We start from the raw sequence: 72,089 nt of genomic DNA on the forward strand, positions 1-72,089 counted from the left end.
AAAAGTCGTATTTAGAATTGAATGGATGTAACTCCATTAGCGAATCAAAATAGGAATGAGACCAACATACTACCATTGGAATTTATCTGATTTACCACAGAGGCTATTGCCTTGTGCATATGGCCTGTATCTCAACAACATTTCTTCTATATCTGATTGAAAAAGGCGACATAGCAAAGAAAGTTTGGTACAGTATTGTCCCAGAAAATACTTTATCGTGTTATAATACAAAATATTACATGCTTCATAATATATCAGAATACAGTTACTTGTATAAAACGGGAACAGCCTATAAATACACGGTTTAGCACTGTAATGGTACTAACTCAGATTTTTTTAAACCAACCAATATTGTTCACTGCAGCTTGTTTTATATTCTTTAGAACTGTTGAACTGTTTTTTGCATTAGTTTACTAATGTGTACATTAGTCTTAGACAGTATCCTTGTAATTATGTTAGTTAAACTGTTCACCCACCATACAAACATGGCATTGTTAACAATTTATCCTGCTGTGAACACCCACATATCTGCTTACCTGCATACATAAAGAAAGAGGAAGATGTGATTTATAACAAGTAGAGGAAAAATATAGAAGAAATATCTCCACAAAGACATGGGAGCCAAGAAAATGAGGAGAGGATGGGTGATAAAGGGTAAAGAAGAAATTGTATCCAAACATGAAGACAGTATCAGGAAAATATGTGAAACTGCAACATTTACATGAATATATTCAGGATTGGCATGGATAGAATGGCCAAGATGGTATGGGAGAAAATGGGGAAGACGAGAGGTGAGACAGAAAGCAACTGGATCCAGGAGCTCAGGAAAAGACACACATGTTGTCACTAACTGTTTTTCACCGTCAAAACTATTCTTTATTTGCCATTAACATCACAGAAAATGTGTAGAAGCTTGTAATACATTTACTGCATTGCAGAAAAACAGCTGTCAAAAGAACCAATACTGATTTTGTTTTCCACATTTCATATATTGTGTCAAATAAGAGCTGCAAAATATATTAATTACAACAAGCGAACACAAGTGCTGTGTGGGAAGACATTACTTTAATAATTTGCGCTAAAGCAAGAGTGTAGAATGGAATTTCAGTCCCCTTGCTTCATCTGCCTTTTGGGTTAAATCATGTTTAATACTTATGTCATTATTAAAGAATATTCTTAGATTAAAATCATTTCTAGGTGTTTACTTCTCGACCTCCTCTCACGATTACTGGAGTTCGGTTGTCATTTCTTTTTCGTTTTGCTTGTATCTGTGATTTCAGGCAGCACTCATTTCTAACTAGCCATTAAAGAAGCAGTCAGAATTTCTTCATTGAGGAAGTTATTGAAGTAGAAGATTGTAGTGAATTCATATGTTGGAAAACATACGAATATGTTAAATGTACTTGTGCAGTTTGATGCTCAGGTAGTAATGAACCTTTTACATTAGCCCTTATTTACTCAAAAGTGTTCTTTATTCACTGATAATAACAAACTAATGATGCTGTTGAAACTCATAATGTCACACATTAGATTAGATTAGATATTACAGTGTAAAAAGGGCAGAAGAGGAGAGACTTTGCTGTAGCTAACATTTAATGGCCCCGAATAGAGAAATTTTTCTGGAATTTTGGAATGGGACAGACCTTTCGCAGTGGGACACAGTGTGATGGGGTGAGCAGAGGATACTGACAATCTCAACAGAAAAGTGACAAAAGAAGGACGAAAAGGTTGAGGAGGCTCCGTGAGAAGAAGAGGCAATTTAAGCCTTGAACAGAATATCCACGTATGGACAGATAGTTCAACAAAAGGATAAATAAGAGGAAGCCTTTGATAGCTTATTGATTAGTATGTCGCCATATCTAAAATGTAAATAATTCATGTATAACTGCTAGTTATCTGTACAGAGAGTACCATAGAGAATCCTTTAGTATTTAATCACCTTTTCAGATTAAAACCAATGAGTTCGTTTTTCAGTCACTGAAGCTCTCAGTAAGTGCTATAAAACTTGGTTATCTGTTTTGGGAACAATATAGTAGAGGAAATTAACCTTTACTCGACTGTTACAGGTAAAATTGGGGAAACATTTCATGTGTCAAATACAGGGTGTTACAAAAAGATACAGCCAAACTTTCAGGAAACATTCCTCACACACAAATAAAGAAAAGATGTTATGTGGACATGTGTCCGGGAACGCTTAATTTCCATGTTAGAGCTCATTTTAGTTTCATTCTTCCATCTACGCTCAATGGAGCACGTTATCACGATTTCATACGGGATACTCTACCTGTGCTACTAGAACATGTGCCTTTACAAGTACCACACAACATATGGTTCATGCAAGATGGAGCTCCTGCACATTTCAGTCAAAGTGCTCGTACGCTTCTCAACAACAGATTCGGTGACCAATGGATTGGTAGAAGCGGACCAATTCCATGGCCTCCACGCTCTCCTGACCTCAAACCTCTTGATTTTAATTTATGGGGGCATTTGAAAGCTCTTGTCTATGCAACCCCGGTACCAAGTGTAGAGACTCTTCGTGCTCATATTGTAGATGGCTGTGATACAATACGCCAATCTCTAGGGCTGCATCAGCGCATCAGGGATTCCATGCGATGGAGGGTGGATGCATGTATCCTCGCTAACGGAGGACATTTTGAACATTTCCTGTAACAAAGTGTTTGAAGTCACGCTGGTACGTTCTGTTGTTGTGTGTTTCCATTCCATGATTAATGTGATTTGAAGAGAAGTAATAAAATGAGGTCTAGCGTGGAAAGTAAGCATTTCCAGACACATGTCCACACAACATATTTTGTTTCTTTGTGTGTGAGGAATGTTTCCTGAAAGTTTGGCCGTACCTTTTTGTAACACCCTGTATACACTGCGGTAGAAAACCAAGAAAACTAATTTTAAATGGAAAAAATTGGAAATTTATGGTAAGGACTTATGGGACCAAGCTGTGGAGGTCATCGGTCCCTAAACTTTCGCACTACTTAATCTAACTTAAACTAACTTACGCTAAGGACAACACACACAACCATGCTGATGGGAAGAACCGCGTAGGCCGTGACAAGACACCTGAGACAGTGCGGCTTCCCCACACAGCTAATCTTAATTTTCTTCTGTACATACTTTGCATAAGATGATAAAAAAACTGCAGATAGATATTTTCACAAATTTTGAATGTTTCAGTTGGTTGTTTAGCATTATATGCTGGATGGAATACTTCAATATCCTAGTTCAAACAGTATGATTGTAGATAGTGATTTTAGTTCATTTGTTCACCACCAGAATTTATTGGGCTAATAATTAGAAATATAGGAAAATTCGATAATTTATACTAGTCAGCTTGTCTGCAGTCATTATCATAACTCAGCATAAGTTTTTCAGTGGATTAAAATTATACCCTGTGATTTTGTGGAAGACCTAGTTCATATAACGAATGTTTTATGCTAAATGAAGATAGGGCATTCATTTTTCAGAAAATAATTCACTGCCACATAATCATGCAACATCCTATTTTCTATTACAAACTATTTTCTATGCAGGGCATCTGCAGCTGCTGAAGGTCATGATGAATGAAAACGACCCAGGCAGCTGGTAATAATTAGTTTTAATTGACTGGACTACTGATTTTGCAACAACCTACATGTTTAAGAATTGAAATATAAAAATAAACTGTAGTGCAATTTTGTGCTGTTATAGATAATTATGTGGTTGATGCATATAGTTGTTGAGTTTTTGTTTTGGATGTTGGTACTATTATTGACTGCTGATATTATTATTGACTGCTGATATTATTATTGACTGTTATTTTCTTATTTCTGGTTCAATGTTGCTATTTGAGATTGCATATTGTCATTTTGTCATTATAAATAGTGAGTGGAACTGTGGAAACTATAAAATGCAGTGAAGAGTGGAGAAATCGGAACTTTTCCGACATATTCTTCTGCCTGTGTTCAGTAGAGGGGTGACAGCATCAGAGGCAGCCAGAAACATTTGAACCATGTAAGCGAATAATGCCATTTTACAGAGCACAGGAAGAATATGTTTTTCTCGTATTAAGGAGAATTGTTTTGACATTAGTGTCTCTCCACATTCAGGGAGACCTTTGGTGTTTGATGAAGATTGTTTAAACACATTACTCCACAGTGATGCACATCAGTGTACTCGAGAACTAGCAGATGATGGACTGTGATCAGTGCACCACTATGCGACATTTGTATGCAATGGGGAAGGTTCAGGAATCGGGTGTGTGAGTACAGTGTACTCTGAGTTACGCCATTAACGAGAAGAGGGTCATAGCATCAAGGGTCTTGCTGGAAATCTTGTAATGCTCCATTGGAAAGAAAAAGGACGTTTTGAATCTAATGGAGGAAGCGAAAATTTTTAGATTCAAGAAAGGTAGTATACACAACGCATTGAATAGTTTGTTGACCTTAAAGCAACATAATATTTTGGCATACTTTCATTGCCTGTATGGTTAGCTGCATAAAGGGAAGGACTTTAAATATTATATTTTCAATGTAAGGGGATGATGCACCACTCTTAGTCGCATGTACATTGTGACACAGCATCCACACGATTGCTAGTATTTACTGAACAGTCAGTGTTTCCTGGTGACTGGAGTAGACAGGACTTACTTTTACAAGCTGCACCTTATATGTCTGGTTTGACATAGGTAAGAAAGCAGCGCACCTAATTTATTCTGCTCTGTATCTACAGTCTTGCACTATTTCGACTATTAACTGTGTTATGAATTCGAAATTGTTTTTAGCCTTCTGCATTGTTTCCTTTTCTTATAGATACTCGCTCATACAATGAATGACTAGAATGCCAGTTCAATCTATGCAGCAACATTCTTAGAGGATATCATATGTACCACCTTCTCAATTATCCTTTGTTCATCTAGTTTTTTAAGTGATGACAGTATTCTCAGAATGAAAATATCTAGACTAAGAACGTTGGGTTCAACCTATGATAGATTAATGTAATATTTTTTGGGAATATAAATATTCAAATAATATTCTATAATAGCATAAAATTGCAAAACATTTTATCATTATATTTAAGTTCTTAAATATGTAAGTTCCACCTGAAGCTGTGCCTGTAAGCTGTGAAACTTGCAGTGTGGTCAATTAAAACTAAGTTTTACCAGCTGGCAGTGGCGTTTTTATTCTTAATATTTTCTACTAGTTCTGTTGGACTGTTAAATATGCTACTTGTTGTTAATAACAGAGCAATTGTTGAAATGTATGTCATCACAACTCATCAGATGGGGAAAAAAAGAAGAGAGAAAGAGAGAGAGAGGGAATGAGAGATAAAAAGTGATTACTTTATGAACAAGATGTAAAAGCATCTGCTGCAGTAAGTATGAAATGGCTATACGTTTTTTATTCGATATCTTTTGAGGGTACAACTTTTATAATGTACTCAAAACAATCAAAGGCCAAAAACTCTAGCCTCTTGATTAGCCTTTATAGGTGAGCAGTGGTTTAATGTTTATTTCCATTACGAAAATAAAGTTTTATGTAAATCGAAATTCAGTCCAAAATACTGCACAATTTTATCATCTTACCAAGGTTGTTGTTGTTGTTGTTGTGGTCTTCAGTCCTGAGACTGGTTTGATGCAGCTCTCCATGCTACTCTATCCTGTGCAAGCTTTTTCATCTCCCAGTACCTACTGCAACCTACATCCTTCTGAATCTGCTTAGTGTATTCATCTCTTGGTCTCCCTCTACGATTTTTACCATCCACGCTGCCCTCCAATACTAAATTGGTGATCCCTTGATGCCTCAGAACATGTCCTACCAACCGATCCCTTCTTCTGGTCAAGTTGTGCCACAAACTTCTCTTCTCCCCAATCCTATTCAATACTTCCTCATTAGTTATGTGATCTACCCATCTAATCTTTAGCATTCTTCTGTAGCACCACATTTCGAAAGCTTCTATTCTCTTCTTGTCCAAACTATTTATCGTCCATGTTTCACTTCCATACATGGCTACACTCCATACGAATACTTTCAGAAATGACTTCCTGACACTTAAATCAATACTGGATGTTAACAAATTTCTCTTCTTCAGAAACGCTTTCCTTGCCATTGCCAGCCTACATTTTATATCCTCTCTACTTCGACCATCATCAGTTATTTTGCTCCCCAAATAGCAAAACTCCTTTACTACTTTAAGTGCCTCATTTCCTAATCTAATTCCCTCAGCATCACCCGACTTAATTAGACTACATTCCATTATCCTTGTTTTGCTTTTGTTGATGTTCATCTTATATCCTCCTTTCAAGACACTGTCCATTCCATTCAACTGCTCTTCCAAGTCCTTTGCTGTCTCTGACAGAATTACAATGTCATCAGCGAACCTCAAAGTTTTTATTTCTTCTCCATGAATTTTAATACCTACTCCGAATTTTTCTTTTGTTTCCTTTACTCCTTGCTCAATATATAGATTGAACAACATCGGGGAGAGGCTACAACCCTGTCTTACTCCCTTCCCAACCACTGCTTCCCTTTCATGCCCCTCGACTCTTATAACTGCCATCTGGTTTCTGTACAAATTGTAAATAGCCTTTCGCTCCCTGTATTTTACCCCTGCCACCTTTAGAATTTGAAAGAGAGTATTCCAGTCAACATTGTCAAAAGCTTTCTCTAAGTCTACAAATGCTAGAAACGTAGGTTTGCCTTTCCTTAATCTTTCTTCTAAGATAAGTCGTAAGGTCAGTATTGCCTCACGTGTTCCAGTGTTTCTACGGAATCCAAACTGATCTTCCCCGAGGTTGGCTTCTACCAGTTTTTCCATTCGTCTGTAAAGAATTCGTGTTAGTATTTTGCAGCTGTGACTTATTAAGCTGATAGTTCGGTAATTTTCACATCTGTCAACACCTGCTTTCTTTGGGATTGGAATTATTATATACTTCTTGAAGTCTGAGGGTATTTCGCCTGTTTCATACATCTTGCTCACCAGATGATAGAGTTTTGTCAGGACTGGCTCTCCCACGGCCGTCAGTAGTTCTAATGGAATATTGTCTACTCGCGGGGCCTTGTTTCGACTCAGGTCTTTCAGTGCTCTGTCAAACTCTTCACGCAGTATCATATCTCCCATTTCATCTTCATCTACATCCTCTTCCATTTCCATAATATTGTCCTCAAGTACGTCGCCCTTGTATAGACCCTCTATATACTCCTTCCACCTTTCTGCTTTCCCTTCTTTGCTTAGAACTGGGTTTCCATCTGAGCTCTTGATATTCATACAAGTCGTTCTCTTATCTCCAAAGGTCTCTTTAATGTTCCTGTAGGCGGTATCTATCTTACCCCTAGTGAGATAGGCCTCTACATCCTTACATTTGTCCTCTAGCCATCCCTGCTTAGCCATTTTGCACTTCCTGTCGATCTCATTTTTGAGACGTTTGTATTCCTTTTTGCCTGTTTCACTTACTGCATTTTTATATTTTCTCCTTTCATCAATTAAATTCAATATTTCTTCTGTTACCCAAGGATTTCTACTAGCCCTCGTCTTTTTACCTACTTGATCCTCTGCTGCTGTCACTACTTCATCCCTCAAAGCTACCCATTCTTCTTCTACTGTATTTATTTCCCCCATTCCTGTCAATTGCTCCCTTATGCTCTCCCTGAATCTCTGTACAACCTCTGGTTCTTTTAGTTTATCCAGATCCCATCTCCTTAAATTCCCACCTTTTTGCAGTTTCTTCAGTTTTAATCTACAGGTCATAACCAATAGATTGTGGTCAGAGTCCACATCTGCCCCTGGAAATGTCTTACAATTTAAAACCTGGTTCCTAAATCTCTGTCTTACCATTATATAATCTATCTGATACCTTTTAGTATCTCCAGGGTTCTTCCATGTATACAACCTTCTTTCATGATTCTTAAACCAAGTGTTAGCTATGATTATGTTGTGCTCTGTGCAAAATTCTACCAGGTGGCTTCCTCTTTCATTTCTGTCCCCCAATCCATATTCACCTACTATGTTTCCTTCTCTCCCTTTTCCTACACTCGAATTTCAGTCACCCATGACTATTAAATTTTCGTCTCCCTTCACAATCTGAATAATTTCTTTTATTTCATCATACATTTCTTCAATTTCTTCGTCATCTGCAGAGCTAGTAGGCATATAAACTTGTACTACTGTAGTAGGTGTGGGCTTCGTATCTATCTTGGCCACAATAATGCGTTCACTATGCTGTTTGTAGTAGCTTACCCACATTCCTATTTTCCTATTCATATTAAACCTACTCCTGCATTACCCCTATTTGATTTTGTGTTTATAACCCTGTAGTCACCTGACCAGAAGTCTTGTTCCTCCTGCCACCGAACTTCACTAATTCCCACTATATCTAACTTCAACCTATCCATTTCCCTTTTTAAATTTTCTAACCTACCTGCCCGATTAAGGGATCTGACATTCCACGCTCCGATCCGTAGAACGCCAGTTTTCTTTCTCCTGATAACGACATCCTCTTGAGTAGTCCCCACCCGGAGATCCGAATGGGGGACTATTTTACCTCCGGAATATTTTACCCAAGAGGACGCCATCATCATGTAATCATACAGTGAAGCTGCATGCCCTCGGGAAAAATTACGGCTGTAGTTTCCCCTTGCTTTCAGCCGTTCGCAGTACCAGCACAGCAAGGCCGTTTTGGTTATTGTTACAAGGCCAGATCAGTCAATAATCCAGACTGTTGCCCGTGCAACTACTGAAAAGGCTGCTGCCCCTCTTCAGGAACCACACGTTTGTCTGGCCTCTCAACAGATACCCCTCCGTTGTGGTTGCACCTACGGTACGGCTATCTGTATCGCTGAGGCACGCAAGCCTTGCCACCAATGGCAAGGTCCATGGTTCATGGGGGGGGGGGGCTTAACAAGGTATCAAGAGAATAATTTGTAGGTTACCTACTTGTGACTTCAGATATTATAATCAGTTATTTATATTACGATGGATTGGCAATGGGAAGTAGCTTGGCTGGAATATTAGCTGACATTCATACCAACTATGTAGAACAAAAAATACCTCTCAACTAATCAGCAAATCACAAACAAAATAATATACTGCAAAAGAAATGTTCATGATGCAGTCCTTTTTGATGGTACAAATAGTGAAATTGTTGTATTGGCATCAGACCTCAGCAAAATGATTAAAAATATTAAATTCAGAGTTCAGCACGAAACAAGAGCATAAATTTTCTTGGTCTTAAAATTTGTAACCTTAACCATAAACATCAACTTAGTATATAAAGAAAGCCTACCACCAATTAGTAATGGTACTAAATACTAGTAAATTTTGGAGTAATGTATTCATAAATGTTCAGGTAGCATTTAAGGATTTCACACATCTTCTTGTCCACATTTGTTTCGCTATTGTTACATAAAATACGTTTTTAACGCTATAATACACAAAAATTCTATGTATTTATAGTTGTCTATCTGTGTTTAATGCCCTACGTTAATGTAAAATACTTTTTCAGTTTAACAAAATAGTAATTTCACTTTCTTTCTCAATGATGCTGTATCTTTGTATCATTTTATTGCAGCATCTTTGACACTCTTGAACTTTGTAAACTCTGTGTTTGTTTGCGCATGTTGTGAATCAAAACATGTGGTGCACATTGAAAATTCGTTTGGTGGCAAATCGAGAGTATTTTACAATGCAAACCAACATGTGTGATTGTGAAAATACGAACATTCTTGAGAACAAAAATGTCAACATTGTCAACTCCTGATGTAATCCCAATGAATGGAAAAAAATGACATGTTTCAGAGCCATGGTACATGGACTGCTGAAAGTACCTATGAGTCATACAGATAAACAAAATGAAATTAAATCAAAACAATCATTGTGATAATAATGGCTATGATCCTATAATAACAAACTCCACAACAAAATAAAAACAAAAGTCACAGTTTGGCAGAACACAAGTTCAAACAGCATTCAATCCAAAACAGATCAGCCTCCCACAGAAGCCAAACCAATATATTCCCATTATCCCATTATCCCATTACAAAGACCCAATATCGTACCAAATTCCATATATATTTTAAGTGAAGCATAGTAATGTCAGCTTCACTGCTAATAGTAAATTACAGCAAAAAGTGATCCATTATGTAAAACATTTCAAGGCCCCTACAGTGAATCATGAATATACAAGCTCCAATGTGATTCATGCCAAAAATTCTGTGCTGGTCAGACAGGCAGAAGTTATGAGATCAAATACAAAGAACACCTTGATATCATGAAATTTGGAAATTTTAACAACTCTATATTTCCAGCCCACACTGCAGAAGAAAACCATTCTGTGAGAAACACCGGGAGAAACATGAAAATATTACATTTTGCAGAAAAGTGAGCCACTATGTATCTGTTAGAGGAAATAGAAACAAATATTCTTAATGAGCAGACTGAGTAGGCTAACACCCCATTCCTGAAAACCTTCCACGAAGTACTTTTCATATTGCAATATAAGTGACGCTTGTACCCCTTTCTGCAGATCAAGTAACTAATCATACAACATTGTATATAACTATAATAGTAATAGTTATTCATGGCTATAAATACTAATAAATTTTGATGTATTATATTCATCAATGTTCAGATAGCATGTAAGGATTCTGCACAACTTCTTGTCCACATTTGTTTCTCTGTTGTTCTATAAAATAAGTTTTTAACGCTATAATTCATAAAATCCCATGTATTTATCGTCATCTACCTGTGTTTAATGCCCTACATTTAAAGTAAAGTACCTTTTCAACGTAAGAATCAGTAATTTACACTTTCATTGTATTGCAGCGTCTTTGACACTCATGTACTTTGTAAACTCTGTATTTGTTTTAGTATGTTGTGAACCAAAACCTGTGGTACACATGGAAAATTCGTTTAGTGAGTAAGCGAAAGTATTTTACAATGCAAACCAATGTATGTGATAGTGAAAATACGAATATCTTCGAAAATGTATTTCATTGGAAGAAAATTGAAAAACAAATGCGCCACATGGACTTTTATATATGTCGCATTGTAACACAATTCTATAGCGCAATCATTTTTGTTACATGTTTGTAATTGTGAATTACTGTTTATCCTATGGCAACTTATGGAAAACCGATGTATCATGTGTTTTAATGAGAACATGAAAAATTGCCTCATGGTGAATAGTGAAACGTTCAAACTGGTAACAGCACTTTTTGAATACAGCAACCTAAAACCTCTTTGTGGCTGGTTGCTGTACACTATCAACAATTTATTCCATATAACAGCCATGGTCATGAACTGTGTCTTTATTTGACAAAATAGCAACAATCAGTTATTTTCTAAATATTGATTTTTGGCATATACATTTTCTATAAAGTACTAGTTAAATACTCATGCTAGGATAGGATTCACTGGCAAATAATTATGCACAGTTTGGTGTTTCCCATCAGCTCATTATGAAATGTATTTCTAACAAAGATTCTAAATTATATTCAGGAAGGTATTGTTTTAATAATCTGTACATAACAACAATAACAAGATAGAAAAATATTTCAGTCTATTTAATTATGCACTGAAATGGTTGTCCATTTACTACATACATTTAATTAGTTGATTATTTGGTAACATTTGTACCCAGCATCACATCAAAATATTTCTTATAAAATTTCGACAATTGTCAGACATATTTTTTTTTCTAAAACTAACACCAGTCTTAATTAACTCCCTGCCATTGGATTCAGCCAATAGTATTTGTCAATCTTTCAACATTATTGTTTCAATTTGCCATATTATTTTATGTTTCACAAAGAAAATGTAAAGCAAATTAGTGTTTTTTTATATGTCATGAAGTGTCAGTTGAACATAAACTCTGATCTGGCTAGTAACTATTCATATTTTCTTTTTTCTATCTCCTAAAAAAATATTTAATTAGAAATTAATTACGAATCAGAGTGTAGAAATGTTTCATCTTGTGGTACAGGAATCATTCCCAGATTTAAACTTGTTGATTTGTTTATAAAGCTAATACTAGTGTCTCTTAAGTGTTTTGGAAGATGTAATGCTGGTGTCATTCAAAGGTACGTGTCTACAATCTAACATTTCTATTTTAGTTACATTTTTATTTTATGATTCAAGGAGAAAATGGAAAGAGAGTTATGTGTATTTGTTTGTAGTGATGTATCACTTGAATGTAAGCTCTGTTATTTTAACTGGCACCATATAAACATGAAAATTATTTTGATTCATGTAGTTCTTCTTCATTCCCAAACTAAGCTATACTTAAATTCATGAACAAAGGAGGAGTGTTGAAATTTTTCGTACTGTAGAGGCACTGCTACACAATAAAAGCAGAAAGAGTATGGAAATTCCTTTTGGCCTAACCAGATTAGCAGCGGTATTTTGGGAAAATGCCAAGTGTTAGATGTCAATGGCGGCAAAGAAGTTAGTTATGTAACGTTGCAGGGCATTTCAACCAGCGGCCTTTTCTTATGGTGCACAAGGGACATCAATCATCTCAAGGCACGAGAGGGTTGCTGTAGTGTTTGATAGGCTGAACGTAGCAAATGTTGCTGCTGGCACCTTCAGTATGTAGTACAAACTGAAGTACCATGGCGCGTTTTTCTGTTTGCACATGAAGGTAATTCTCAGGAAATACTGCACGGGCCTTATACTGTTTTCTGTAATAAGTAGACTAATTCATGATCAAGGTTTTTGTATGTAATTTACTTCTGCTATACGAGACAAGTCGTCTAGCCACAGATACTTAGCACCACCATAAGGCGTGGGCGGGTTGCTTGAATTATGCAACATTTTTGTTTTTTTCCATTTTAGTTTATGATTCATCAGGGAAATGTAAAGGAGATTATTGCATATTCGTGTGCAATGAAGTATCAGTTAAATGTAAACTCTGAGACCTGATATACTGGCAAACAGAAATACAAGTGACTTCAGTTCAGTTTGGTTCTTTCTTAGCCCCAAAATGTGCTTTATTTAACATTAATAACGAAGAAAGAATCTAGAAATTTTCTTCACTACACTACATCTACTAAAGCAACCATTCCCATATAATATATTTATTTGTTTGTAAGACTAAGACCATTGTCTATTAATGTCTTTGTGAGGTATACGGCTGATATCATTCAGTGATACTTGCATATCGTCTAACGTTACTTTTTTGTTCAGCATTTTCTTTTGTGATTCATGTAGAAAATCAAAAGGGAATTAGTGTGCATTTGTTTGTAATAATATAACGTATACTGCAAACTGCGTTATTCAATCCACAGGGAAATAAATATGTAAATGATTTTCCTCTTTCTCACTCCAAAAATATGCTTTATTGGAAATTTATAACAAAGCAAGAGTGCAGAAACTTTTCAGACTGTCATACAGCTACAACATATTACCCATTAGATGTCAAAAAATGGGTAGAAAGAAGATATTTGTTTAACGATACAGTGTGTTACAGCCAGCGGCCTTTTCTTACAGTACACAGGAAGACTGATCATCCCACAGCTCTAGGTGGGTACAGTAGAGCTTGATAGACTGGAAGCGGCACAGGGTGCCTACAACGGCACCGCCATCTTGGTGAGGGTAAGAGCAAATGGCAGCTCTACGGATAGACACACTCCGTGTTGTTCTGAAGCCTGGCGCTGTCCACATAGCGGAGCCCGGCGGCCTCAAGCCGCTGGTGGAGCTCCTCACGGGGCAATGCCGATGAAGCGGGATCCCTTCCTAAGACTGAGGTCCACTCGGAGGCGGTGGGCCGTACGCACGTGGTGACGGTCATGAAGCGTGCGTCGGGCGTGAAGTCCACCACGGCAACTGAGGCACCCATTGTGACTGTGCACGCAGACACAGAACGTACTGTCGTCACGAGAAACAATGAACAGTATTACCACAAAGATATACATACACAGCACACAGCAAAGCATAGCACCTATCTGAGGGCCCTGTGATTCCAGATGGTGCTCCCACATGTAGAAGGCTGAAAGAAACATTGGGGACACCTGTATCTTGGTGTGAGGTGGCAACACTGATAATTTGTACATTGTAAAAACCGAAGAGCATCTCAGTGGAGAGATACAGCCTGTAGTCTCACTATGATCCAGAAGGGAAACTGACCTGCCAGTGTCTGTAGACAATATCAAGTTGCCTCAAGACCCTAGACTGCACTATCCCCACTGCATCCACTGTCTGTATCCATAACACCAATTACTGTAAGCAGCAGATGCTCTATGAAACTCATCTTGTTAAAATGAGTACCGTCCACAGAACAATCAGAATCAACAGAAAAGTTATTACAAAATAAACCCCTGTAAAGACTTGGTACCAAGACCCCATGTGCATCTGTGGCTTAACAACTTCTGAAAAAGCTGGATACAGAACACACTTGTGCTCAATCACAGTTACATCCCATGTAGTTTATCCAGAATAAATTCCTTTGTCTTACATAAATCCCAAGTAAAATATCTGAATAAAAAAACCATGTCATTTGAAACAAAACAGAATACTCCACGGCATACAACTTTACAGTTCATTTTCTGGAAAAATATAGCCATCACAAATTCCCCACACGTGGACTTCAAAGCTCTTATCTGTGTGAGCTCCCCAATTTAACCTTTTGAACTGCTATGTCTGTGGTCATACATCCTGAAGGGCCCAAGGAATTACAACTACCCCACTGTTCACTTACCGTCATTGCTGCATTCCAGGTGGCTGATCTTGAGCTCACGGTATGGGAGATTAAACAGAAGGTAAGCCCAAGTCAGAACATTTAGACCTATAAAACTAATTCCATCCTAAACCTAACCAATTATAAGAGGACTAAGAAGATAAACAGCATCACCCAAGAGTTCAAACCGCGCACGTGGGTGGTAGAAGATCTAGATGGCACTGTTATTAGTGACCAGCAATTAGCAATAGCTGTGTGGAAACAACACTGTGAAACACTGTACTGCAAAGGAAACAACATCGATGAAGAGAACATTTGTATGGAATCAAATAAATAACCTGATATCCTATACAGTGAAATCGAAAATGCCACCAAGCATCTGAAAAAGAATAAAGCCTCAGGTATAGATGGTATTAGCAGGGAAATGCTGATTGCGATGGGAGAGGAAGACATGCATGCCCTACATTAACTATGTAATAAGGTGTGGAAAACGGGTGAATAGCCTAAAGACTGGACTATCCTAATTCCTCTGCACAGAAAAGAATCAGGTCCCGGCGGAGGTTCGAGTCCTTCCTCGAGCATAGGAGTGTGTGTTTGTTCTTAGGATAATTTAGGTTAAGTAGTGTGTAAGCGTAGGGAATGATGACCTTAGCAGTTAAGTCCCATAAGATTTCACAATCATTTGAACTTTTTGAAAAGAATCAGTTAGGGACTGTTCCAACTATAGGACCATAGCATTAATACCACATGCTAGTAAAGTCCTCCTGCATATAATAAATCAACGCCTAAATTTTTTCTGCAGTCTTAGATTTTCACAGAACAATCGGGTTTCGTGACAGGTAAAGGTACTCGAGAAGCAGTCTTGAATTTAAGGCATATAACTGAAAAATGTTATGAGTTCTGTGGCCCTGCCTACATCTGCTTCCTAGATTATAAAAAGGCTTTTGATTGTGTCACGTGGGACAAGTTGTGGCATGTGCTCAACGAGTCTGGGGTTCCAAAACACCTGGTATCCTTACTAAAAGGTCTTTAGAATAGCCATACTGCAGCCATAAAAGTAGATGGTGAAGACGCGGAGTTTTTAGATGTGACAAATGCCGTCAGACAAGGTTGCATACTGTCACCTCAGCTCTACAATATCTATGCAGAGTGTAGTATGCAGAGTGTGTAATCAGAAAGTGCTGGATGCCTGGGACGGTGGGATTTCAATTGGCGGCAGGAAATCAACAATTTACGCTTTACAGATGATATTACACTCATTGCAGGAAATGAGGAACAACTTCGTTACCTGATCAAATCTTCTCGGGCTTCCATGCAGGTAGCTGCGTTGAAAATCCGCGACGTTTCGACGAATGTTATTCTCATCATCTTCGCAGCTACCTGGATGGAAGCCCGAGAAGATTTCATCAGCAGTTTACACCAGGAAAGCCTACATTCACACACAACTTGGTAATCTGTTCTCAAGAGTGAAAGATATTAGTCTAAACCATGGCCTATATATATATATATATATATATATATATATATATATATATATATATATATATTTAAAACCAAAGATGATGTGACTTACCATACGAAAGCGCTGGCAGGTCGATAGAAACACAAACAGACACATACATACACACAAAATTCACGCTTTCGCAACAAACTGTTGCCTCATCAGGAAAGAGGGAAGGAGAGGGAAAGACGAAAGGAAGTGGGTTTTAAGGGAGAGGGTAAGGATTCATTCCAATCCTGGGAGCGGAAAGACTTACCTTAGGGGGAAAAAAGGACGGGTATACACTCGCACACACACACATATCCATCCACACATATATAGACACAAGCAGACATATTTAAAGACAAAGAGTTTGGGCAGAGATGTCAGTCGAGGCAGAAGTGCAGAGGCAAAGATGATGTTGGATGACAGGTGAGGTATGAGTGGCGGCAACTTGAAATTAGCGGAGATTGAGGCCTGGTGGGTAACAGGAAGAGAGGATATATTGAAGAGCAAGTTCCCATCTCCGGAGTTCGGATAGGTTGGTGATGGTGGGAAGTATCCAGATAACCCGGACGGTGTAACACTGTGCCAAGATGTGCTGGCCGTGCACCAAGGCATGTTTAGCCACAGGGTGATCCTCATTGCCAACAAACACTGTCTGCCTGTGTACATTCATGCGAATGGACAGTTTGTTGCTGCTCATTCCCACATAGAATGCATCACAGTGTAGGCAGGTCAGTTGGTAAATCACGTGGGTGCTTTCACATGTGGCTCTGCCTTTGATCGTGTACACCTTCCGGGTTACAGGACTGGAGTAGGTGGTGGTAGGAGGGTGCATGGGACAGGTTTTACACCGGGGGGCGGTTACAAGGATAGGAGCCAGAGGGTAGGGAAGGTGGTTTGAGGATTTCATAGGGATGAACTAAGAGGTTACGAAGGTTAGGTGGCCGGCGGAAAGACACTCTTGGTGGAGTGGGGAGGATTTCATGAAGGATGGATCTCATTTCAGGGCAGGATTTGAGGAAGTCGTATCCCTCCTGGAGAGCCACATTCAGAGTCTGGTCCAGTCCCGGAAAGTATCCTGTCACAAGTGGGGCACTTTTGTGGTTCTTCTGTGGGAGGTTCTGGGTTTGAGAGGATGAGGAAGTGGCTCTGGTTATTTGCTTCTGTACCAGGTCGGGAGGGTAGCTGCGCGATGCGAAAGCTGTTCTCAGGTTGTTGGTGTAATGGTTCAGGAATTCCGGACTGGAGCAGATTCGTTTGCCACGAAGACCTAGGCTGTAGGGAAGGGACCGTTTGATGTGGAATGGGTGGCAGCTGTCATAATGGAGGTACTGTTGCTTGTTGGTGGGTTTGATGAGGACGGACGTGTGAAGCTGGCCATTGGACAGTTGGAGGTCAACGTCAAGGAAAGTCACATGGGATTTGGAGTAGGACCAGGTGAATCTGATGCAACCAAAGGAGTTGAGGTTGGAGAGGAAATTCTGGAGTTCTTCTTCACTGTGAGTCCAGATCATGAAGATGTCATCAATAAATCTGTACCAAACTTTGGGTTGGCAGGCCTGGGTAACCAAGAATGCTTCCTCTAAGCGACCCATGAATAGGTTGGCGTATGAGGGGGCCATCCTGGTACCTATGGCTGTTCCCTTTAATTGTTGGTATGTCTGGCCTTCAAAAGTGAAGAAGTTGTGCGTCAGGATGTAGCTGGCTAAGGTGATGAGGAAAGAGGTTTTAGGTAGGGTGGCAGGTGATCGGCGTGAAAGGAAATGCTCCATCGCAGCGAGGCCCTGGACGTGCGGAATATTTGTGTATAAGGAAGTGGCATCAATGGTTACAAGGATGGTTTCCGGGGGTAACACATTGGGGGTTCCAGATTGTGTTGATTGGAATTTTGAGGTTTTGGAGGGAGTGGAGCTGGAAGTGGGAGATTGAGTAGATGGGACAGACTGGGTTTGTGTTCACTGAGAGGAGTTCCAGATTGTGTTGATTGGAATTTTGAGGTTTTGGAGGGAGTGGAGCTGGAAGTGGGAGATTGAGGGAAGGGACCGTTTGATGTGGAATGGGTGGCAGCTGTCATAATGGAGGTACTGTTGCTTGTTGGTGGGTTTGATCAGGACGGACGTGTGAAGCTGGCCATTGGACAGTTGGAGGTCAACGTCAAGGAAAGTCACATGGGATTTGGAGTAGGACCAGGTGAATCTGATGGAACCAAAGGAGTTGAGGTTGGAGAGGAAATTCTGGAGTTCTTCTTCACTGTGAGTCCAGATCATGAAGATGTCATCAATAAATCTGTACCAAACTTTGGGTTGGCAGGCCTGGGTAATTGGAATTCTGAGGTTTTGGAGGGAGTGGAGCTGGAAGTGGGAGATTGAGTAGATGGGAACTTGCTCTTCAATATATCCTCTCTTCCCATTACCCACAAGGCCTCAATATCCGCTAATTTCAAGTTGCCGCCTCTCATACCTCACCTGTCATTCAACATCATCTTTGCCTCTGCACTTCCGCCTCGACTGACATCTCTGCCCAAACTCTTTGTCTTTAAATATGTCTGCTTGTGTCTGTATATGTGTGGATGGATATGTGTGTGAGTGCGAGTGTATACCCGTCCTTTTTTCCCCCTAAGGTAAGTCTTTCCGCTCCCGGGATTGGAATGACTCCTTACCCTCTCCCTTAAAACCCACTTCCTTTCGTCTTTCCCTCTCCTTCCCTCTTTCCTGATGAGGCAACAGTTTGTTGCGAAAGCTTGAATTTTGTGTGTATGTATGTGTCTGTTTGTGTTTCTATCGACCTGCCAGCGCTTTCGAATGGTAAGTCACATCATCTTTGTTTTTAAATATATTTTTCCCGCATGGAATGTTTTCCTCTAGTGTATATATATATATATATATATATATATATATATATATATATATATATACACAGGGCTATTACAAATGATTGAAGCGATTTCATAAATTCACTGTAGCTCCATTCATTGACATATGGTCACGACACACTACAGATACGTAGAAAAACTCATAAAGTTTTGTTCGGCTGAAGCCGCAGTTCAGGTTTCTGCCGCCAGAGCGCTCGAGAGCGCAGTGAGACAAAATGGCGACAGGAGCCGAGAAAGCGTATGCCGTGCTTGAAATGCACTCACATCAGTCAGTCATAACAGTGCAACGATACTTCAGGACGAAGTTCAACAAAGACCCACCAACTGCTAACTCCATTCGGCGATGGTATGCGCAGTTTAAAGCTTCTGGATGCCTCTGTAAGGGGAAATCAACGGGTCGGCCTGCAGTGAGCGAAGAAACGGTTGAACGCGTGCGGGCAAGTTTCACGCATAGCCCACGGAAGTCGACGAATAAAGCAAGCAGGGAGCTAAACGTACCACAGCCGACTTTTTGGAAAATCTTACGGAAAAGGCTAAAGCAGAAGCCTTACCGTTTACAATTGCTACAAGCCCTGACACCCGATGACAAAGTCAAACGCTTTGAATTTTCGGCGCGGTTGCAACAGCTCATGGAAGATGATGCGTTCAGTGCGAAACTTGTTTTCAGTGATGAAGCAACATTTTTGCGTAATGGTGAAGTGAACAGACACAATGTGACAGAACTGCGATCTCGCATCAACGATGCTTTCGAACTCATTGATGGGGACATGGTGCGCCGAGTGTGGGAGGAACTTGATTATCAGCTTGATGTCTGCCGAATCACTAAAGGGGCACATATCGAACATTTGTGAATGCCTAAAAAAACTTTTTGAGTTTTTGCATGCGTGTGCAAAGCATTGTGAAAATATCGCAGATAATAAAGTTGTTGTAGAGCTGTGAAATCGCTTCAATCATTTGTAATAACCCTTTATATAAATATATATGAGCGAGGTTTCTACGGCTGCCGCCGCCTCTCGCATCCCAATCTCCATTGTTCACGGTCATTCCAGTCTCCTCTCGCCGCCATTGCTTCGTTGACGTCGTCTTTCCAGCATCTCGCAGGTCTACTGCGCTTTCTTCTTTGATGTGGAGTCTATTGCCATACCCGTTTTGGCCATCTTGTGTCTGGCATACGCTGTAAGTGACCATACCAGAGTAGGCGCTTCCTTTCTATGTAGTCTAGGATTGTGCTTTGACATTCATAATCTCTCTGATCCCATCATTTCTAATACGGTCAAGTCTGGAGTATCCACAACTCCGTCTCCAGAAATCCATCTCGACAGCCAGCAGGTGATCTTTCTGCCTCGGAGTTAGTTCCCACAACTCTGCACCATATGTTGTGATGCTTTCAATAATTTGTGGTAGATGGTATGTGTTGTTCTGCGCGTTATGATTTTGTTCCAGGGAATACCATTTAGTTGTTTTATGGCTCGCTTGCCCTGGCCTATTTTATTGTTTACATCATCCATACTTCTACCATTGGACGACAGTGTCACTCCCAAGTACTTACGAGAATTATGACACCCTTTAACAGTATCAGAATCGAGCTGTAAGTCGTTAACAGTATTTTCCCCCTCTTTCAGATATTCTGGTTTACATACGTTCATGACAAGACCCCATTTTTCATATTATTCTTTTAATTTGCGGAGCATGTAATTTGCATCTTCCTCATCTCCAGCTACTAACACCTGGTCGTCAGCAAAAAATAGAGTGAACAAGATCTCGTCGTCTATAGGGACACCCATTCCTCCGCATTTCCTTTTCCATGATTTTAGTGCCTCCTGTAGGTAGATCTTAAAGAGTGTAGGGGCAAGTGTGCATCCCTGGCGTAGTCCATTTGTCACCTCAAACTCTTGGGATAGTTGATTTCTCACTTTAACCATTGCTGTACAACCTTGGTAGAGGAGTCTGACAGGTTTCGCATAGCTCGGTGACACACCATTATGAATTAGACTTGTCCATAGCTTGTTCTGTGGAACTGTGACATAAGCTTTCTGGAGGTCTACAAAGACAAGGTGGGTCGTAAGGCCCCTTGCTGTCCTTTTCTCCACTAGGTTTTTGCGGGTAAATACTCCATCAGTACAGGAGCGACCAGATCTGAATCCATTTTGTTCTTCAGATTCAGTTATTTCTTCTTCTATCCTCTTTTCTAGGATACGGCCATAGACTCTCGCCATGGATGGCATCACACTAATACCACGATAGTTTGCGCAATTCCTCCTGTTGCCCTTCTTAAATATTGATGTAATTGTTGCCTTTTGCCACCATAGAGATAAACATGAAAAAAAACTAAGGGTTATAAATCGTCAAGGCATCGATCAAAACCAACTTACAGGGCGCTTAGCGAATCTGGAGATAGTGAGTGATTATGTATATCTAGACTCTCTGATCAATTGCACAGGAAAGTGCAAGAGATAAGACGACGAAACATTCTTAGCCCAGCCGCAATGGTCAAACTCACCAAGACGTGGCAGAATCGCGCAATATCCAAGACAACGAAGGTGCGCTTGGTAGAAGCATTGGTGTTTCCTGTATTCTTATGCGGATGCGAGACCTGGACAGTGAAATGTAGTGATAAGAGCCGCATTGATTCCTTCGAGACGTGGTGTTGGTGGAGGATGCTACGTGTACCGTGGACGCAAAAAAGAACAAATGTTTCAATAATAGAAGAACTTAAAATCACAAGAAGGTTATCTTCTCGTGTCAGCCAAAGATATCTTCAGTTCCTTGGGCACATCATGAGAAGGAAAGGGGATAGTTTAGGGAAGACCATCGTGCAGGGAAAAATTGAGGGCAGAAGACCATGTGGGAGAGCGGAAACAGATGGTTGGATCAAGCGAAGAAGTTTACCAGTCTGCCGCTTCACATATTAAGAAAGGCCGAAGATCGTTTTGGATGGAGACATCTGTCTGAAGTTTCAACTATTCACATATTTCCTGCAACTCTTTACTTTCCATCCTAATGTTGGAAGAATCATTTTTTTCGTTAACACACTTACTATGACTCATAGAGAACGTCGCTTTCTATAGTATTCGTACACTAGTGTACAAAGTATAATCGGTGAAAGAGGACAATGGAAAGGGATCAGTGCCTCTAATACCGAAATTCTGGCCATTTAATTTCTAGATAAATATCAGGACGAAACTAGGGCTGAAAATGAACAAAAAAATCGCGATAAGATGCTGCCACTTGCAGGGAATATGGAAAAGGTTTGTCTTTCGTCCGTCGACTTCCTCTCAGCCTGCCGTTGGTCGGCTCTGAGAGTATCTACTACCAGCTCCGTACATCGCTCCAGAAACATGGGAGGATCAAGAAGATGGACTTGTGGGTGAGCCGCGCTTCCCACTTCAAGAATCACTTCACTCACAGGTATGTGAGCTACAACAAATGGGGTAGCGCTAATGAGGTGCCTGGGACCGGCATAGTGCTTATTGGTACGTCTGAATGAATAACTGACAGCTTATTCTGAGAGTGTATTCTGCTGCAACATATTCGCTGTAAGCCAGCTTTACCCACCATTATTCCTACTTTTGTGTCGAAGGACCCTGTACTTTCTTTGCAGGGAGGGAACACGCCATTGGGTTGCTTCATTGGCCAACGGTCAGTCTGTCCCTCTGCTGGTTTTTTAATAACATTCTTGTCACTACATGCCTGTCACTACTCCCTTTTCTTTGTTGAGTCATTAGTCTTCTGAATGGTTAGATGTGGCACAATACGAATTCCCTCACCTGAGAGTAACACTTGCATTGTTCGTCCTCAATTATTCTTTGGATATGTCTATTTCCTGACATCCCCTATATATTTTTACAATCTACAGCTACCTCTTGTACAATGGAAGTTATTCCTCGACGTCTTAACACATGCCCTATTACCTTGTCCCTTCTTCCTTTCAGAGTTTTCTCTACTTTCCTTTCTTCGCCAGTGCTACAGGGAATCTCATCATTCCTTATCGTACGAGTTCACCCAGTTTTCAAAATGCTTCTGTAGTTCCACATCTCAATTTCTTCTATTCTCTTCTTTTCTGGTTTTTCCACAGTCTATGATTGACTACCATACAATACCATGCTCGAAATTTACGTTCTCAGAAAGTTCTTCTTCAGATTAAGGGCATCTTCTGATACTAGCACATTTCTCTTTGCCAGAAGTGCTGTCTTTGCCAGTGCTACTATTGTCTTTCCACTGCCTCCATACTTCGTTCTTCATGTGTTATTTTGTTTTCAAAGTAGCAGAATTCTTCTCTTCAGCTACTCCCCAGTCCGAAATTTTGATGCTATGTTTATAGTTGACTTCATTTCTGTTACTTCTCATTACTTTCCTAAGTTTATTCTCAAACTATATTATGTACATATTAGACTGTCCATTCGATTTAATGTAGTTTGTAATTGTCTTCACTTTCACTGATGATAGCAATGTCATCAGCAAACTTTATCGTTCATATTCTTTCACCCTGAATTTTAGTCCCACTCTCGACCATTTCTTTTGGGAGAGGACAAGTTACTGTCTCAGCTATTTATCGTATACAGAAAATTATTAAAGATTTTATTACAACCTCATGCACCGTGAGTGAGACTCTAGACAGTTAATGGCCTGAGCAGACGTTGATGGAGCCTGGAAGGGCACTGAAAGCATGAGGTATTTCTATGGTTCTTAGCTCGTGGAAACGACATGTTGGGAGTTGAAAGCGATTGGCAGCGAGCCCATCCCTCAGCGAATCTCGCTGGACAGGCCAACAGCCGTACAGGGCAGACAGAGCAGCCCCTAGTTGAGACACGTCTCCAGCAGCACAATGCTGCTATACCTGCATTGGCTTCAGCCGAAGGCTGGGCTGCGGGCGACGGACTGAAGGGACATGTCTACACAGTGGACTTGCAAACTGGGCATTGTGTGCAAGAGCCACGTATAATAAAAATTCACAAGTTTTCATGTTCGCTGATACTGCAAATAGGCCTGTGACCCATTCCATTGGTTGCCTCGGTTCTATAAGAAACTCCAGCGACTGAGAAACGTTTAGAGGTAGAATCTTTATTTCACCTCATAGCTAGGACTAACAAGCTCCAAGGCACAGGCGATTTTGATAAAGATCTGTAAGACTGTATCTGTTCACTTGTTGCCGTGGGACGTAATGGAACTTCGGAGGAAAATATCTTCCCCCTCCATGTAAACTTAAAAAAGCCAGTAATTGGCGGTTTCCTTTTTTTCCAGAGACACAGGTTTTGTAACTCTTGCCCTGGTTCGACAGGGGTTTGTGCTGTAGTGTGGGAGGGGAGCTTTAGCGCCCCTAGAGCCCTATGATTGGCTCAAGACGACGTGAAGGTGGTGTAGTTCATGCACTATGTGGGAAAACGAATTTTATTTTCTGAAGAGGTGTGAAGCACTCGGGTGCTGTATTTTGTCTTGTAAGAGATCTTTTGGTCGAAGCTCTGACATGTGTGGTTGGTACTTGTGATCCATCCTGAGACTGACTTCTCATGTGAGTAGTTTGGACTGGGGAGCCTGTGGTGTTCTTACGGTACCAATAGTGTGTCTTCAAACGTGTCGGACTATTTTGTCGAGGGCACACTTATTCGTGTTTGGTTTTCCGGTCTTGACGTTTGGTATCCTTGTGCGCTCTGTCGTATAAGTGAGCCGAATAGGTCCTATGGTAAAGTATTGCCGCTCAAGGCCTTGTCAGGGGCTACAGACCTCAATCGCCACTTGCTCTCAGCTGCACCTATATCGAGAAATTTCTGTATATTTGAACAATACAAGTCTGCTCAGCGTCAGATCAATTCAGATTGCGTTATCCACAATTTTAGGGCCGGATTACTTGACTCACTTCTGCCACCCAAGATCCTTCTTCATTGTGGTCTTAAATCACCTATTAGTTGTTTACGGTATTAAATCATAACTTGTTTAACATAATGTATGTGTGTCTTTGTTTTCGGAAAATAAATGTTGTCAGCAAACTAAATTTTGCATACATTCTCAATCATTTTAGGTAACAGCCCCACAGGGTCGACTCCCACTTTTACTACCGCCATTGCTTCTTCTGTCTGTTGACTGGAGTCGGAGCAAGAGACTGCATCCTTTCTTATTCCGAACACTTCGTTGTTTGTCTTCAGTTCTTATTGTCCCGTCTTGGTTCTTGCACACATTGTCTTTCCCTACAGCTTACTTCTGTTTATATAAGAATTTCTAACATTTTGTACCATTTTACATTGTCGAACACTTTTTACATGTCGACAAAAGCTATAAACGTTTATTGATTTTTGTTAATTCTTAATTCCACTGTAAGCAGAACGACAGAAGTTTCTCTCTAGAATACATTCCTTCCCAACCCCCAAACTGATCGACATCTAACGCATCCCGAGTTTTCTCTCCCACTCTCCTGTATGTTATTCTTGTCAGAAACTTCGATGCAGAGCTGTCAAGCTGATTGTACGAAAGTTCTCGCACTTACCTTCCGTCGCTATTATCGGGATTCTGTGTGTGCGATATTTTCCCGCAAATCTGATAGTAAGTGTCGAGTCTCATACATTCTACACGCCAACTTCAACAGTCACGTTACCACTTTACCACTTTACCCAATGATACACTATGTGATCAAAAGTATCCGGACACCTGGCTGAAAATTGCTTACAAGTTTTTTGGCTCGGTAATGCTGGAATTCAAAATGGTGTTGGCCCACCCGTAGCCTTGATGACAGCTTCCACAGCATACTTTCAATCAGGTGCTCGAAGGTTTCTTGGGGACTGGCAGCCCATTCTTCACGGAGTGCTGCACTGAGGAGAGGTATTGATGAATTTGAAGCCATTTTGACTATTTTTCGACCGCGAATGTCTCAAGAAATATGTATCTTTGAGACTGCCACGCCAGAAGAACAAAGATGACCACAGCATTTACGAAAAGGCTATGTAATATCATTATGACCTTATTGTAAAGCTGTTTTTGTAATGTCATTTAGCCTGAAGATAAGGTTTAACTCTCGAAACATGTCGCTAAATAAACAAGTAATACAACAGTTGACAAAGTTTGCTGGTAGCGGTAATTAAAAAAAAAAAAAAACCTTGACATATCTAGAGGTATTGATGTTGGTCGATGGGCCTGATACGAAGTCGGCGTTCCAAAACATCCCAAAGGTGTTCTATAGAATTCAGGTCAGGAGTATGTTAAGGTCTATACATTATAGGGATGTTATTTTCTTGTAACCACTCCACCACAGGCCACGCACTATGAACAGGTGCTCGATCATGTTGAAAGATGCAATTGCCATCCCCGAACTGCTCTTCAGCAGCGGGTATGGTATCAACACCCCACTCTCCTGGCTGTTGGTAGCTTTCAGAATGTTGGAGCTGCTACCTTTCTTTCAAGTAGCTCCTCAGTCGGCATCACGAGGCTGATTGGACCCTATTCCAAGCAACAACCCCTGATGACAGTTACAGGAATTGAAGTGAGGTCCTCCGCATGGCCTTCCACACTGATCACTCAATCATGGAGGTGGCCTAAATATTTGTTTCTTATTATAAATTCAGTATCGTTACAGTTCTAAGGCAACCTTCAATAAAAATACGTCTCATCTCAACGTCAGCAGCTAACTGACAAACCTCAGAACACCATTGGACTGCCTTTAGATAGGCCAGCACCTCACAGTTTGCAAAATACAAGAAGTGCTGTATCCCAAATACATAGAGGGTGACAATTAATGAACTAAATGAAATAAAATCGTCATACTTCTGAACGGTTGTGTGAGAGCGTTAAAACTGCGTGGCTGGCCGCGGGGAAGGATGGGAATTAGTATCCACATGCACACATGCCTCGTTGTCATCGGCCATTTTCATTTGGGTGGGTTCGTTCAAATGGTTCAAATGGCTCTGAGCACTATGGGACTTAACATATGAGGTCATCAGTACCCTAGAACTTAGAACTACTTAAACCTAACTAACCTAAGGACATCACACACACCAATGCCCGAGACAGGATTCGAACCTGCGACCGTAGCGGTCGCGCGGTTTCAGACTGAAGCGCCTAGAACCCCTCGGCCACAACGGCCGGCCCCTGCGCCTTGGATAGGAGCATTAATCTCAGTGGGCGCTTTGGTAATAGGGGGAATCGCCATGTCCCACAAAAGGTTTTGCCATCTCCTTTCTCTCTTACCGCAAATACAGCAATAAACCCTACATACACTCACGGCAGTCACCTCAACATGTACACTTAAGGCATGACAAGCTGAGCACATACAAAGAAAGTGACGACTTAATCCACTCCTCACGATTACAGAGACAACAATGCTATACAGCTTTGCCCTTCATACAGTTTCTCAGTAGCCCAGAACAGTACATTTTCCACGACAGAGAAACCTTAGATTAGTTACGTTATTTGTATGTTTTGTACAGTCTTGCAAAGTGAAACCCTCCACACAGCATCTTGATAGCGGTTATTTCCAATGGCTGTGTAATGGTGTCTCGAGGCTTATTACACAGGTAGGTGCAAGGAAATCAATCTTCCAGTATAAAATCTTCTCGATTCGCAAGCCGCGTCCGAAAGAACGACACCACATACATAATTAAAGCGATGACGGCCAATGATCCGTTCAGTGCAGATGCATACCAATGGGAATCAGTGAGATGCCGCTAGAAAATGGCTCTGAGCACTGTGGGATTTAACATCTGAGGTCATCGGTCCCCTAGACTTAGAACTGCTTAAACCTAACTAACCTAAGGACATCACACACAGCCATGCCCGAGGCAGGCATCAGACCTGCGACCGGTGCAGCAGCACGTTTCAGGACTGAAGCGCCTAGAACCGCTCGGCCACAGCGGCCGGCAATGCCGCTAGAAATGAGACTAATAAATAGGGGCTTTACATCGGTTGTGTGTGGTATAAGTTGAGAATTTCGGTTTGCTGTAGATGTGCTAGGGTAGTGGTGACCACTGTGTTCAGATGACGTAGTGGTCAGGACATGTGCCTTGTAACCAACAGACCCACATTTGAATCCCAGTCGGGCACAAATTTTCAAGTTGCTCCATTGATATAAATTGGTGACCTCTGGCAGCTTTGGGCTTTGCATAAAAGATTCAGTTTTATAAAGCTGTCACCGTTGTTTTCATCAGGAACAAAAAGCCACTGACTATTGGATTGGGCACGGTGTTGCGAGTATGTAGGAGCGATAACAGCGTCTGGAACCTTCCAGAGTGACGATGGGATGCATGGGAGAGTTGGGCAGCTCCGGTCTGCAGACGGACCAAGGCCAACGAGATATACTGGCCCGCTGGCGTCTGTCACAACACGTGGCACGACGAGTCTTACGATTTGCGGCGACCGTCTCCAGCGGGGACCAGGTTACTGTGTCAAACCACTTTAATATTCCATACCTGCGTGTTTAAGTAGACTTACGCTCTCCATGCCACATGAAAAAGTTAAGGACTTTATTAAGTACCTTTTCATTGTAATACCGATTTCCCACCTGGGACCAGATGAATTTGAGCGTTCGTGATGTATGTTGACGAATGCAACTAGAGTGATGTCTCAAGGGCCTGTGCCCTGAGCGAGACTGGGTTAAGTCATGTGCCACGACAGGACAGCGACACATTTGAAATTGTCACTCCTGCATTGCTACAATCGTCAAGAATTCATATTTACTTTTGCGGGACATTCAAAGCCCACGCAAACGACCTACAATTTTGCTCCCCCCCAATTTTGCTCCCCCCCCCCCCCCCTCCTTGTCTCATACAGTTTCACTCGTGTCAGTTTTTACTACTGATTGTGATACGCACTGTATACAAATCTTGTCCCATGGGTTTCAGAAACTGATATTGCACCTGTTTAAGAGGAACACTGTGCTCTCTTGGCAGTTCGTGTTTTTCACCCCTGATGGTGATGGTGGGCAGAGCCACTGAAAGCTCGAGTATTTTATTCAAAGCGATGATGCCTGCAAACCAAGGAGATTTTTTTTTCCTGCATGCCACTGTGAACGACTCTGGTGTCATAAATTTCCAGTACTTTGCAATCGTGAGGAACAGACATTAAGCCTGGCACAGCACAAGATAGAGTGCCGCAGTGAACAAGCAGCCGAAGTCAGGAGTCGACTTCCTTCCCTCACTGCATGGCAGCTGTAGTGTCAGCGTGACCAGTGCTGCCAACTCAAACAGACGTCGGGTGTCCCCACAGTCTGGGGACCATCGGCAGCAGCGAGTGGCGGGAATAGTGAGACTCTCACCGGGCTGATCCCAGATGGCGCCGCCCGAGCCCTGAACGACGGTGGTCGTGTCGACGCGGTAGCTGGAGGTGTGGTGCTCGTTGACGTGCCGGTTGAAGCCGCGCATCACCAGGTGCTCGGGGCCCACGGCAGGTGGCGGCACCACTTCAGGCATCAGGTTGTTCTCCTCGATATCCCAGCGCCAGAAGTCCACACCCGCACACGCGTCCCGCCGCTTCTCCTTCTCCTTCTCCTTATCCACATTTGGGGACATTATCTCCAGCACGTACCAGCGGCCCAAGACCTAGAAAAAAGCAATCATTAGAGAATAATTCATTCTGTATTTCATTACAAGATCAGTATGTGTGTCGGCTATGAGAACAATATGACAGAACTATGTAACAGACAAGCTGAGTACCTGGCTTTGCTTTTGTATGTATTTATTTCAATATTCTATTAGTTTATCTCCTCCTTCTACCTCTTTCCGCCTATCTCCTCCTCTCGCTCTGTCTGTCCATCTCCTCCTTCCCCTCTCTCTCTGTCAGCCTCATCCCTGTCTCTCTCTCTCTATCTCATCCTCCCCCTATAAGTTCATCTCCTACCCACTCATCTCCTCCTCACCCACCTTAAGTCATCTCCACCTCCCCTGACTCTCTGTCCATATCTTTCTCCCTCCCCTCTTCCTATCCATCTCATCCTTCCCTCTCTACTACCTCCTCTCTGTCCAGCACGACCTCTTTCCTCTCTCTGTCCACCTACTCTTCCTTCTCTTCCTGTAACATCTCCTCCTCTCCCCACTGTCCAATTCATCCTCCCCCTCCCTCTCTTCATCTCTTCCTGTTTTCTTCCTCAACCCATTCACTCTTATTCCCTCTGTGTTTCAATCTCCTCTTCCCTTTTATCTCTCCCCCTTTGTGTGTCCACCTTTTTCGTCCCCTGTCTGTCTATCCCCCCTTCTTTCTCTGCACTATGATCCCCATTCCCATAGATTGTTGCTGTTTCTTACACCCACAATATTTCTTTCCAGCTAGTAAATATGTGTACCAAATTTGGTTTCAATCGATTCAGAGTTTTAGGAGGGGCTTTTTACCTCCAACTTGGCCGCCTAAGTTCAAATGGTTCAAATGGCTCTGAGCGCTATGGGACTTAACAGCTGAGGTCATCAGTCCCCTAGAGCTTAGAACTACTTAAACCTAACTAACCTAAGGACATCACACACATCCATGCTAGAGGCAGGATTCCAACCTGCGACCGTAGCGGTCACGCGGTTCCAGACTGTAGCGCCTAGAACCACTCGGCCATCCCGGCCGGCGCCGCATGAGTACTTGTCACACATATTTCACATACATTTAACATATTCCACTCATATTTTTGCGCATGTTTCACCTGTATCTCTAGAGATTTTTGTCCTGCAGTTTCACTTTCATGCGTCTCATTCATTACGACGTCATCTTGACGTATCTGTCATATAATCACATATTTTTGCTAGTACATTCAGGGCTACATGTAAATACTGTCTAAATAATGTGTTGTGAAAAGAGTTATTAGTAATGAAGTAATAAACTAAAACGTCATGCCTGATGCGGCAGTTTTACTGCATGATCAGCGAAAATGTAGTGTGTAATAAACTGTTTTCCTTTCATCATTTTGTAGGGGGTGTCAGCGAGAAGGTGTCTCGTAAAAGATTATTAGTTAACCTTGTTGCAAGCCACTAAGAGATCTGATTCTCAAATATATAGATGAATATAGTCTGGCTATTTGTGCGTCGTCAGCTTCGATACTTTTTCACGCCTATTCCTTTGAGTGGCAGGTGGTTCTCAGCCACACAGTAGTTATTTCCAGGCAGTAAGTTATACGTGTACCAAGTTCGGTTGAAATCGATCCAGTAGTTTAGCGAGAGATGTGGAACATACATACATCTACATTTATAATATATCTGGATTGCAATGAGGACGAATCCTTTATGGGGAAGCAAGTGTAGTTGACAGGCTGCCTGTCTGTGTGTGATGCACACGATTTACGACGAAGTGAAACCTTTGTGTAAGAAAGGAGGTAAGAAAATACCATCAAACTTATGTCCACTCTCAGTTTTGCCCGCATCCACAAAAATTTTAGAAAAGATAATATAATGCCGTGTTCTTAACTATCTCACCAGAAATAAAATATTGTCCAAGTCACAATTCGGATTTTTGAAAGGTTCCGACATTAAGAAGGCTGTCTAATTTTGGGGTAATTTATTACATTTTTTTTGACTGATATTCCACGGCAAGTATTCAAAATACATACTTTTCAAGGTCGTCAAAACCAAAGACACATGTAAATATGACACTTTTAGTGATTAACTATTACCACAGTACATTATCTAAATATTTAAACTCTTTCCACATACCAAATCTTTGTTTCACTTTAAAGAACTTGTCCCTGCATTACTAGTATGTTAAAAAAGAATGATATCACAGCGTATTAAAAACAATGACGTCGCTACAAATCTGCCTTACAGTAAGATTATAGCAGACTTGTAAATAACTGCGGGAAATCCGAGTAGGAGCGTATCAACAGACAAGTCTTCTTTATTAGTGTCAGAAATGAATACGATACATACAAAGAAAACTATACAGTATTCACCCAGAATTGGGCAACTTTGATAGCATTAGGTGCTGCAGAGGTTAAAACCTTCATGCTACAACTGGTTGGGCATAAGTTACATTGTCTGCAATTCACCTTGAAAGGTCTCTGTTGGATTCCTTTCATGTTAATTTCTTAAATCTGTTGTCATTTACGGCATAAATTCCCCTTCTAAATTTACTGTGGTGTTTCTGACTATCTGGGAGGAGACTGAGCAGTGGAATGTGTTACTTTTACACATAAACAAGAACGATCTGTCACACTACTACACTTTAAAACACAGTTTATATGTAGTTCATGTCACACAGTCTCATACTGAACCTACATCCGCTTTCTTTTATATACTGTATATGATAAGATATTGTCATCCCCCTTCCCTTCTGTGTGAGAGGATGAATGAGCAAATGTATTTCTAGTTGCATGCTGGATGGTAGCAGACAAGCCTGTCTGCTAGAGAACAGTAGGACCAACGTCGGAACAGGTAGCTACGCTTTCTAAAAGCAAAGAGGTTTCTACCCTTAGTATGGTCCTGTCCGTCCCTTGTCATGTTTGTATAGGAAGCTGCCTCTCTGGTCACTTCCGTTTGTATCTGTGAGGCACCCTCAGGTAGGAGCCCAGGGCAGTCTGTCTGCGGCGAGCGTGAAGTGGTAAGATCTCCGGCTAAGCGCGTGTCTGCTAAGTCCGTAGGCCAATGGATTTCTTAAGTTCAGCCTAACTGAAAATTTAATCACCTTTATTTCAGATTTAGCTCTAAAATATCTAATGTATCTTAAATTGCAACGCAGTGTAATTCGAGTGTGAGGTTCAGAATATCTTCCAGTAGTTGCTTTGTCACTACTTTGTGAGTAAAGTGGAACCACGTGTTGATCAGTAACTCTAACTAAGATCATCAATCTTAAATGCGAATGTGCGTGAGATTATAACGTCTCGTCTTGACAATATTTTTCAATATAGCAACTTTTCTTTATGTTCAACCCACGTGGGGTGTACTTTGTGAGACCAGTACCACGTGTTTATAGAATTGTTTGACCCATCAGTTTAATAGTAAGACGTTAGTAACCAGTTTGAGGTTTTTCTTTTGTAAATTGCTTTTCGATCTAATTTATTTTAATTATCAAAATTATTGTGAAGTTACACTCTTTGTGTAAACCAAGTTGACCACGTGAAGCATGTGGTGTAATCATCAAAGTAGCCCTCAGCTATTCTTTTCGGGAAGATTTCACAGAGAGTTAGTATGAATTTAGTATACCAGTGTGTGGTAATTACATGACGGACAGGATTGTACTACGAACGTAACTTCTTTGGGTGAAAATTGAATCGGTTGGTTGTGGTTAATTTCCTCTTGCATATGTTTCAACGTTCTTCGTGTGTTATTTTATGAATGCAGTGTTGTATGCAGTCTCCCAATCTTGGCTTCATGTTTGATGTGTTCCGTAAGATTACAATCTCACATTTTCGCAATCCTAAATAAGGCACCAGTTTAGTAATGAATCAAGTTTAATATGCTGAAATTTCAATGATCAATGTTAAAATAAATTTCCAAATATAAACTGATTTATTTCTTTTTATTTAAATTCTCTTTTATATATATATACACTCCTGGAAATTGAAATAAGAACATCGTGAATTCATTGTCCCAGGAAGGGGAAACTTTATTGACACATTCCTGGGGTCAGATACATCACATGATCACACTGACAGAACCACAGGCACATAGACACAGGCAACAGAGCATGCACAATGTCGGCACTAGTACAGTGTATATCCACCTTTCGCAGCAATGCAGGCTGCTATTCTCCCATGGAGACGATCGTAGAGATGCTGGATGTAGTCCTGTGGAATGGCTTGCCATTCCATTTCCACCTGGCGCCTCAGTTGGACCAGCGTTCGTGCTGGACGTGCAGACCGCGTGAGACGACGCTTCATCCAGTCCCAAACATGCTCAATGGGGGACAGATCCGGAGATCTTGCTGGCCAGGGTAGTTGACTTACACCTTCTAGAGCACGTTGGGTGGCACGGGATACATGCGGACGTGCATTGTCCTGTTGGAACAGCAAGTTCCCTTGCCGGTCTAGGAATGGTAGAACGATGGGTTCGATGACGGTTTGGATGTACCGTGCACTATTCAGTGTCCCCTCGACGATCACCAGTGGTGTACGGCCAGTGTAGGAGATCGCTCCCCACACCATGATGCCGGGTGTTGGCCCTGTGTGCCTCGGTCGTATGCAGTCCTGATTGTGGCGCTCACCTGCACGGCGCCAAACACGCATACGACCATCATTGGCACCAAGGCAGAAGCGACTCTCATCGCTGAAGACGACACGTCTCCATTCGTCCCTCCATTCACGCCTGCCGCGACACCACTGGAGGCGGGCTGCACGATGTTGGGGCGTGAGCGGAAGACGGCCTAACGGTGTGCGGGACCGTAGCCCAGCTTCATGGAGACGGTTGCGAATGGTCCTCGCCGATACCACAGGAGCAACAGTGTCCCTAATTTGCTGGGAAGTGGCGGTGCGGTCCCCTACGGCACTGCGTAGGATCCTAAGGTCTTGGCGTGCATCCGTGCGTCGCTGCGGTCCGGTCCCAGGTCGACGGGCACGTGCACCTTCCGCCGACCACTGGCGACAACATCGATGTACTGTGGAGACCTCACGCCCCACGTGTTGAGCAATTCGGCGGTACGTCCACCCGGCCTCCCGCATGCCCACTATACGCCCTCGCTCAAAGTCCGTCAACTGCACATACGGTTCACGTCCACGCTGTCGCGGCATGCTACCAGTGTTAAAGACTGCGATGGAGCTCCGTATGCCACGGCAAACTGGCTGACACTGACGGCGGCGGTGCACAAATGCTGCGCAGCTAGCGCCATTCGACGGCCAACACCGCGGTTCCTGGTGTGTCCGCTGTGCCGTGCGTGTGATCATTGCTTGTACAGCCCTCTCGCAGTGTCCGGAGCAAGTATGGTGGGTCTGACACACCGGTGTCAATGTGTTCTTTTTTCCATTTCCAGGAGTATATATATATATATATATATATATATATATATATATATATATATATATCTGTGTGTGTGTGTGTGTGTGTATGTATATGTGTAATTGTATATGTGTGTATATATATATATATATATATATCACCGGTTGTCGTATGACTATTAAAAGATTATAATTAATGTTAGTCTGGTTGGGAATTTGGTAAGCTAGACTGGATACCTGGTGAAACAGTTGCGCAGTAATGCAAGGTTAACTTCCCCAGACAGCTCACAGCTTTTAACTCGCTTTTATTGTCTATCAGCACCGCTTTCATAGCAAATTAAAGCAACAACAATACAACCTCATTCGTGCTGTGTTGTGTCGACAGTTGGCAGCTGGAAGTTCCATTTAAGGAGATTGTCCCTCGATATTGCGACTTCGGTCCGCAGTCTGTTCAAGGACTTCCAAGTGACCCACCTCTCTATGTGTCCAGGCGGCAAGGATTCTTGTGGTGTCATCCAGTTTGACAGGTGTTGGCATCTTCCTTTCCACTTGGTGAGTCGGTTAGCCGCAGCTTATCCTTCTAAGGGCTGTGAGGTTGTTAGGAAACTCTTCCTGGACTTCAGTCTTGGCTTGGCAGGTTGTCCAAAGAGTGGATGTGAGGTCAGTGTATTTGATTTATGCCTCTAGGTGTTAGCGGCGACCGCTCTTCTGATGTCACATGGAGCAATCCGTTAAAAGAAAACATGCAAAACACATCACTAAATTGAGCTCTACATTATTTCCTCCATTTGTGATGTTACCGCTACAACTGGACTAGGATAGAGAGCACATGTCTGATGAAATCCTAAAAGAAGAAACAGGAGTCGATAGCGAAGAGATAGGGATCTAATATTTCTTTTTTCCTTGAGTCATCATTCTTCTGACTGGTTTGATGCAGCCGAACACAAATCTCTCTCCTGTGCCGACCTCTTGATATCAGAGAAACACTTGCAACCTACGTCCTCTACTGCTGGCTGGATGTAGTCCATTCTCGGTCTCCGTCTACAGATTTTGCGCTCTGCAGCTCCCTCTAGTACAAACTAAATTAGCCCGTGATATCTTAACGGATGTCCTGTCATCTAGTCCCTTCCTCGCCGATTATGCAGAGAACCTCCTCATTCTTCACCGAACCAATCCACCCAATTTTTAGCATTCTTCTGTAACACGTTTCAAATGCTTCAATTCTGTTCCGTTCCGGTTTTCTCACACTCGATATTTTACTACCCTACAATGCTGTGCTCCAAACGAACAGTCTCAGAAATTTCTTCCTAAAATTAAGGCCTTTGTTTTATATTACTGATGATGATGAAGTCCCATACTCCTTCACAGAGAGTAGGGGAACGATGCGAGAGACCCGCACCGCCGTACTAGGCAAGGTCCTAATGGAGGTGGTTTGCCGTTGCCTTCCTCCGACCGTAATGGGGATGAATGATGATGAAGAAGACGACACGTCCACACCCAGTCATCTCGAGGTAGATGAAAATCCCTGACCGCGCCGAGAATCGAACCCGGCACTCCGTGCTCGGGAAGCGAGAACGCTACTGCGAGACCACAAGCGGCGGACTTTATATTACTAGACTTCTCTTGGACAGAAATGCCCCCTTTGACAGTGCCAGTCTGCTTTTTGTTCCTCCTCGCTCCGTTTATTGTCGGTTGTTTCGCTGGCTAGGTATCAGAATTCCTTAACTTTGTCTACTTCGTGAGCCCCAATTCTGATGTGAAGTTCTCGTTGTTCTCATTTCTACTACTTCTCATTACTTTAGGTTTTATTCGGGTTACTTTCAGTCCACATCCTGTATCTCGTAAATCTTCTTCACTTTCGCCGAATATAGCAATGTCATCAGCGGGTCTTGCAATGTGAAAATTATTGAACTATATGAAAAAAAGTAAATTAGTTTCAAACCACGGAGTGCACTTACTTCATTCGACATGTAAACCTCACTACAGATATTCAGATTTGGGTTATGACGTGTTCGATATGCCTGCCATCATTGTCGATCATATGGCGCAGACGAATAGCGAAATTCTGCGTGACCCGCTGATGTGTTGGAACAAGGATGCTGTCTATGACCTACTGAATGGCTGTTTTCAGCTCAGCAAAAGTTTTGGATTGCTGTACACCTTGTCTTTAATATAGCCCGATAACAACGAGTCGCGTGTCTTCAGATCCGGATAATATGGTAGCCAATCGACGGTACCCCATAGATAGAATGCGTCTCCAGAGTGCTCCTCCAGGACATCACTCTCCAGATTCGATGTGGTCGAGTTCCGTCTTGTATGTACCACATCTCGAAATCAGGGTCACTTGGACAATGGGGATGAAATTACCTTCCCTAAACTTCACGTAGCGTTCGGTAGTCACTGTGCCATCAAGGAATATCGCACCAATTATTGCGTGACTGGACTTTGCACATCACACAGTCACACGTTGAGGGTGAAGAGACTTCTCGGTCTTCTCGATCGCGAAATGCGGATTCTCAGCCCCCAAATGCGCCAGTTTTGCTTACTGACGAACCCATCCAAATGAAAGTGGGCTTCGACGCTAAACCAAACCATATGCGCATGCTAATTCCCATCAAGCCCCATGGCCAACCGTGCGGTTTGAACGACCTGACGCAAAGCGTTCAGACGTTATGACGATTTTATTTCATATAGTTCAATAATTGTCACCCTGTGTCTTTGATATGCTTTCACCTTGCACTTGAATTCCACTCTTGACTACATCCTTCTCTTACACCCTTTTTAATCTGAACACTTCGTTCTTGCTCATTCAGTCTTACTCTTCCCTCTTGATTCTTGTGCATATTGTCTTCACCCGTCTTTCCCTATGGAACATCCCTGTTTTTCTCAGAATTTCAAACATCATATACCACTTTACATTGTCGAAAGCATTTTCCTGGCCGACACATCCTATGAAAGTGTCTAGCTCTCTCTTCAATCTTGCTTCCATTATCAACCGCTATGTGAGAACTGCCACTCTGGAGCCTTTTCCTTTTCGAAAGTGATTGTCTTCTACCAGATCCTAAATGTTCTTTTCCATTATTCTGTATATTAATTGGGAGCATCTTGCATATATCAGCTTTCAAACTAATTGTGGTGTTATTCTCATATTTGTCGACTCTTGCTATCTTCGGAATTGCGCGGATGTTTTTTCTGAAAGTCTGATGATATATCGGAGGGTCACGACCATTCTACACACAAACGTCAATAGTCATTTGCCCCAGTGATTTTAGAAATTCCTATGGAATGTTATCTACCCATTCTGTCTTATTTGTTATTATGTTATTCAAAGCTCTTTTAAATTCGGATTCTAATAATGGATCCCCTACCTCTTCCTGTCAACTCCCGTTTCTTCTTTCAAAGCTCTTTTAAATTCTGCGTCTAGTACTGAATCCTATACCTCTTCCTTCCAAGACCTTTTTCTACTTTTACCACGTCATCAGGCAAGTTCTATCTCTTTTAGACGCCTTCGACGTACTCTTTTTACCTATCTACTCCCTCCTCTGTATTTAAAATGGAATTCCCATTGCACTCTTAATGTTACCACCGTTGGTTTTAATTTCACGGAAGACTGTTTCGACTCTTCTATAGGCTGAGTCGGTCCTTCTCACAACCATTTCTTTTGTGATTTCTTCGCAGATTCCATGCAGCCATTTCACCACATCTTCCCTGCACTTATTATTTATTTCATTTCTAATGACTTATATTTCTGTATACCTGAATTTGCCTGATCATTTTTATGCTTCCTTCCTTCGTCGATCAACTGACGTAGTTCTTCTGTTACCCATGGTCTCCTCGCAGTTTCTTCCTTGTTTTTCTTTTCATCTTCTATGACGGCTCTTTTTAGAGACGTTTATTTCTCTTCAACTGAACTGCCTATTGCGCTGTTCATTATCGACCTATCTATAGCTTCAGAGAACTTCAAGCGTCGCTCTTCATTCCTTAGTATTTCCGTATACCATGCCTTTGGCATTAATTCTTCCTGAATAATCTCTTAACGTTCATCCTAGTCTTCATCACTACTGAATTGTGACCAGAGTCTGTATCTGCTTCTGGGTACGCCTTACAATCCTGTATCTGATTTCGGAATCTCTGCCTGACCATTATGTAATCTAATCGTATCTCCCGGCTTTTTCCAAGTATATCTCCTCCTCTCATGATATCAACAGAGTATTCGGTATTACTGGCTGAAATTTATTGCAAAATTCAATTAGTCATATTCCTCTCTGATTTCTACTACCACGCCCATATTCTGCCTCAAACCTTTCTTCTGCTCCTTCCCCTACAACCGCATTCAATCCCCCATGACTGCCTTTACGTACTGTATTACCCTTTCAATATCCACATGCACTTTCTCGGTCTTTTCATCTTCTGCCTGCGACGTCGGCATGTATACCTCAACTATCGTCGTCGATGTTAGTATTCTGGTGAGAGCTACCCTATCATTCAACTGTTCACTGTCTGCCCTACCTTCCTGTCCATAATGAATCCTACTCCCGTTCTGCCATTTTCTGCTGCTGTTGATATTATCCTACACTCATTTTACCAGAAATCCTTATCTTCTTTCCATTTCACTTCATGGCCTTCCACTATATCTAAACTGCGCTTTAGAATTTCCCTTTTCAGATTTTATAGATTCCTTAACTCGTTCATACCTTCGACGTTTCACGCCCCGATTCGTAGAACGCCATCCTTTCGTTCGTTTTTCAATATTTTTCTCGTGGTAACCCCCCCAAAGATCCGAATGGGGGCACTAGTTCGGAATCTTTTGTGCTGTGGAGAGATCATTATGACATTTTTTTCAATTCTTCAAAATCGCATTTCCTTCTCATGTATCATAGCTGGTACTTCGGACTTTTAGGGGCTGTTTCCCACGCCGAGGGCAATTGAGAGATCTGAACCTTTGTCAGTTCGTCGGCCCTCTTTTGATGAGGCCATTGGCAGAACGAGAGTGGCCTCTTATGCCGTGAGTCTTCGGTGTCATTGCTGCTGATTACTCAAAATACATGCAGTGGCAAGATCGGAATCCAAGACGTTTTGATTACTGATCGAAGAGGCTACTTCTAGACCGCGAGTGAACCTCCAATCCAGTCTTGAGATGACGATCAGTTTGGCTTTAGTAATGGTAAACGTCCCGAAGGGCAGTACTCCAGACACTTCAGGGCTCAGTTCGAAGCTGGACTGATCACTGACAGCAATACTACTCCAGAGATTCCAGGCCGCACAGACGTCTGGAGATGCCCCAGGCAGTGGCGGGGTACCAGCTTGACTGTTGACCGCCGTACAGCCCGACAACGACGGGTGGCAGTCTGGACTGCCATTTCTTTTGATAGGTGGACCACTTTACCAGTCATCCGTGGCACCTTCACAGCACAGCGGTCCGTCGACGATATTGGCTCTGAGCACTATGGGACTTAACATCTGAGGTCATCAGTCCCCTAGAACTTAGAACTACTTAAACCTAACTAACCTAAGGACATCACACACATCCATGCCCGAGGCAGGATTCGAACCTGCGACCGTAACGGTCGCGCGGTCCCAGACTGAAGCGCTTAGAACCGCTCGGCCACCACGGCCGGCTCGACGATATTCTACGGCCCGTTTCGCTTACCTTCATGGCAAGCTATCCTCGGCTTACATTTAAACAAGACAATTCCCGCCCGCTCACGGTGAGAGTTTCTACTGGTTGCCTTCGTTCTTGCCAAACCATATCTTGGCGAGCAAGGTCGCAGGATCTCTCCACAATTCAGAAAGATTGGAGCATTAGGACAGGGCTCTCCAAACAGCTCGTGATTTTGACGATATAACTGACCAGCTGGTCAGAATTAAACATCCAACCACTCTGTCCATCAGTGCCAACCCGAATAACTGTTTGCATAAGTGCCAGATGTGAATCAATGTGTTATTGACTTCCTCAGTTTGTGAAGCTTTTTCTCTTGAATAAATCATCGAATTTTTCTGAAATTCTAATCATTTGTTTTCTATATCTGTGTAACATCTCTCTGTTTCCATTCCATTTGGATAATATCTTCGTGGTGCTTTGTTCATTTTATTTTAGAGTGTGTATACAAGGATTGGAACTTTAATAGTGGTAACTATTTATTTACAGCTCGTGCAAAATAGACACGTGTTTCAAAGTTTTACTGACCTTCAGAGTAGGCACCAGCATTGTGTATAAACTGTTGCCAGCTATGTGGAAGTCGTAGGATACTCTTAGCAGTGCCAGTTGTGTTGACAGTTCGAGCGGCGTGATCTATTGCCCGACGAATTTGTAGCAGATCTCAAGCGAATGCCGTGAAGTGTTTCCTTCAGTTTAGAAATCGAGTTGAACTCACAAGGGCTTAAGTCAGGGAAGTGCAGTAGGTGGTATAGCACTTAGCAGCCCCATCAGTGAAACAAATCAGTAACAGCTTGCACTGTACGTGCTTGAGCATTGTCCTTCAAAATGATGGTCAGGTCCTGCAGAAAGTGTCATCACTTCTGCCTCTAAGTTGGTCGTAGGTTGTGTTCCAAAAATGAACAGCATAGAGACAAACATGATGACACTTTCTGCAGGACCTGACCATCATTTTGCAGGACAATGCTCAAGCACGTACAGTCCAAGCTGTTACTGATTTGTTTGACTGATGGAGCTGCTAAGTGCTATACCACCTACTGCACTCCCCTAACTTAAGCCCTCGTGAGTTCAACTCGATTTCTAAACTGAAGAGAACACTTCACGGCATTCGCTTCAGAACAGCTTAAATTCGTCAGGCAATAGACGGCGCCGCTCGAACTGTGAATACAACTGGCACTGCTAAGAGTATCCTACGACTTCCACATAGCTGGCAACGGGTTATACACAGTGCTGGTGACTACTTTGAAGGTCAGTAAAACTTTGAAACACGTGTCTATTTTGTACGATCTGTATATAAATAGTTGCCAGTATTAAAGTTCCATCCCCTCCTAACTACATCCAGGATATTGTGCATCCACTTTTCTTTCGTAGATGTTGATCTTTTCTTACAGGAATTGAGATAGCAGGGGAAGTGCGTTTGAAATCTTACTGTTCATGTCGCATATTTATGTCCTGTCAGGCAATATTAGGTGCTGGACATATATTCAGTCAGGTCTTGATAACACTTCAAATTTGTGCAAAGATTGGTAATTTGTTTTGAATGTTCAGCAGTCTAAAATTTTGCACTTCACAAAACGAAAAAAATGTAATACTCTGTGGCTACAGTACCGGTCAGTCGCAGGTGGATTTATGGAACTCATACAAACAGCTGGACGTAACAATTTGTCGGTGTGTTAAGTGGAATGATGAGGTAGGTCCGCAGGCAGCAGACTACGATTCATTACTAGGAAGCTTCGATATGGGAATCAATTTGGAAAAGAGACTGGATACAAAACACTTGTGCGTCGCCTGGCAGAAAATTGCTCAGGTGTGTGAGACCCATACCAAAGATGACGGAGAGGGGGCATTAAACGGACACAAAGAAGGACAACTCGGTTGGTCACAGTTTTGTTTGAGCCAGGTGGAGCGTCACGGAGACGCTGAAATCCTGAAGTTGCATCTCCCGGAAGACAGACATTCCGCATCCCGCAAAATTCTGCTTACAAAATTCGAAAATACGAAGACATAGACTTTCAAAAATAAAGGAAGATTAATAAACATTACATGAGAAATATGGGCCCCAAACACCGAACTAAATCAATAAAATCAAAAATACGCTTTGCCTATATCGGCAAAGCATAATTTCTCAGTGTGAGTTTATTGATTTATTTCGAAGTTTGGGGTCCCATATTTCTCATGTCATGTTTATTTATCTTCCTTTATTTCTCAAAGACTATGTCTTTGTATTTTCGAGTTTCGAAGGTGAAACACTTATAATCATATTGACTAATATGTTTCCACATACCAGTTGTCAGCAGAGAATCTTGATCTTATCAGAATATAAATCTGTTAATAACCCACTATAATTTATTGTTTCTGAAACTAATTTATTATTCAAACTTGAGAACATGCCATTGTTATTCTATACAAACTGTTCTACACAAACGTCATCTGTGAAGAAATATCGATATGAATGATACCCTATGATCTATCGAACAAAACTTCTGTATCTCTGATTAATGTTGCTCTCTTCTAGCATTAGTTGGGAGTGAGCAGTGAAAGAGCGAAGTCGTAATATAACTGTGTTGATGATTGGACGTGCTGAGGTAAGACTGTATGTAACTTACCTGCAATGCAATGTGAAATATGTTGTCGGTGTTTGAAAAAATGTGAAACATTGTTCTGTGTTTATTCAAGAGTGAGAAAATGTATACAATAGTGATTTCAACTGTGTTTCATTTGATACCTGATTACAGTATTCTCAGAACACGACCCAGAAGGCCTTTTTGTAGACGACTGAATTGTGCCAAAATACTGAGTCCAAGAAGAAGGTTAGTATATTATTCTTAAACACTTTCAAGATCAAGGCATCCTCTCGACGAAATCATATCGCGTTTATTTTCAGGAGAATGAGCTATATCAATTACTACGGCAAGAAATTAAAGATGATTACTATTTTCAACAATTAACTTTCACAACGTACAGTGTTAACGTGATAGATCTAGCGCCTGTGCGCTGCGAATTGATGTAACCAGTTCTGCGCCATGTGTGCACAGAAAGAAATATATTCGTGATTGTTTTATTATTACAATAATTATTCAACAATATTCTAATTATGCCGCAGGACAGGGTGGCTTCAGAAGATGCACATATAAGACAAATTTTCTGGAATATGCATTTCAAAAATAATAAATGAACTTAAACTCTAATATATCATACATATGCGCTTTCGCAATAATTCGTCCTCTAATAATAATAGATCAAGTAGACTATTGATGGCAAGCGCACAATACAATATTTACTCAGTAGCCGAAACAATGTGTCTTTCATGTGCAGTCAGAATTCAGTTGTCAAAATATTCATTGGTAAAAATCTCTTTATAAAAAGAGACAATGTAGACAATTACTGAACAGTTCCTTGCTGTTTGTGGTTCGAAAATTTTTCCGGGGGCAGTTTGTAGAAGTGTAGTACCACATGTTACCAAACAGTTTGATAGACTTGCAGTTTTGACTTTAGAACAAGGACATCAACAAAACGTTCAGGTTCTTCTTTTGACTGCAAAGTACTTGCAGAGCCAAAGGTGTCAAGGACAGTAGGTATTTTGTTTGGTTTAACAAAAGCGTTTGAGTGTGATACACGTTTTCTTAAGCTGCAACCCTGTGGAATTTGAGGAAAAGCCGTACAATAGTTAATTCCCAAAACAAAAAAGCAAGGTACAGTGTTTTGATCCCAAGTGTCAATAAACAGGAAACGATCTGAATCTGAATGGGATAGCTTTATGTTTTGCTTCTGTCGGTTTTATTACTGTTTATCAACGTCTTACCTCTAAACAAGGCACTTTATTAAAAACAAAAGTTGTATAAGCAGAAGGCACTATTAGCAGGAGGTAAAAATGTCATTGTCAAAGATGTAGAATGCAGTGTTAATGATTCAGCAGACAGGGTAGGGAGCAACATTAGCTAGTCACGTAACAGCTAACAGATCGAAGGTTAATTGCAACGCAGTGTAAACATTTTCTGTCTCTGAAATATTTAACTCTTTCTCAAAGTTTAACGTGACCTGGGGAATTACTCGTTTCATGACCAAGTTGGCGTGGTTCACTTAGCCTCAGGAAACGTGATGCTTGAAAAAAAATAAAAACAACACGTTGCAACAGTCACAACTGTCATCAGGTATCCAGATATCACATAATTAAATTCACTACTGTGGTCAAAATATAAAACATGCATTCATGTAATACAGGGAGCCTTGATTTAATGAATGTTTCATATTTTGATCGCACGAGTGCGCTTTAATGAAGTGACATTAAGTGCTAGGTACGTGATGATGGCAGTTTTTAAACGCATTGTTGTATAAGACGAAAGTTATTTTACACTGAAGTTGATTGCTGTGGCATCATCACCGGTTCCTTTGGGACTCATTGAGATCTCGCAACAACAGTCAACATTACAAGTGTGCGAAGCTGGTAAGCATAAATATTTCCAGAAGTACCACCCTCTATGTAAGCATGATGATCTCAACAATTTTTACTACGCTCAGAAAGCCTGAAACAGTATACTACAAAAATATTAAGCTGCCACCAACACAAAGATTGGTTTTCAACGATATGCACAAGCCTACTAACTGTGGTGGGCTAGGCCAACTGAGAACTTTACATTAATTAGTTAGTAAGTTACATGTACCATAGATCATTTGAGCGATTCTCGAATCGAAACGTTGTGGAACGAGTCAGTTTATAGGATACGCACACATGATCTGTGTTAACATTAATGAACGTACAATTTTTTTTAGCTCTACTCGTACAACCACATTAATCTTTCTTTATTTTTATTTTTTACTGGCTATCAAATTTTAACCTGAAATTTGCAAATGGAACATGAGTTGTCCAGGACGAATGATTTTAAATTAGTTAAAACTTGCTTCGTTATTCTGTAGACATTTTATGTTATTGAGCAAATGATCAAAAACTTTTGTACCTACATATTGAACTCCCTTTTGAGCCACAGTTAGAACAGTGGGTAATAAAGTTCATTTTTCCCTCTACTGTTGTAGGTATAGACATCACTGTCCTTAAATTGTGACGGATCATTAGCGAGTATATGTATTGTGACGGAACAGTTAAAACGCCTATCTCCTTAAAGGGCACCTGTATGACGTCCTTGAGTGAACATCACATATTATTCTTACTGCTCGCTTCTGTGCAGTCAATACTTTCTTTCTACGTGAAGTGTTACCCCAGAAAATTATTCCGTAAGACATTACTGAGCGGAAATGTGCAAAATATGTCAGCAGGTTGATACGTCTGAGTCCAGGATTATTAATTATACGAAGAGCAGAAGTAGCTCAAATTGACTGAGAAGCTCCAGGTTACGTTTTCATCAAAATGTACACCCAGAAATTTGGAGCATTCTACGCTATTTACTGACTCCTGCTCTTGTGCTACATCAATTGTTGTTTTACAGAACTGAATAAGTGTGTTTTTTTCAAAACTAAGGGTGAGTCCATTTTCAGAGAACCACTTAATAATTCTCTGGAAAATATCATTTACCAACTCTTCCGTTGCTTTTTCACTGATGGATTTTATTATAACATTAGTATCGTCTGACGTAAGTACCACTATTGTTAGTTGAATGTTAAGTGGAAGCTCATTCACATGTATAAAGAACAGCAGTGGACCCAAAATTGAACCCTGTGGAAGACCCTTCATGATTATTTTTTTTTTTTTTTCTCTGGTCGGTTTCCGACATTATCTGTATTATTCAACACCCTCTTTTTGCATACTGTTTGTGAAGTGTGATTCAAACATGATGTGTGTAAGGCCTTCAGTTCCATAAAATTAGAGTTTTTCTAAGAGACTAACGTAGTAACCCAATCAAACGCTTTCGAACGATCGCAAAAAATACCAATTGGCGATAAGTTCTGTTTGATGAATGAATGTATAAACGGTAGTGTTGATACATGCATATTTAGCTAAGAAAGCACGCTCCAGTAGCAGCATTGGACTCACCGTTTCCAGGGAAACGTTAGAAACAGGCTTTATAAGACCACAGGCCCAACCGATCTTCTTCAGCAGCTCAGTGCCGGTGGGTGTCGGGGGCTCGGAGGACGCCTCGGGAGAAGTTTCGGTGCTGGTCGCGTCGACGTCGGCGTCGGTGGAGACCTCGGCGCTGTCCTCATCCTTGATGACCATTGCCGAAGCCGCTGCAGCCACCAGCAGCAGGATCAGTGATACGGCCTGTAGGTCCCGGACCCAGCAGCGGAACGTCATCTTGGCTTTCTCGTGCAGCGAGTGTGGTACTGGTGCACCGGTGTCGTGGCGTGAGGACGCAGTAATGCACTGGATGGCCCCGTTTGGACGTTTTATAGTGACGAGTTAGCGCGCAGCAAACAGCCCCCCTCTAGTCGCGACCGTAACGAGAACCACTTGTCGCCAGTGAGGTGGGGGAGGGAGGAGGGGGGGGGAGGATTGGTAACGAGGAGCGAGCGGGCAGGATGGACTCCTGATGGGGTCTAATGGGTCCGCGCGCGCCGGCCAGGGTCAGGGCAGTGCGCTAGTTCGCGCGCCCGCCGCCAGAGTGTGTCCAGCAGGTGCGGCAGCCAATTGACGCCGCGGACGGACCCCCTCGTCACGTGTCAGCCAGCGGTGGGCCGGAGGGGTGGGGGTTGGGCAGGGGGGCGCGACGAGAGGGAAGCGCCCACTCAGAATCCGCCGCTGAGAGGGAAGTGGTCGCCGACACGCGCAGCGCTGCGAATTGCATGCACCGCGCGCCGCCCCGACAAGGCCGCAGGAATCTGCGTTGATTAGGTTTGACGTTGCCGCCGCGCACCGTACCGCCCCCGCCCCTTTGACACCCTCCCACTCCCTCCCCTCTCTTTCAGATCCCACTAGCCGTTCCCCCTCATCATCTAACTAACCTGTGACACCGCGGCGGACGTCAAGGGCAGATTCATATACTGCACCCTCGCTGTTGCACAACAGTCCTCGGAATCGTTTCGTGAAAGGAAGAAAACACTTCAGCGTCTAGCCTTCAGTCCGAAGCTGCAGCTCTACACGTTGGCCTGTTTTGTGCACGCCCGTTCGTCCTGGCGTAACTATTATAACATAACGTCCATTTGAACCTTCACTCTGTTCAGGCTTTGGTCTTAGTCTACACCTTTCAGAGTCCACATTTCCCTCCATTTCTAAACTGATTGATTGGAGAAGTATGTGCCGAAAAAGTGGGTTACGGACGGAAAAGACCCACCGTGGTTTAAAAGCGTAATTCGGAGAATGCTCAGGAAGCAAAGACAATTCCACTCGCGGTACAAGAAAGATCGGCAGAATGAGGGCAGGCAAAAGTCAGTAGAGATTCCTGCTGCTGTAAAAAGAGCGATGCGCAAAGCGTAGAACCACTACTACCGTCATACCTTAGTGAAAGATCTTGCTGAAAACCCAAGGAAATTCTGGTATTACGTAAAATCGGTAAGCGGGTCGACGGCTTCCATCCAGTCACTCACTGATCAGACTGACCTGGCAACGGAAGACAGCAAAACGAAAGCTGAAATTTTAAATTTAGCATGTGAGAAATCTTTCTCGCAGGAGGATCGTACAAACATACCGCCGTTTGAGTCTCGGACAGATTCCCGTATGCAGGACATAGTGATAGACATCCCTGGGGTTGTGAAGCAGCTGAATGGGTTGAAAATAAATAAATCGCCAGGTCCTGATGGGATTCCAATTTGGTTTTACAGAAAGTACTCTACTGCATTGGCTCCTTACTTTGCTTGCATTTATCGCGAATCTTTTGCCCAACGTAAAGTCCCGAGCGACTGGACAAAAGCACAGGTGACGCCTGTTTATAAGAAGGATAGAAGAACGGATCCTCAAAATTACAGACCAATATCCTTAACATCGGTTTGTTGCAGGATTCTCGAACTTATTCTCAGTTCGAATATAATGAATTTCCTTGAGTCAGAGAAGTTGCTGTCCATGCATCAGCACGGCTTTAGAAAGCATCGCTCCTGCGAAACGCAACTCGCCCTTTTTTCACATGACATCTTGCGAACCATGGATGAAGGGTATCAGACGGATGCCATATTCCTTGACTTCCGGAAAGTGTTTGACTCGGTGCCCCACAGCAGACTCCTAACTAAGGTACGAGCATATGGGATTGGTTCCCAAGTATGTGAGTGGCTCGAAGACTTCTTAAGTAATAGAACTCAATACGTTGCCCTCGATGGTGAGAGTTCGTCGGAGGTGAGGGTATCATCTGGAGTGCCCCAGGGAAGTGTGGTAGGTCCGCTGTTGTTTTTTATCTACATAAATGATCTTTTGGATAGGGTGGATAGCAATGTGCAGCTGTTTGCTGATGATGCTGTGGTGTACGGGAAGGTGTCGTCGTTGAGTGACTGTAGGAGGATACAACATGACTTGGACAGGATGTGTGACTGGTGTAAAGAATGGCATCTAACTCTAAATATAGACAAATGTAAATTAATGCAGATGAGTAGGAAAAAGAATCCCGTAATGTTTGAATACTCCATTAGTAGTGTAGCGCTTGACACAGTCACGTCGATTAAATATTTGGGCGTAACATTGCAGAATGATATGAAGTGGGACAAGCATGTAATGGCAATTGTGGGGAAGGCAGATAGTCGTCTTCGGTTCATTGGTAGAATTTTGGGAAGATGTGGTTCATCTGTAAAGGAGACCGCTTATAAAACACGAATACGACCTGTTCTTGAGTACTGCTCGAACGTTTGCGATCCCTATCACGTCAGATTGAGGGAGGACATAGAAGCAATTCAGAGGCGGGCTGCTAGATTTGTTACTGGTAGGTTTGATCATCACGCGAGTTTTACGGAAATGCTTCAGGAACTCGGGTGGGAGTATCTAGAGGAAAGGAGGCGTTCTTTTCGTGAATCGCTAGTGAGGAAATTTAGAGAACCAGCATTTGAGACTGACTGCAGTACAATTTTACTGTCGCCAACTTATATTTCGCGGAAAGACCACAAAGATAAGAGAGATTAGGGCTCGTACAGAGGCATATAGGCAGTCATGTTTCCCTCGTTCTGTTTGGGAGTGGAACAGGGAGAGAAGATGCTAGTTGTTGTACGAGGTACCCTCCGCCACGCACCGTATGGTGGATTGCGGAGTATGTATGTAGATATAGGTGTATGTCCTTACTTTTAGTCAATTTGTGCAATAAAATTCTGCCTCCCCATTTCGATTCACCACACTTTCATTACTTGCTTTGTATTAGCCTTCTAGTCTGTTACGTACCAGTGAATTCATGAGAAAGAGTGCTTTTACTGCGATTTTAACAAATATAGAATAAATAACTCGTCTGTCGAGATCCGAAGATGTTAACATTGATTACCGAAACCTGGTACCGAGAATAAAGGTTATTATTAGCGATCTTGGAAAAGAACTTTAGCTTTTCTGACGTAATATTGAGTTTTCTGAGTTGTGCAGATATTTCAATTATTTTCTAACATACGAGGGGCATTTGAAAAGTCCGTGCAAAAGTAAAAACTACTTACGTTTTTGGGGTAAACGATTTTTATTTTGCGACATAGTCTCCTGTTAAACTTATACACTTCGTCCAACGCTGTTCTAATTTGTTGATCCCTTCCGAATAGTAGGAATTGTCCAAGTCTGCAAAATAGCTATTAGTTGCTGCAATCACCTCCTCGTTTGAATAAAATCTTTGTCCCGCCAGCCATTTCTTCAGATTGGGGAACAAATAGTAGTCCGAGGGAGCCAAGTCTAGAGAACTGGGGGGATGTGAAACGAGATGGAATACATTAATTTTGCGGCCACTACTGCTGAGGTGTGTGCTGGTGCATTGTTGTGATGGAACAGGACTTTTTTGCGGCCCAATCGCCGGCGTTTTTCTTGCAGCTCGGTTTTCAAACGGTCCAGTAACGATGAATAATATGCACTGTAACCTCCCCACAAAAATTTTAAAAGAAAAGACGATACTAATTAGAAATGCTAATGGACATTGCGCTAAGCGTAACCTGCCCACAATGAAATGTACTGACAATGGCAACAAAAATGTGAAATTCGCAATCTGACTCAAATATAAATTCTTCACCAAAAAATTAAAGTCCATTCAGTGATAAGAAAATTCAATTAAACCGAAATATCGGTCTTTGGCCCTGTGTAAAACAATCAGAATTAAAGTCTTACCTCAGAATAACTAGATGTCAAATTTCTGCTCTTATTTCTGCGCACGGCTTGGAGGAACTGCATTGCAAATAATAATATTCCTTTTTTCTGTAATTTTACCGAAAATTTTCTTTAAAAGAAGTGGAATGAAATGGGAAGTGCAACGAAATCTTTAGTTCAATAAAAAATAAAATTTTTGAAAAAATGCTTTTGAAATTAAAAATTATTATTGGGGCACTTGTTGGAGAATAATTACAATAAATAAATTTTTACATTATCTAATGATTATATTAATTAACAGTATACCTCATTCAGCATCTTGACCAGTGTTGCCGACCGCCTACATCACACAACCGCACTGGGCTGCTACTACTGACCGACCGCTCTGCATGACGACTACTGACTGAGTACTGCTCTGCAACTAGACAGAGCTACAGACTCGCAACGACTACTGACAGACTCGCAACGACTGCTGACAGACTGAGAACCGCTCGCAACACTCGCGCGGTCAAGCGCAAACTCTCTGGTCACAGATGCTACAATGCCTCGCCATCGCTGCTATGTTACATACGTGTTTCATAACCCTCCACTGGGGGGGCAAAAATTTGGCAGCGATGGTGAGTCATTTGGACTTGCCAAGCGCGGCAAAATTTTTCTTTAATTAACAAAATCCTACAACTTACAGAATATTTAAATGTTGTGCACACGCACTAAGTACAAAATATATCAGACAAAGACAAAATGTGAATACAAAACATAGTAGCAAATCAGAAAAATGTATATACAAATTTTTTGACAGATAACAAAGTGCACAGGCACTGAAAAAATTCTTTAGCATATTCAGAACAAATAAACAGACTGGCAAAAAATATTATGTTGACAAGTGACATAAGTGTACTCGCATTGGAGTTCAGCGAATCGAAAAATGTATAACCTATGAACATAAATGATGTTACCAAAAAATTTTTTTCTTTATGTGACGAGAATCACGATAGGAAAGGGAAGGATTGCATCATGGTTGTAGCACTTTAGATTGCACACAGCTGTTCTGAAAGTCCATATCTTTCCACAGAAGTACAACACCAAGTGACACAACTTGAAGTTCTTTTCCCATCAGAATTTATCAGTGTAGCCAAGACACTGAACTGTCGTAGTAATGTTCCATGTTTTCATTTTGGCAGTACATTAGGTACACCAAACAGTGGGACCATAAGAACGTCTTCATTGCTCACGGTGGTGGACAGCATGTCGTGTCAACACCACGCTCTTACAAGGCACACCAACGTAGAATTAGTGCAAAAACCAAATATAGTGCTCCATGATCACTAGGATAAACAGGACAAATGGACATTGCAGTAATTTAGGGTAGTCAGCTTATGAGGTGAAGGACATCAAGTCACATAATATTGACAATTACAGACTGAATTAGCAGTTTGTGGCATTCATAGCCCAGTTATTGAACATTTCTGTACCAAGTATGTAGTATTACAGAAAAATGTTCATTAATTGTTTTACATAGGATCAGTAGCCTTCTTTTCCTAGTTACAAAGCATTATGAAATAAATGCATTCTTTTCCAGTTACAAAATATAGTATAATTAATTAATCATTTGTCTTCCAATAGTAATAATCATTATCTTTTTCCTAACCACAAAGCATTATGAAACAATAGCATAGTTAATTAATTATGTGTCATTCCAATCTAGTAAGAATTATTAGCCTTCTCCTAATTACAAAGCATTATTAAACAGTCACATTCATTTCCAATTACAAAGTATGGCATCGTTAATTAATTATTTGTCATTCCAATGTAGTAAGAATTATTACCCTTCTCCTAATTACAAAGCATTATTAAACAGTAATTAAGATTCATTAGCCTTCTAATTACAAAACATCCTAATTACAGTTAATTAATCATTTGTCATTCCAATCTATTAAGAATCATTAGCCTTCTTCTAATTACAAAGCATTATTAAACAGTCACATTCTTTTCTGGTTACAAAGTATCAACATTGGAAACAAGAGCTAATCAATGGCATAATTAATAACAATTCTTCAAGTGACATGAATTATTGGCACTCAGTGGCCAGCAAGTATTGAATAGAATAAAACATAGTTCATCATTCAGTATTATTCAGATCATTACGAAGTCATTATTAAAAATCAGCTAATTAGTCATAGCATTAATAATCATGGGCATTATAAGTAGTCTCATTACAATAAAACATTGTTCCTCATTCAGTAGTATTCAGATCATTACAAAGTCATTATTAAAATCAGTTAATTACAATCATAGCATTAATAATCGTGGGCATTATAAGTAGTCTCATTACAATAAACAGTGGCAGTTATTAGCTAGTGACAAAGCATTATTTTATATATATATATATATATATATATATTATTTTTTTTGTCTCATTAGGAAGTCATTACTCAAGTGACATACTATTCAGAGTTGATCAGTATTATTCAGAATTATCATAAACTAGTGACATTATGTGGGACTGGTAATACCTCTTTTAGCAATGCATTGCGTTGGGATCGATAATTAATTGGTGAGGCATAACACTATTTGCTTTTGACCTATTGCAGCAAATGAGGATAGTAACGTCATTCGTCATGAGTCAGCTGTAGCAAGATTATGGAACAAGGCAGTATGTGTGATCACATTTATAAATGATAAACACAAATGGGTAAAATACAAAAAAAATGCAAGTACTAGAACAGGTATAATAAGTAACAGGTTTAGTAAGTATCATGAAAAGCTTCTCCTGGAAAAAATACAAAAACGGATTATTGACCTGAAAGAAGAAACGCACACTATGCTGAAAAGTAGTGAACTTCGAATTAACAGGTAGTGAAATGTGTATAAAATATGTTCCATAGCTGTCCTTTCCAAAACTTTCCGTCATCCTACTATGCAATATAACACCTGCTGTCAAAGCAAACTGCAACAAATACTTAAATAACTACATAGCATAAATACATAACTTCAACATTATCCTCATCTGTAAAGAAAAAACTTCATTATCAATCACTTCATTATCCACATTATCATAGCTTCATTATTATCATCACCTGTAAAGAAAAACTTCATTATTCATAATACCATATCCTTCATCATTATTCATCAGTATTCATTATCATCTGCAAAAAATCACTTCATTACTCATTATACAACTATTCCTTATCTCTAGCATATTTCATCACTAAAACTAAGATGTGTAGTTCAGTCTGACAGCCTGCATCAATCACCTTGTATTCTGAAAGAAAAAATTAGTTAAGACTGCTATTCTATGATGAGTATAGTATATTCTTGTTAATGCTTGTTAATCCTGATCCATTTACTCTTCCTCATAAAGTTATTGCATCTCCTTTCGTTTATCCCGTAGGTGAAATTCCCATTTCTGTTGAATTTATTTCTTACATGCATCATTTCTTTCTGAAATTGATGACAGAGATTAATGTCCTGTATTTAAATCATATACCCACTAAATAATGACTGGTTTATGGTAACATACTTAAGCATACAGCATAACATGACAGAAAACGTAATATGTCAAAGACATTGACAGTGTTCAGATGCAAAAATGTACACAGAATATCACAATGCAGCAGCAAAAAAAAGTAAAACAGTCACGATGTTGAGATATCATAGGGCAAAAAAAAAAAAAAAGTCAAAGTCGACTGGTGTGTGTTATATCTTAACTATTTCACAATACATACAAACAAAACTGGAGTACAATCATATACACAAAAAAGTGGAAAATGTGCACGGTCTGATGTGTAACGACAAGAAACGCGACCTGCTAACCTTACCTTGCCGGGCACTTGCCAAGAAAAAATACGATAATCATCAGTAATTAGTCACGTGAAATAATTGCATTAGTAAATGGCATCATAGTGTGTTGAATCATACAGTGGTTTCACTCAATAAACGGTTTAATGTTTGAGATATGGTGATTGCCTTTCGATTTTCTAGTTCTCAAAGTTTCGACGTGTACAACATTGGGGTGAGGGATGCTGCGAATCCGATATGGACCTGCGTATAGAAGTTCAAATTTACTGCACTTACCTTTTAATTTACTGGATAAATAGTGTGTACGTATCAATATCTTCTGTCCAACGTGAAAGTCGCGGCGTGTACAAACCTGTTTTTGCTGTCTTCTCCGGTGCTCTGCGGCACGTTTGATGTTGTTCAGCGCAATGTCAATTATTTCGTGGTGTCGTAGGCGACGACTTTTGGGAAATTTTACTAATTCTTTAATTTTGTTCGGTGGTTCAACGTTTTTCAGTATAACAGTCGGAGATAGCATAGTGGATTCATTTGGAATGGAATTAATTACATCTTGGAATGAGAGTATGTGTGTATCCCAATCAATATGTCTTTTGTGGCAGTATATTCTACACAGTTTACCAATTTCTTTCATTAATCTTTCACAAGGGTTCGAAGAAGCGTGGTACTTGGATATATAGATCGGAGAAATGTTTCTAGCTCGTAACATGCGTGTCCATACGCTACTACGAAATTGAGATCCATTGTCAGAAATTACTTTCATTACATGCCCTACATGAAATAGAAAATGTTTTACAAATGCTTTCGAAACAGTTTTGGCAGTAGCTTTGCGTAACGGAGTGAAAGTAACAAATTTTGAAGTGAGCTCAACAGCGACAAAGATGTAGCAAAAACCTCTGTTAGTTCTCGGAATCGGACCAAAAATATCTACTGCGGCCATATGTCTTAATTTAACAGGTACAATGGGATATAAAGGAGGAATATGTGAAGTGGTGTCTGATTTAGCTTTCTGGCAAATTTTACAAGACGCTAAAACTCGTCGTATACGTTTTTCCATGTTGGCAAAATAACAGTTCTGTCTCAGTATAAGAAAACATTTTCGTGCTCCGTAATGTGCGTAGCTTAAATGAGTGTACCAAATTAATTTGTTAACCAGTTCGTCAGGAATGCATAATAACCAATTGTTGCTGTCAGGATGAGAGCGGCGAAACAGAATGTCATTGCGTACAGTGTAGTGGTTCCTAATCGTAACATTATTCTTATCTAGCCAAAGGTGTTTAATTTCTTTCCACACATTGTCTTTATTTTGTTCTTGTGCTATGTCCTGTAATGACGATGAAATAAAATTTTCAAATGCAACTTGCTGAATGTACATGACACTGAAATTTGTTTTGCAGAAGTTGGTTGCTACGTCTTGCTGATTGTTGCTGAGAGAACGCGATAGTGCGTCTGCTATAACATTTTGCGTGCCGGGAATGTGAACTATTGTAAAATTAAATTCCTGTAAATATAGTTTCCATCTACTTAATCTATCGTGAGTAAATTTAGCCGAAAGTAAAAATTGTATCGCTCTGTGGTCTGTGTATACGGTGGTATGTCTGCCATAAAGAAAATGCCTAAATCTCGTGAAAGCCCATACAACACATAATGTTTCCAGTTCTGTAACGGAATAATTTCGCTCAGCAGGTGACAAAATGCGGCTTGCAAATGCGATGTTTTTAATTACTGTAGAGCCATCTTCTTCAATTTCCTGAAAAATATGTACACCTAAAGCGGTGTTGGAACTGTCGGTGGCAATGGAAAAATTTCTAGTAAGATCTGGGTGCGATAAAAGTGGAGCATTCAACAGAGCATGTTTCAGGTTCATGAATTCAGAATGTGCTTGCTTATCCCAAGACCAAATAGTGTTTTTACCTGTTAATTGGCATAGTCTAGGCGTGTCTAAAGCAGAATGGTGAATAAATTTACGAAAAAAGTTAATTAAGCCCAAAAAACTGCGTAATTGCTTCTTCGTCGTAGGAACAGTAATGTCACGTAGAGCTTGAAGTTTTTCCGGATCAGGTGCAATGCCTTCTGCTGAAATTACGTGTCCAAGAAATTTTATGGAAGTTTTGCCAAAGTGCGATTTACTAAGATTAACTGTGAGTCCTTGAGCATGAAAAGTTTGCAACAGTTGTTCAAGAATCATATTGTGTTCAGACCAGTTAGTTTTTGCAATAAGAATGTCGTCTACGTACGTCGTGATTCTGTCTTTAATGCAAACGTGTGTCGGATGGCGTCAAAATTAATAACATTTTCGTGAACAAGATTCTGCGTGCCTAAATTATTGCTTACGTTATTGGAATATGCAATCTGTACTGTGTCTGGTCAAATTCTATCGTACGTGCTGTTATTTACGGGAGAATATTGTGGCATATCCACTATATGAACTGCTTTGTTATTTCTTACTGACGTGTTATGCTACGGATGACACCTATTGTCTGTTTCATTCATGATTATTTGTTGTTGCTGATGTTGTTGCTGCTCATAAGATCGACTGTTATTAAAATGTACGCTGAAAACTGTGCTCATCATTTTTTTACGTCTGTCATGATAGTAATTTCTATACGGCGCATTGTGATACGAGTTGAAATAGTGTGTTATCTGTACGTAGTTATTTCTTTGCTGCCATGCGTTACTATTTGTTGGAGCTGGGAGTATACATGCACGCGGCGAAACATTAAAGTTTGGTTGACCTTGTAGACTGCATTGTTGGTTAGGTATGCTAAGCGGTTGACTTTCATGCTATTGTGGTGAAAAACATCTATTGTTACAAAAATATGGTTCCGACTGCTCAAAATTTTATACATACTGATGATTACGATTTTATCTGTTATTAAAATTACGCTGATTCTGGAGTGCCTAATGAAAATTGTCACATTCGCTAAAAATTTGTCACATCCGGTTTTCATTACTCGTTTCTTAATACTAGGTAGAGCAATAGTTGAAGAGCAGTTTTGATAGATATAAAGGATAGTAGAAGAAAAGGCAGCAGTGCAGAAAACTAAAGATGAAATAGCACTACTACAGCTCGGGGCCCTATGCTCGCTACGGCACATATTCATTAAAGCGTAATGAATCCCCTGAGGTCAATTACGCACTGCAAATAAATTTTAGCTTCTGCGTTGCACGCAATAGCGGTAAAAATCCAAAAGCAAATTGTTGTATCCATGTTAATTCCAATTTCTGCATAATAGATAATGCTGATGAAAATACAAAAATAAATTGTCGCATCTGGTTCAAAGCTAGCTTCTGCATTACAGGCAATAGCGGTGAATGTACAAAGATAAATTGTCGTATACAGTGTAAAGCGTGTACCTGAACGCTGTCATTATTAAATTCCTTACATTTTCTTACAAATGCAAACTGCTTATTATCAACGTTCTCGTCACTGAATTTGAAAACACGTTCGGGTTTGTGTGTGAATCTGTTTGTCTGTGTCATTTCGGATTTCAAGTTGCGTAGCTTTTCAGATTTTAAGTCGCGTGGCTTTTCGGATTTTAAGTCGCGTAGTTGCTGTAAATTGCTCACATGATACACGCTGCGTGAGTCAGACAAATGTTCGCTAAGTGGCGGATTCTGTGACGTATTGGTGACTGAAATAATTGTTAATTCTGTTACTTTACTACTTTCGTCAATTTGGTTGTTCTGACGTTCAAATTTCTCGTCAGTTTCCGTATTTGGAGTGTGAGAAACTTCCACTGATTCTAAATTAACCTCGTCGCGAATCTGTACTGCGTTTTTAGAGCATTGTTCAGTGATTGCATTAATTTCGTGTATCTGTGTTTCGTTTGCTGAACATTGTTCGGTGACTGCAATAATCTCGTCTTTATGTAATTCTGTTGTGCCTACACATGTACTACTTAATTCTTGTGCAACAGTGCCAACTTCTTCATTACTGTTATTAGCACAAGCCTGAGTATCCTCACGTAATTGTTCTTTATTGTCCTGACATTGAACGGTAACAGCTGTAATCTGTTCGCTAGCTTGTTTGTTCTGTTCATTAAGGTTATCGTGTTTTTCTCTCGGCTGTTTAATACTTTCAAAAAATTGTTTGTTCCGTTCTCTAAATTGTTTGTTCTCTTCTTCCAGTCGTTTGTTCTGCTTATCAAGTTTTTCATGAAGTTGTTTATACTGTTCCCTAAGTTGTTTGAAATTCTCATTATTTTGTAGCAATATTGCCATAATTTGACCCAATGTAACATTATCTACTCCATTCTCCGTACTATTTGACGGTGTATTTGCAATTGTCCCGCTTTGTGTGACCATTTGGTCATTTTGCAACTTACAAAAAGGATTATCAGTCGGATGTACACTGTCAGACATTATTTCGGAATTAAATGAATCTGTCCTACTTTGTGTGATCTGTTCATTTTCATTAGACAAATTTGTCTGTACATTACTTGAGTTTTCCGAATCGGGTGTGTTAAGCTCGGCAGCACTCATTACTATAGACCGCTCCGCGTCATCAATTGTCGTCAAGTTAACAGACGAGACAATTGAGTTCGTTTGTTCATCATTAAGGTAAAACTCATCATTAGTGGTTGTAATGCACTGATTGTTAGTGAACGCAGGATTGTCATCATTACACTGCGTGTCACATGTCCTATCGGTAAAGTTGTTTGAGTCGGTAATTTCGTTCATAATACCTCGCGATACCCTATTCACAGTCTTTCGCGGCATTTTAAGAATAGTCAAAATTTTTCAGAAAATAAATAAGCACAATGCAAAAGCAACACACAAATACAACAGAGCAACGAATTGCCGTTGACCTGTAGAAAGAAAGTCACAAGATTAGTAAAAGCGTTGCGCCAAATCCTAATTATATCTAAGCAAATAAGAGCAGATATTTGACTGTTCCTCAAAAGACTCTCAACGAAATTCGATCCTGGACTGGGTGTCGCCAAGTGTAACCTCCCCACAAAAATTTTAAAAGAAAAGACGATACTAATTAGAAATGCTAATGGACATTGCGCTAAGCGTAACCTGCCCACAATGAAATGTACTGACAATGGCAACAAAAATGTGAAATTCGCAATCTGACTCAAATATAAATTCTTCACCAAAAAATTAAAGTCCATTCAGTGATAAGAAAATTCAATTAAACCGAAATATCGGTCTTTGGCCCTGTGTAAAACAATCAGAATTAAAGTCTTACCTCAGAATAACTGGATGTCAAATTTCTGCTCTTATTTCTGCGCACGGCTTGGAGGAACTGCATTGCAAATAATAATATTCCTTTTTTCTGTAATTTTACCGAAAATTTTCTTTAAAAGAAGTGGAATGAAATGGGAAGTGCAACGAAATCTTTAGTTCAATAAAAAATAAAATTTTTGAAAAAATGCTTTTGAAATTAAAAATTATTATTGGGGCACTTGTTGGAGAATAATTACAATAAATAAATTTTTACATTATCTAATGATTATATTAATTAACAGTATACCTCATTCAGCATCTTGACCAGTGTTGCCGACCGCCTACATCACACAACCGCACTGGGCTGCTACTACTGACCGACCGCTCTGCATGACGACTACTGACTGAGTACTGCTCTTCAACTAGACAGAGCTACAGACTCGCAACGACTACTGACAGACTCGCAACGACTGCTGACAGACTGAGAACCGCTCGCAACACTCGCGCGGTCAAGCGCAAACTCTCTGGTCACAGATGCTACAATGCCTCGCCATCGCTGCTATGTTACATACGTGTTTCAGCACCTGTAATAGTTTTACCCTTTTCCAGATAGTCGATGAGGATTATTCCTTGCGAATCCCTACTTTCTCTTGGCAAAGGTCTGAGTTCGAGTCTCGGTCCGGCACACAGTTTTAATCTGCCAGGAAAGTTTCATAACAGCGTACACTCCGCTGCAGAGTGAAAATCTCATTCTCACACATCGGACAGAGGTGGCATACGAACCGACTGTCGCCCACCATATGGCCTGGCAAATAGGAGTGACGGGCTGCGGTGCCAGTTTATTTCAGAACAGGACCGCTTTGGATCTTATCCGTGGTACCCTTGCAGCTCAGCGGAATAGCGATGATATTTTACGCCGCGTTTTGCTGCCCTCCAGGGCAAGCCACCCCGGGCTGACGTTTCAGCAAGATATCGCTCGTCCGCACACGGTGAGAGTTTCTACTGCACGTCTTCTTGCTTGCCAAACCCCTAACCTGGTCAACAAAGTCTCCGGATCTCTCCCCAACTGAGAACGGTTAGAGCATTTTAGTCGAGGTCCTCCAACCAGCTCGGGATTTTGGAGATCTAACGCGCCAGTTGGACAGAATTCGGCACGATATCTCCTAGGGGGACATCTAACAGCTCAGTCAGTCAATGCCGAGCCGTTAACTGCTTGCATAAGCCCAGAGATGGACCACTGCGTGTTTGACTTCCTCAGTTTGTGAAGATCCTTCTTTTGAATAATTCATACTGTTTTTCTGAAACTGTAATCATTTGTTTGTCTGTCCACGTGCATTAAATTTACCCATATCCGCCCCATTCGGATAATTTCTTCGTGGTGCGTCTTTTTTGTTTTATTTCTTTTTTTTTTTGTTTTAGAGTACGTATGATTGAGTTAGCACTCATCAATTTGATTCTGATACAACCTCCAAACTGGAAAAAAATTGGTAATTTGTGGTAAGGTCTTATGGGACCAAACTGCTGAGGTCATCGGTCCCTAAGCTTACACACTGTTTAATCTTAAACTAACTTACGCGAAGGACGACACACACACACACACACACACACACACACACACACACACACACACACACATGCCCGAGGGAGCCGCGCGAACCGTGACAGGACGGCCCAAACCGCGCGGCTACCCCGCGCGGCCTTCCAAACCAGAATTTTTATTCGGCGGAAATGCGCTGGGTAACATTATATACTTGCCTCATACGAATGATATTTCGTTTAGTTAGCTTGATATAGTCGAGCCACAGTCTAGGAGAGATGTCCAACTGTATGGCCGCTATACGTCTGTCCTTCTGTTGTCGTCGTACGTGGCATTCCCGGTTCCAGCAGAATTTTTGATAGTAGATTTGTAAGGCCCGTTAGGGATCGCTGTTAGACGAGATTGTACTTCGGTTATGCTTCTCTTTGCTGTGGTATTTACAGGTAATCACGCTGTAGCAGCATGCGTTCTCAGAAATGATAAGTTTACAAAGGTACATGTATCACATTAGAATAACCGAAATAAAATGTTCGAACGTACCTAGGTTCTGTATTTTAATTTAAAAAACCTACCTGTTACCAACTGTTCGTCTAAAATTGTGAGCCATATGTTTATGACTATTACAGCGCCATCTATCACAAAGTGAAAAAAGTGGTCCAACTAAAACATTCATGTTTCTTTACGTACTACACGAATATGGGGGTTCCTATTTAAAAAAAAAAAACGCAATTGATATTCGTTTGACCTATGCTAGCGCCATCTAGTGGGCCAACCATAGCGCCATCTGGTTTCCCCCTTCAAGCTACCTTCAAGCTAGACAAGTTTCGGTTTTTGTAGTTTTTTAGTTTGAAGCTTATTTCGTGAGATATTTGGCCCGTCACTATCAATGGACCACTGGCTTGATGTGGCCCACCACGAATTCCTCTCCTGTGCCAATCTCTTCATCTGTGAGTAGCACTTGCAACATACGCCCTCAACAACCAAAATTATCTACGCTGGAGAGAGATGCAACGCCCAGAGGAACAGAGGAAGAATGGTTCAGTGTGGCTGCGTTACTCCGCAGCTGTCTGTTGACGATCTTTGGCTGCATTTTCAGTTTCCTGTTTACTTACCAGCAGTGTCCACTTGTACGATGTATCTAGCGGTGGCGCTCCATCGCACTTTCTCCACGCCGCACAGTGCTTCAGGACGGTCGATTCCGTGCCCAAAAGTCGAGATATGAAGGTTGAAAGATCGATATGTTTGGTATGGATTATTGTAGAGGGGGGTATGGGGCATTCAGATCGTATTAGCAGAGGTCACAATATTGTGTGCCTGCTTCCCTGCGAAGTCGTAAGTTGCCTCTCGTAGAAACACACGCGCGACGCTTCAGTGCGCAGTTATACAGTGCTTCAGAAAATAATACAGAATTTTACAACGACGCGTCCGATTCCTATTTTCCAAAATGGAAAATGTTGATGAAGGTATGTAGAAACAATTTATGTACTTCAATTTTCGAGAATGTTTGTTGTTATTTATGAAACGTTATGCTAAAGGTAGTCGTTGTTTCGCTTCTTTAGAAACACATTTGTGTCGATATAAAAAAAATTAACACATTTTAGCGCTGGCATTCACAGGGACATATTTGTTGAACTATCTATTAACGAAATTTTCAAGAATTAGCTGCTCGAAAGTTGCCCATTTTGAATAATAACGATTTTAGTGTTACCGTGCGCGCTGTCGTGCGTATTACGCATTGTGACTAATGGCGGTATTCTCCCCTCAACTTTCTATACCTGAGGCTTGAAATGTCCCAGGTATGAAGGGTTTTTCGTAGATGTTTTCTATCTCTTTCTGAAGTATTGTGGAGATAAGTACGGTTTTTATTGGAACAGTGTAGCGTTGTGAATAAAGATTTTAAATAAAATTCCAACCGTAATGACCATTTTTAATAGAAATATCGAAAAATGTTTACAAATACTATTTCAAACATTGTTCATGGACAATAAACACATTTCGTAAAACATAATAATATAGTTTCCAATCGATTGTTCATGACTGTAGGATTGCTTATAATATTTTTCCGTTACGTAAAATACAAATATAAAATTTTTGTAATGTTAACAGGGCATACATCCAAAGAAGTTATTTGTACACGCAGACAAATATCTTTAGTCCTGACTGACGAATGGAGCTCAAAATTTGACAAACAAGTAGAATTTCCGGAAAAATATTTTACCGAATCGGAAGGATGTCCTTTCGCAATTTCAAATGATGAAAGGAAATGTGTAAGGAACCTCCTATTTACAATGAAGAAAAATGGCAGAATAGCCGCAAAAGTCTGGAGCACGAAACGTATACCTCGTGTTTATGTTGGCTCAAATGGCTCTGAGCACTATGGGACTTAACTTCTGAGGTCATCAGTTCCCTAGAACTTAGAATTACTTAAACCTAAGTAACCTAAGGACATCACACACGCGTATGCCCGAGGCAGGATTCGAACCTGCGACCGTAGCGGTCGCTCGGCTCCAGATGTAGCGCCTAGAACCACTAGGCCACTCTGGCCGGCGCTTTTATGTTGACTCGAGAGGATTTCCACCACTATGGCCGTCTCCTTCCACGTTTCCCCTCTGCGCACCAACACAAATGCATTCCGCTATGCTTTTCAGAGTGTTGACAACATAAACGAGAGGAGCCGGCAGCGGTGGTCTCGCGGTTCTAGGCGCTCAGTCCGGAGCCGCGCAACTGCTACGGTCGCAGGTTCGAATCCTGCCTCGGGCATGGATGTGTGTGATGTCCTTAGGTTAGTTAGGTTTAAGTAGTTCTAAGTTCTAGGGGACTGATGACCACAGATGTTAAGTCCCATAGTGCTCAGAGCCATTTGAACCATAAACAAGAGGAGGGAAGTGAACATATACGCGAGTCAGTATAAACGAGGTTCCAGTGTATCACTGAAATTTTACACTTTCGAGCTAACATTATTGCGATTTGTTGTAGAATGCGGAATTCAAAAACAGGGACGAACTTGCTCCTAATTCTGATACATCAGGATCGGATAAAAGCTAGAAATTTGAAAGACCGTCATTGGACTTTTCATAATCCAGCGAACGGAGTAAGTGACGAAAAGTCGATGATCTTCGGAGATCAACAAGTCCAAGGGCATTGGCATTCGCAACGGAAATGAATCTTCGTGCTTCTGGGTCGCACGCTGCAGCAAAGGTGCTCAAGGATATTAGACAACCACTTCTGCTGCGCGAGCCTCTCGGTATCAGTTAGCATTAGCACAAAGTTCTAGACAAGTACGTCAAGAAATTAGCGCAGAAGTTGCTTTAAACTTGATAATAAGCGGTAAAATGACGAAAGAAACGTACAATATGGTCCGGGAATTAACCTATGAAAACCGCGACAGGTCGATTTATCCCAGTTATCATGAAATATTAGCTGCTAAATCTCGTTGTTACCCACCATTGTGTTCAATACGTATAACGGAAACAAGCGCGGAAGTATCATTGCAGGCTTTAATAGACCATACTACATCTCGATTGTTTCAAGTACAATTTGATGCCATGAAAACGCTCGACAGTTCCTTCACGGATAACATGAAGTTAATTTTGAAGTGGGGATGGGATGGCTCCTCATCGCAGCGGTATAAACAAGAATTTGACGAAAGCGACAGCTCTGACGCTCATGTATTTATTACTTCCGTGGTTCCGTTACAAAAGCTAGCTTCAGACGACAAATCTGAGCACCAACTTGTCGTTTGAAAGAACCCAAGGCCTTCTTGACCCCGTTACTGCAAACCGTTGAAATTGCAGTTTTTGAAAGAAAGCGCACAGTCAATTGTTGATGAAAAAAATATCGTTGATAAGCGAATAGCATCTCTCATCACATTCGCTACAGTAACGGAAGGTATTAACGTTTAAGTAAAATATGACTTATCGTTTACAATGATGGGTGGAAAGGTGAGAAATGCTATTACACTAAATCTGCTCAAAGATGTTAGTTATGGAATTTGACGTAGAAAAATTTCAACAATTTACAGTTGGTGGAACAAACAGAATGTGATAGCTCGAAACTAAATTTTGGAATTTCTTCCTTACACGCGTGGATAAGGCGTATGGAATGGATGCTTCATATTGCATAGAAACTGAATGACGGAACGAGTAAAAAGGCAGGCGCGATCAGTGGATGAAAAGAAAGTAGTTGAAGTTCTTTGGGAACAAATACAAAAGAAATGTAAAGCTGCTTTAGGTTTAAATATCGGTATGCGTAAGCAAGGATTTGGCAGTACAAATGACGGCAATACAGCCCGCCGTTTTTTTGAGAACGCTGAACAGCAGAAATTTTGAATTAGGACGAGAAATTCGTAGCAAGTTGCAAAGTAATTTTGCAGACAATGACGAGAGGTTTCGCCGTACGTACCGAAAAGTTCAGGGTTTATTGCTTAGACCTTGCGAAACGATATGTTGAGCTATATTCCTGGTACCCGATTCCAACATTGATACATACCGTTTTAATTCATGGCTACGCAATAATTGAAATGAATGTCTTGCCAATCGGACAACTTTCCGAGGACGCTCAAGAAGCGAGGAACAAGGACATATGTCGGTAGCGTGAAAATTTTTCTCGAAAATGTACGCGAGAGAAGACAATGTCTGACGTTTTTCGTCGGCTTCTTGAGTCCTCGGACCCACTGATAACTAATTTTCAAAAATTAAAAATGAAAAGTAGTGCACCATTACCTTCTGATGTACTAGAATTTCTACTGGAAAAACCAGAAGAGTATGTCACAAATAATAGCTTACCCTCAGCAGAAATCGAAACATGTACGACGGATCCTTCTGACCTAGATTATGATTTTTAATTAAGCCAATGTAATGCATGGAATTATGTACGTAAAATTAATTGGAAATGAGCGTTTGGCGTCATTGGCCGGGAGGCCCCTTGCGGGGCAGGTCCGGCCGCCTTGGTGCAGGTCTTATTACATTCGACGCCACATTGGGCGACCTGCGCCACGGATGGGGATGAAATGATGAAGACAACACAACACCCAGTCCCTGAGCGGAGAAAATCCCCGAACGAGCCGGAAATCGAACCCGGGCCCGTAGGACGGCAATCCGTCCCGCTGACTACTCCGCTATCGGGACGGACAAAGTAAAATACAGATTTAAATATTCTACAAAACTGTTTTTCATTTTGGAATTTCAAATGTCATGAATCTATATCAAATTCGTAATCAGAAACGTCGAAAACCTATTGGTGCAACTTTTCGGACCGATAAAGTGATTATTTTTCGAAAATGTCCGCCATTTTTTTGTCCGACGTTTTGAATTTCATAATTTTGATACCAAATTCGTAATCAGCGACCTCGAAAACTTATCGGTGCATATTTTCGGATCGATAAAGTGATTATTTTTCCAAACTTTTCACCATTTTTTATCCGGCATTTTGTGTTTCATAATTTTGATACCAAATTCGTAATCAGCGACCTCGAAAAACTACCGGTGCAAATTTTCGGATCGATAAAGTGTTTATTTTTCCAAAATTTCGTCCTTTTTTTGTCCGGCATTTTGTGTTTCATGATTTTGTTATCAAATTCCTAATCAGCGACCCTAAAAACCTAAAATAGGAAATTTTGGAATAATTATTCTCTCATTTCGACTTTTGTCCGGGCATTAGGCCGTTCTGAAGCACTGCGCGACCTGTCGCAGCGTATCAACTCGCCACGGACATGATAAACTCTCTTAGTGTGCATAGTGTAGTCTTGAGGGGCTGACTCGATATACAGAGCATCAAAAAAAGTGTCGAATATATTTAGAGCTATTAGTACCCTTCAAACGAAGGAAAAATGTCTAGTAAACATGGGCTCCAAAATGCACACCTTAAGGCCTATGAGCACATCATGTTCATCTCCGATACTATGCAACACATCCGTCCTGATGCAAGCTCTTTGTGTTCCATATTTTGGGGTCGAGGTAGTATGGACCAGAACAAGGAAGAAATTTACAGTAAACATGGGCTCTAAGAAGTGTATCTTCAAAGTAATATGAAGTGCTCATGCCTCTTAAAGTTCGCATTTTAGAGCTGATGTTTGATTTTCCTCTTGTTTTGGTGGGTACTACCATCTGTCAAGATATTCACCTATTTTCTTTTTGATTAACTTCTCATGGTTGGGATTCACAGTCATATATTTCTTAAAAGACATCATAGTCGTCGTTGACTGTATAAAATATTTATTGTTGCTGTTGCAATTTCGGCCTTATGGTCATTTTCAAGTAACACTGCAAAATTACCTAAACACAAAAATACAAAAGTGAAACACAGGGAGTATATACATAATTAAGCAAACATTTCGTTTAGAAAGTAGCTCAGTTGCATAAATAGGAGATAAAAGTACATTACTTACATTCTGTCAGAATATAAAACTATCTGACATTACACGTCGTCGTCAAAATGCAGCCTTTTGACTGTGACAGTCGCACAAGATCTGATGAGAACGACACTTATTACATAGTAATATGTTGTTAAATATATACTGAACTGTCGATGTTACCGTCGTTCTAGTAATCTATCACACACACAGGTTCAGGTGCACTAACAACATGTGGAGCTAAGTCAGTTGGCGCGAAAATACATTTACTAAATATACTGCCTGTGCATGTAGCAAAGATAGTGCACACCAAGGATTCAACTTATAAGTTTTATATCGTGAAGTCTTTTCATCTGTCGACATCATACAGCTTACTAAATAGTGCTATGATTGCAACGGGCAGTAGGATAGGATGGGGATATTTATTTATAAAATAATAGGGGATAATACCTGTGAGAGCTTATTACAGATAACACATGTATTATCCCCTGTTATGTTATAAATAAATATTCTCATCCTATCCTACTGCCCATTACAATCATAGCACTATTTAGTAAGCTGTATGATGTCGACAGATGAAAAGACTTCACGATATAAAACTTATAAGTTGGATCCTTGGTGTGCACTATCTTTGCTACATGCACAGGCAGTATATTTAGTAAATGTATTTTCGCGCCAACTGACTTAGCTCCACATGTTGTTAGTGCACCTGAACCTGTGTGTGTGATAGATTATTAGAACGACGGTAACATCGACAGTTCAGTATATATTTAACAACATATTACTATGTAATAAGTGTCGTTCTCATCAGATCTTGTGCGACTCTCACAGTCAAAAGGCTGCGTTTTGACGACGACGTGTAATGTCAGATAGTTTTATATTCTGATAGAATGTAAGTAATGTACTTTTATCTCCTATTTATGCAATTGAGCTACTTTCTAAATGAAATGCTTGCCTAATTATGTATATACACCTTGTACTTCATTTTTGTGTTTAGGTAACTTTGCAGTGTTACTTGAAAATGACCATAAGGCCGAAATTGCAATAGTACAATAAATATTTTATACAGTTAACGGCGACTATGATGTCTTTTAAGAAATATTTTCTTTTTAACGCCCTGCGTGGTAGATCAACAACTAGGGACCCAATTATAAATACAATTTCGAAACATCCGAATGAACAGAAAGTGTTGCCTTCGCAGAATTCTGACATCAACACTCAATAACCATGAGAAAACAGAGGTAAATATCTTAAAGGAGATTACCAGTCATTGGCTACAGAGCTGCGAAAACTAAACTCCTAATTAAACAATGGCAAGTAAAATTACCCAAGATCTAGGTGCGAAAAATAAATTTTTAAGGAAGGCATCTCGGAAAAAGTTGCAAGTGTGTTTGGGAAGAAAGATGTCAAGATAAGGTTCAAAATTAAGAGCTCATTACATAACATGCTTTCATATAGCGTTGTATGCGTAGAAAGATTTTTAAACCTGAGTGTATACAAAATTTCTTACAATGAGTGTAATAGTTTTGTATTGGGCAAAGTTGCACAAATTTTTGGTAAAGTTTAAAACGGCATGCTGCATGGGCAACTAAAGATAAGTCTATCTTCAGTAATCAACTAATTAAATTTAAGGGTATGATATTATAAATGGAGAATAATCTTGAAATTTAACATATCATCCCAGACAGCCGTGTACTGATCTTAGGAGTGGACAGTGGAAAGAAGAGCAGATAAGTTACTCAATAAGCAAACAGAGCTTAAGGAAAAGTAATTCCTAGAACTACTGTATGCATAGCGGATATAAGAATGACTAGTCACGTCGATTACTATATACACTTTTGGTCCATAAATTACTGAACTTGTTTGTAATTAAAATTTTTAAAATTCAGTAAAACAGTCTCCATGGCAAGAGAGGTTTACTGTAGTTGGCAATTGGTTTTGTTCTATAATTTAGATTATCTCAGGCAGCTGGTGGCGTAAGAACATGGACGTCAACTGTTCATCTTCTTAATAATCTCACTCCCCCTTCCCAAAATCTTTTTATGTTTGAAAGTATTTGTCAGCCCACACAAAGCAGTAACCTTGCTGAGGTTCGGAGGCTAGCATGCCTTAGTGATACACATTGGAGCAGATGATGAAATACCGATACATCAATACGTCTGTATTTATCCCATAAAATATAGATATAAATCAACGGTTTTCTTTCCACCGATATATTGATATCAAACTGGTAATATCGAATGCCGATACTTTTATTTTATATTTTCTTCACAATTTTAGTAAATATTTGAAGTTGTTCTTTTGAAATAGTAGTAGAACATAATTTTGCATTCACTGTGTGAAAGAGTCTTACTACTTTTAGAGCTTTCATTACTACCAATCTTTCTCTTTCACTGTGTGAAGCAAGTACGTGTGGCACCAGAACAGAAGCGAGATTGCACTGTGGGATGACGGTGCGTATGGAATAACAAGATTTCTGTTGTGGAAAAATAACACACCAGTTGCGTTAAAAAATAATTTTTAACGCAACTAGTGTGCTACTTCTTCACATCGACATTCTTCGAAAATAGTTCCTGAAAATGATGAACAAAAATATAAATAACGAGATTAATCTTTGTGGTGGGCGGGGACGTTCCAAGGCAATTTCAAAAGAACAACTTCAAATATTTACTGAAAATTGTGGAAGAAACATAATATAAAATAAAGATATCGGCACTCGATATTGCCATTTTGATATCAATATATCGGTGGAAAGAAAACCGCCGATATATATCGATATTTTAAGGGATATATATATATATATATATATATATATATATATATATATATATATATATATATATATATATAGGGTGAGTCACCTAACGTTACCGCTGGATGTATTTCGTAAACCACATCAAATACTGACGAACCGATTCCACAGACCGAACGTGAGGAGAGGGGCTAGTGTAATTGGTTAATAAAAAGCATAAAAAAATGCACGGAAGTATGTTTTTTAACACAAACCTACGTTTTTTTTAATGGAACCCCGTTAGTTTTGTTAGCACATCTGAACATATAAATAAATACGTAATCAGTGCCGTTTGTTGCATTGTAAAATGTTAATTACATCCGGAGATATTGTAACCTAAAGTTGACGCTTGAGTACCACTCCTCTGCTGTTCGATCGTGTGCATCGGAGAGCACTGCAACATACATCGCGTTTCTACAGAATGATCTGCCAACGTTGCTCGAAAATGTCCCACTGGAAACGCGTCGACGTATGTGGCATCACCTGCACGTATGTGGTATCACCTGCACATTCCGCAATTAACACTAGGCTGACCCTTGACAGGATGTTCGACGGGCGTTTCATAGGTCGTGGAGGACGCATAAATTGGCCAGCCCGTTCTCCTGATCTTACACCTCTGGACTGCTTTCTGTGGGGTACGTTAAAGGAGAATGTGTACCGTGATGTGCCTGCAACCCCAGAGGATATGAAACAACGTATTGTGGCAGCCTGCGGCGATATTACACCAGATGTACTGCGGCGTGTACGACATTAATTACGCCAGAGATTGCAATTGTGTGCAGCAAATGATGGCCACCACATTGAACATCTATTGGCCTGACATGTCGGGACACACTCTATTCCACTCCGTAATTGAAAACGGAAACCACGTGTGTACGTGTACCTCACCCCTCATGCTAATGTACCTGTGCGTCAGTGAAAAAGACCAATAGAAAGGTGTTAGCAGGTGGACGTAATGTGCTGTTCCAGTCTCTTCTGTACCTAAGGTCCATCACCGTTCCCTTTGGATCCCTACGCAATTCGGTGCTCTCCGATACACACGATCGAACAGTGGAGGAGTGGTACTCAAGCGTCAACTTTAGGTTACAATATCTCCGGATGTAATTAACATTTTACAATACAACAAACGGCACTGATTACGTGTTTGTTTATATGTTCAGATGTGCTAACAAAACTAACGGGGTTCCATTTTAAAAAAACGTAGATTTGTGTTAAAAAACATACGTCCGTACATTTTTTTATGGTTTGTATTAACCAAATACACTAGCCCCTCTCCTCACGTTCGGTCTGTGGAATCGGTTCGTCAGTATTTGATGTGGTTTGTATATATATATATATATATATATATATATATATATATATATATATATATATATATATATATATATAATCAACGCATGACGCTACCAACAGAAGTCGCAACGTTTAGCTTCACCACCCAATTTTGACACGACAACTGCTAGGTCGCTGGCGTTAGCAGAAATGAGAAAACAGAGAATTAGACATGAAGTGTTCCAGACAAATCCGATATATGACGAAACCGAACGACGGACCCGTCGGACACCTTTTATTGTGCCACTCACACGCAGTTACCATTGTTAGCAAAGTGTATATCGCCAAGCGTGAACGTGCATCGTTTTCCTTTCAATGCTTGCTTTAAGGGGTTGCTAGCTTGTTGATGTACAGAATATCTAATAGTAAATCAAAACTTGAAAGTACAGCTCTAAAGCAGGCAGAATATTTACAATGTGCATGGGCCGCGGTGGCCGAGCGGTTCTAGGCACTTCAGTCTGGAACCGCGCCACTGCTACGGTCGCAGGTTC

At 40.8% G+C, this 72,089-nt stretch overlaps 1 protein-coding gene across 2 annotated transcripts; it reads right to left on the reverse strand.

Annotated features, from left to right (window-relative positions):
* Window positions 1–11,276: 11,276 nt before the first annotated feature.
* On the reverse strand, window positions 11,277–46,872 carry LOC126425050 (uncharacterized). 2 transcript variants are annotated; one of them, XM_050087961.1, is made up of 3 exons: window positions 46,474–46,872; window positions 29,252–29,534; window positions 11,277–13,827 (listed from the first exon to the last, which is right to left on the reverse strand). In XM_050087961.1, the coding sequence occupies exons 1-3, from the start codon at window positions 46,732–46,734 to the stop codon at window positions 13,598–13,600; spliced, it is 774 nt and encodes a 257-aa protein (XP_049943918.1). In that variant the 5' UTR covers window positions 46,735–46,872; the 3' UTR covers window positions 11,277–13,597. The 2 variants fall into 2 exon arrangements, with proteins under 2 accessions (XP_049943918.1, XP_049943917.1); XM_050087960.1 differs by having other exon boundaries at window positions 11,277–13,851; window positions 46,474–46,871.
* Window positions 46,873–72,089: the final 25,217 nt, after the last annotated feature.

The sequence above is a fragment of the Schistocerca serialis genome, chromosome 10 (genome assembly GCF_023864345.2).
Source record: "Schistocerca serialis cubense isolate TAMUIC-IGC-003099 chromosome 10, iqSchSeri2.2, whole genome shotgun sequence".
NCBI classification, from domain to species: domain Eukaryota; kingdom Metazoa; phylum Arthropoda; class Insecta; order Orthoptera; family Acrididae; genus Schistocerca; species Schistocerca serialis.

Excerpts from the sequence above, each read along its gene's own strand:
- LOC126425050 (XM_050087960.1), bottom strand. The coding sequence starts at position 46,734 with ATGACGTTCCGCTGCTGGGTCCGGGACCTACAGGCCGTATCACTGATC. Across the intron at positions 29,535-46,473 it reads CTAACGTTTCCCTGGAAACG|GTCTTGGGCCGCTGGTACGT; the intron begins GTGAGTCCAATG and ends GCTTTTTTCTAG. Across the intron at positions 13,852-29,251 it reads CGCCATCTGGGATCAGCCCG|TACGTTCTGTGTCTGCGTGC; the intron begins GTGAGAGTCTCA and ends TCGTGACGACAG.